Consider the following 67588-nt stretch of genomic DNA (forward strand, 5'->3'; position numbering starts at 1 on the left):
GAGTGAGGTAACCCATACCCAGAAAGATAACATTACATTTTTTTTCTTATATGTGGATGTTATCTTTTAATCTTTAAATATGTGTGCTTCAGTTAGAATAACTACAGAGTTTAGGTTGCTTGTAAGAGGCCGGGCAGGGGGTGTGGTGGGGAGGAGGGGAACCTTGCAAAGAATAGAAATCAGAATAGGAGGATTAAATGGGTTTGGGTAGAAGGGCAGATGAAGGAGGGACTATGTGAAGGGACACCTACCACCGAAATCCTTTTGAGAAGCCATATGGAAACATACAACTGCAGAAACTTCCTGAAATATATACATATATGAAATGAATTTAAACAGCTTACGCTACCAGGTAAAACCCCCCAGTGCTAGGATGGGTTACATGTTGAGTCACTGGCCAAAGTAGCCTCATAGAACTACCTCACTAAAAGTATAGGCTATTGCCAATGCTATCGGTTACCTTCTATACCCGATGATAAGGTTCTATTGCTGAAGACAAGAATCTTGTAGCCTCTGATTCTCCAGAACATGGGTTCCTCTTGGCATGTGATTTGTGCCCTTTCCAGGTGTGGAGAACAGAAGTGGGTTTTGCTTCAGGTTACCCATCATTTTACTTTTTTATTCAAAAATGTTTTCAAGCATGGGTTGTCCTTGTGAGTGTATACAGCCTTAACTTATGGGAACTTTGCTCAAGGCCTTGTTTAATTCTCAGAATATTCTCAGAATACAAATTATCTGATACGTTGAATAAAGTTAGTTATTGCATGAGACTTTAGTGTGCCTCATTATTAGGTCCCACTCTCTCAGGTTCACACCACCAACTAGGGCAGTAACAGTCAATATTTTTTTTTAGTGATGGATACATTTATTTTAAAACCTTAAAGATTAGGCCTGATATGTAGCTCATTGGTAGAACACTTGTTTACTGTGCAGAAATATCAAGTTCCATTCTTAGCATAGCAAAATTAACAAATGAGCAAAACCAAGAAAAGACCTTCAAAGTCTATTCCTGAACTGCTTCTACGTATCTCCATATACAACAACCACTTCTACCCCCAAACAATACTATTTCATATGAAATAGTACTTTATGTTTGTTTTTGTTAGGGTTTCTATTGCTGTGAAGAGACAACATGACCACAGAAACTCTTATAAAGGAAAACATTTAATTGGGGCTGGCTTACAGTTTCAGAGGTTTAGTCCATTATCATCATGGCAGGAAACATGGTGGCATAAAGTCAGACATGACACTGGAGAAGGAGTTGAGAGTTGTACATCTGGATCTGCAGGCAAGAGGAAGAGAATGGCAGCCACACTAGGCCTGGCTTGAGCTTCTGAGACCTCAAAGCCCACCCTCACTGACACATTTCCTCCAATAAAACTATACCTACCGTAACAAGGCCACACTTACCATTAGTGCTACTTCCTATGGGTCTATAGGGTCATTTTTATTCAAACCACCACAATGTTTATCCTGGAACCCATTTGACTTTTATTTTAAATATTTTTATCAAAAGCATTTTTTCACACATCATATTCTGATCAGTTTCCACTCCCCCCGCCCCCCGCAATTCTTCCCAGCTCCTTCCCACTTCCTTTCCCACTTACATTCACACCCTTTCTCTCTCCCTCACCAGAAGAGTCACTCTGGAGTCTTCTTGAATTCCATCACCAACACAAAACCAAGAATCCCAGCACAATTAGCACCTGCTCAAGCATCTTCTCACTCGGCAGCTATCTATAAACTTGCAATTTCCCCAGGAATCTCATCAGGAATTCCATTTACAGGCAAACAACACATACTGAACTCCTTGTGCAAACCACAGTGGTTCTTAGTACTTTATCCGATTAGAGATCCATCCAAGGCATCCGAGAAGTCACTTCACTTATCTCACTTAAGAAAAATTGAGAAAACAAAAGATTTCTCAGCAAGCTTTTGTGATGTTATCTGAGAGCCACCAAAATGATATTTATGGCTAATACTATAACAAATAATTGTGACTCTCTTAAGGAGCCCATATGTATACTAGGGGATATCTCACTTTCTGGGACTTTGCTTTAGAGAATCCCATATCCATGGTCTCAGTGTGCTTGGGGTCTCTTCTTTTCTTAGTATCTGTTTTAGTCAATGTTCTATTGCTGTGAAGAGACACCATAACCACAACAACTCTTATAAGAGACACCAGGACAACATGGGAGGCATGGTAGTACACAGGCAGACATGGTGCTGGAGTTGAGAGTTCTACGTCTTGATCTGCAGGCAGTTAAGAGAGAGAGAGAGAGAGAGAGAGAGAGAGAGAGAGAGAGAGAGAGAGAATGGGCATGGCTTGAGCATTTGAAGCTCTAAAACCTAACCCCAGTATCACACTTCCTCAACAAGGCCACACCTCCTAATCCCCTAATGACCAAACGTTCAAACTTTGTGCCTGTGGAGTTCATTCCTATTCAAATTACCACAATATCTTTAATTAAATCTCTAATTCTGCTCCCCAAAATTACACTTTCTGTGGAAGCCATGAATCCCAGTTTGATATGGGTCTGGGTTCCTCAAAGATTAGGGTATTTCAACAGTTCGATGAGAGGGACAGTGTGCAGGTGAGTCTGTTAGCTCACCTGTGACACCCCTTTCTCCTGGTTTCCATGCCTATTCATCTTCTTCGGATAACTAACGCCCTCTTGCCAGCTCTCATTTTCTTTAGTTCTACATTTTACTTTCACTGCTACCTCCAGTTTAATCACTCCAGTGCTTTTAAATTATTCTATTTTGGAGTTATGGGTATGGCTTAGTCGTGGACTGCATACTAAGAATGCATAAGGCTCTGGGTTAAAATTCCAGCACCAAAAAATGATATAGAGTCTAAATATAATTCTACACTCTCTGGCATATAGTAAACACGTAATAAATGCGTACTTAATAAATGTGTTCCTATAGGATTAATTCCAAACTCTGGTCTGACATTCCAAGGTATTTCAAAGTCTAGCTGCTGGGGAAGGAGCTCCAGGTTTCTTCAGAGATGCTGCCCCTGGCTGGTTGCCCATTCTCCAGCGGATGGCCCTTTACCCATGCACATGCTGCCAGCACGAACTGATGGCTTTAAAAAGAATACACGAATTTAGGAGGGAGATGGTTCCGGGATGGGTGTGAGGTTAGCAACTGGGGAGTGGATTTACCCAAATACATTGTATAACACATATAAAATAGCCAAAGAAAAAAATTAAAAATATATTTAAGAAAATGTGTCTACAATTTTTCTACCTACCTTTTCTAGACATGTCTTCCACTTCCTTTTCTCCTGGATTTCTCCAAGAACGCTATACTCCAGGCTCCCTGGACCATTTTCCCTTTGCATTTTCTCTATAGGCTATTGCTTCCTGGAACTCTCACTCTTCTCTAGAAAACACTTATTATTAAAAACATATTTACACCTTATCTGTTCAGGTTTCACCTATGCATCTCTGCATTGTGACATCTCATTGTACACTGTTTAAAACATTATGTTTCAATCTCTTTTTCTCAAAGGCAAGAACTTCCTTTTCGACGCTTCAGTGCCTCCCTCAGCACACCTTTCATTGACTGGTAAACGATAAACTGGTGAACAGTAGTAGTTCAGTGGATGTGGAACAAGGACAGAGGTCCTCCCCACAAGCCCAGTTTCCTGTTTTTTGAAGAGTCCCCTTTCTCTTATCCTCCTTTTTCCCCCGCCCCCGTATTTTGAGCAGCACTCTATTTACATCTCAATGTTAATACCTAAGCAGCTAGAAGACTTGGCATTTTGAAATCTAAATCACTCACAGTTTCTCTCCAGTCCAAGGTATTTCGTTATAAAAGATTCCTTAACCTATTGGGGTGTGTAGGCATGAGGCCCGAGGCCGGTGATAAAAGGTATGTTTTCTCATCTTCCCAGTTGCTTTCGAGATTTCCCCTATTTTGCCGCACACTGGCAGGACAAACATCTTCATTCCCTTGCACGCCTCATAATCTTGACATAATTATCTGTGACATATTGATTTAAAGTGCCGCTACAGGAAAGGGAACAGGAATGCTTCGCTTGGCCTTCTGGGAGTTGTAGTTCTAATGGCACCCGGGCTGCCTAGTCAGCCCTGGAACTGCGGACTACAGCTCCCAGGCCTTCCTAAGCCCCTACCACACAGGCTCAAAGCCACAAACCAGTAGGAGGTGGCTGTATTGTATCTATTGTATCCCTTGGCTGGTGCATTTTTACAGTTCTCTGGACGTGAAATTGAGAGTGAAAAGCATGGCAGATGAACAAGAAATCATGTGCAAATTGGAAAGCATTAAAGAGATCAGGTAAGCCCTTCGCTACTTAATGCAGCATCCACCCTCCTCGATCCCGCCTCCCTTCCCCGGCATCCTTGGGAGCAAAGAGAACTGTTTTTCTGTGGAAACTATCTATTGTTGGGCTACTTGCAAAGAGGGGCGGGAAAGAGGCCCATTCATCACAGACTTACAGATGAGGTGAAGAATGAGGGGGAAAGGGTAATTTGAAGTCGAGCCTAGAGGAGGTAGTTGGTGGAAGTGTGTGTGTGTGTGTGTGTGTGTGTGTGTGTGTGCGTGTGTGTAGAGAAGGAGGGGAAATGGTGATGCCTTTCCAGATGTGGCTGATATAGAATAGAGGGAGACACCAGGAGCTTGTCACCAGACAGCTGTATTCCTTTTTGGCATGGAGACGAGAGCTAGCATTCACAGACACATTAAAAAAAAAAAAAAATACTTGTTTAGTACAAGTCGCTTTTCGCTTTTTGCTTTATAAAAGTTGATGATTTTCTGTTCAGCTTCATGATCCAGAGCTTGGGAAAAGCCTTTCGAGAGCCAAGTTTAGCTGGCCTGCCCATTCCGTTTGCAACTTTGCTGTGGCTGTAGCTGGGGATGCAGATGAGCCTGGGGGGGGGGGGGTGGGGGGGCACTGCTCTTGTCTCCCTGAAACTCTTTCAGCACTTTTTTTCCTATCCTGACGTTGGAAGGAGGTTGCAAACTATGGGTGTGTGAACAAGAGGGGGAGGTCTGCCAAACTGGGAAGTGTCACCCCTCCAGCAGGCTACTCTGCAAGCAAGTTTCCATATTTCAGTGAGATTCCTGCCTCCAAAACAGTAGTACCTGAAGGGCTGGCAGTGTGGGCCACCCCTGCGCTGCCTAAGTACCTGCATGTGGAGAGTTTTTCAGATATATGGAGAACGAAAAAAGAAAAAAGACACATAGGGGATATCTTTTTAAGAAATTGGGTCATGAGATTTAACCTTGACAAATTTGACAAGAGATTTCACCTCTGTGGTTTATGTATGGGATCTCCACATAGTAATGGGAGTGAAGAACCTTGGTTTCACCTTCCTATTGGAGGGATTATATCTTTCCTTTTGCAAAGCAAGGAAAACTATCATTTATTGAGCCCCTGCTATGCCAGTGCGCCCCCTCCCCCAACATTTCTGCAAGTGCCTTTGCTGTGACCTTTGTCATAAGTGGAAAAATAAAGGCTTGGAGAATCTGAGTGAGTTCTCATAGTCACGAAGCTTAACAATGCCACAGTTGGACAGGAATGGAGTCTGCCTACAAAGACTCTGTTCTTCTGACTATTTCCCACTGAAGGGTTGCTTCTGTCTTTTCCAACAAAAGTGTCAGGAGGTAGGAAATGAGACTCCTAGGTGCAGGAGAATGCTAAGGGTGAAGCTAGTGAAAAGCTTAGGCCTTTGAGGAGAAAGCCTCTAACTTCAGTTTTATACTCTTTATGGACTGTAAGATAAATTTGTCTTAGCTGGGCAGTAGTGGTGCACACCTTTAATAATCCCAGTACTTGCCAGAGAAGCAAGCAGATTTCTGAGTTCGAGGCCAACCTGATGTACAGAGTGAGTTCCAGGATAGCCAGGGCTACACAGAGAAACCCTGCCTCGAAAAAAACAATGTGTGTGTGTGTGTGTGTGTGTACATAGATACATAAACATACATACATATAATACATATATATGTAAAATGAGCTTATCTTTTCTGCAGAAATGGACTATTTGGGATCAAGGCCATCAATCTCTAGTAAACATAGGTCCCTTTCTGTGGACTCCAAGTTAAGAGCCACGATTTCGATTCCTCAACCATGTTAGATAGTAGCAGGAGAGATTTAGAGAGAAGGCTGAAGTTCCTCTCTAGTAGCATGGTCATACCCCTTGATTGTCAAGAAAGACCCGGTGTAAAAACTGGATTTCTGTTGAGAGTATCAGGAGGCCTACTAAGACAAAAGATTAAAGTCAGATCCAGAATATTCAACTTTTATTGAAAAATTCTCACCATACCAATAAATCTACTTGAATGAGAAAACACACAGATTCTAATATTGATAACCACAGATTCATCTAACAATAGTTTTAAAATGTCCATCATGAAAATGCTTCATTAAGCAATACAGCACACTGGGAGCCTATAAACGTACAAAAATTGGAATGCAGAGAAACTCCGGACTTTTAAACAGTGTTGAAAATGTTAAAGACTCCAGAGACTTTTGGAGTTGGAATACACGCCAGTCCGCATTATGTTATTGTCGTGCATCTGTAAGAGCCAGGAAGTACAAAGCATTGGTTTGAATGAGAATGTCACCAGCAGGTCTGGTTTCCAGTTCGTGGTGCTGCTCTTGCCACCTGCTGCCATCTCTCTCCTGCCATTATGGACTTCGCTTCTGAAGCCATGAGCCCAAATAAACGCTCCCTTAAGCTAGAAAAGAAAATACAAAATCAAAGCAAATAGACAATGTCCGACAGCAAGAACAACAAAAGCCATGAGGAAGATGCTCAGGGGGATTGTTAACAAGCTACAAATTCAACAGATAGGTTCAACAGTAAGATGGGGCAGACAGAACAAAAAGAGTCAGCTTAAACCTAAAGCAAGAGAAACCACAGTGAGATTATTACTAAACTCTAAAAATTCTCACAGTAGAGACACAGGACAGAATGAAGAAATAGTTTGAGAAATAAGGACTAATAGTGTCAAACCACCTCCAGATTAAAAAAAAAAAACGAATCAAATACTAATAGATTCAACAAAAAGAAATCTTCTCCAAGGCATATTACAATCAGCCTTCAGGAAAAGAAGGAAAAGAAAAGAGAATCTTGAAAGCTAGGCAGGTGATAAGAACTAACCCCCTAATTATCCCTCTGAGGGGGGAAATTAGAATGACAAATTCCTCGACAGAAAAATCAAGGTCCTAGTAGAAAGAGGTACAACATTTTCAAGTGCTGACAGCAAAGACCTGCTAGTGTAGAATGCTGTGTGCAGGGGTGATTTTATGCCTGAAAACTGAAGATGCTCTCGCCTGCTGGAGCTGGCCTCAGATGGGCTGTGAAGGAAAGTACTTAACATAGAGGAGAAAACACACAGACATCGTAAGCAAAAACATGATAGAGTTGACTTTACTTTTTATTTTGAGTTTTCTTAATTATGCTTGGTGATTGAAGGAAATTTATTTTATTTCATATTTTATTTTTATATAGTAATGCCTAAAAACTTCCAATAACATTTCACATATGTATGTGGTATACTTTGATCATATTGAGCCCTATTGTACTCTCTTGTCTCCTATTTCCTGGTTCTCTTCTTCTTCTTCCCTATAAGACCTCTTGAAGGACATTTTCTAACATAATTATAATCTCAGTGTATATACAGGGATATTTATGATATTTTATGGATAGGTGAATTTACAGAGAAAATAGATAATATATTTCACTAAAGCTGGTGCTATGATGTTAGAAGATACCACTAAATTCTTTACATCTAATGTATTTCTGAAAGCACACACTAAAAATTTTATGCAAAGAGATGGCTGAAAAGTATTAAAAGTAAGCAAAACTGAAATTCTAAAATATGTATAGTTCATTCAAGAAAGGCAGATTAAAAAAAGAAAAAAGAGCCAAGCAAGCAAGCAAGCAAACTCCCAAATAGAAAATAGACATGATATATAAAGTTTAAAAGGCAGATACATTTATATATATATAATGATATGATTCTATTGTAGATAACGTGGGGCTGGAGAGATGTCTTAGTGGTTAAGAGTCCCCACTACTCTTGCAAAGGACCTGGGTTACTTTGGGACTCACAGCTGTCTTTAACTACAGTTCCAGGGCTCTCTTCTGGCCTCCATTGTATGCATGCATGCGGCATACTAAATTCACAGAATATAAACATATACATAATTGAAAATATTGCATTTTATTATTTTGTGTATATAACTGTTTTGCCTGCATTTGTGTCTGTGCACCACATACATGCAGTGTCCCTGGAGGACAGAAGCGAGCCTCGGATCCCCTGGGACTGGAGTTAAAGATGGGTAGTAGCTGCACTGTGGGTGCTAAGGATGGAACCCCAGTCTTCTGGAAGAGCATCCAGTGCTTTTAACAGTTGAACGGTTGTTTCAGCCCTCACGTTAAAAAAAAAAAAAGCTCAATAATTCAAAGACAAGGAAAAAGAGATTTCTACAATGTATTTCTGAAAAAACAATTCACTTATTTTTGTCTGTAACAAACTCACTTAAAAATAGTGATGCAGGCAGATCATGGGTAAAACAACCTGTTAACCTGCAAACAATAAAAAGTGGGCTGTCTCGGTAGGACAGGCACTTATCATGCAAGCCTGGCAACCCAAGTTTACTCAATCCCTGAATCCCACATAAAGCATGTCCCGTATTACACATGATGCATGCATGCAATGTCATTATCAAGTATCCTCATAAATGCTGATAATCCAGTTAGTGTTCCACTATGCACAGTTCTTGAACTTCAAGTTATGATTACCATTATTTTAATAGTCATATTAAAAGAACAATCTATTTTGTTAAAACATTAATGTTCTTGGACTGTAGTAGCAACGATGGTGGCATTTTCACCTAATGAAGCCAAACTAACATACACATATTGATAGAGGTCTAGAAGCATGCATATTTATATTGATTATTACACACTCCAAAGGCTTAATTTGCAATGGGAAAAGGTGTTAGGAATGGATTCTCTCATCACAGTGTATTTCCTGATTGTACCCCTCAGAAATTCTGTTGCAATTCCATGCTATGTTTCAACAGTCAGCTTCCAAATTGCACCTTGGTCTATTTTATGTGTTGGTTTCCTGGTGTTATAAGTAGCAGTCAAGGAGAAAAAGGAAAGACAAGAGTGAAACAAAAACAAGTGTAGTAGAAAATAGGAAAAAGCAGGAGAGCCTTAATGAAACAGAGAAAATGAGTGTCATTGCCGTAACATGAATGAGAGCTTTTCACAAACTCATATACATGCCAATATATCTAACATGCTTTTGCTGCCAATGCACACCTATCATGTATGTGTATGCACGCGTGCACGCACACACACACACACACACACACACAGAGAGAGAGAGAGAGAGAGAGAGCTTTCTTTATACAAAGAAAAGCTCAGTTTAGATATGTACCACTGTACCACTGTTTAGGGGCACCATACAGGTACATCATCCAGGGAAATTCTGTGCTGAGCACTCCACCTCATTTTCCCACTGTGTAGACCCTCCATAGACCCATGGCTTTGTATATTATCTCCAAACTTTTAGGGGCCACTTAGCATCCCTTTCCAATCTTCAGCCCTACGTGTACACCACAGTCTGCTTGGCTTGCTCAGCTGGGTGTTCTACAAATTCAGCTACTCTTGGCCACCTCTTTATGACTTCATAGCTCTCTACTGCTGTTGAACTGCTCCCCTGGAAACTCATCTTAATGTTGTCATTCCTGTTACATTTGCCTTAGCTTGAAACCTAAAATTCAGCATTAACCTTCTATTTCTCACATTAACATTTCACTCAAATTCCTGTCTTATTCTCTACCTCCACACTTACTGCCTATTTTAGGCCTTCATCATCAGTACCCTGCATATTTGTGATATTGTGTTCATTTCCACCTACAGAATTATTTCCCTGTCTTAGTCTCTTGTCTGTCTTTAATTTCATGCATACTGTTATGAGAATGACCTCCCTAAAATAGGCATGATGTTTTCCCCTCAAATACCCCACCTTTTTTGCATAGCTGTATTTTGAACTCACAGGCCATTGCCCACTAGTGGCTTGGCTTGCATATAACTTCAATCAGTTGCTAATAGTATATTTTTCGTTTTTATTTAAAAGATAGATTACCAATTTGATCACATGCTCGTTCAGTCCCAGTCCAGCTGGCTTTGGTGAGCTCAACTAGACTCTCTGAATGTGACTGACAATGGGGCAGACTGAGAAGCCAATGATAATGGCACTGGGGTTTGTCTCTACTGCATGTACTGGCTTTTGGGATCCTAGTCTGTTTGGATGCACACCTTCCTAGGCCTGGATGGAGGGGGTAGGGCCTTGGACTTCCCACAGGGCAGGATACCCTGCCCTCTCTTAGGACTGGAGGGGAAGGAGAGTAGGGGGAGGGGGAGCAGGAGGGAAATGGGAAGAGGGGAGGAAGTGGAAATTTTGAATGGTATCATTTATAAAGCAATAAAAAAGAATGCAGAAACAAAAAAGATAGATTACCAATATATATTGCTTAAGAGTTGGTAGGTATATCTTTGGGAAAGCGTTGTTTTTGTTGTTCTTTCTTTCTTTATTTATTTGGTCTTGTGTGTATGTGTGCATGTGTATTCTGTCATGGTGTGAAATTCATTTTTGCTAAGAATCAATTATTTCATGCTGTTTATCTGTTGGATATGCATCTGCCTGTCATTGTTACTATGGTATTCATAACTGCAGTACACACCACATTCCAGGTTCACCATTCCCACCTTAACTGCTGACTACTCCTTTCTTTTACTTTATCCTTTAACAATATAGAAATTCATTTCTCTTTCATATATTTCCATGCTCGAATATTTTGCTTGCACATATCCTTCATGCTAGATTGTTCTGTTCTCTTCCTGTGCCTGTGAATTCTATTTGTTCTTTCATGGAAGACCAAAATGAAATGCCACCTTTTATCCCAAACTTTCTCTAGTGCTCCAGATCAAAGGAATCAGTAGTCTGCCTGAGCTGTACAAAGAGAACTGTGCAGTTTTTAATTGATTGACATGTGCTCTGTCTTAGTTTTTTTTTCTTTTTTTCTGTGATGAAACACCAGGACCAAATGCAACTTGGGAAAGAAAGGGTTGATTTTGCTCACACTTACCGTTGTGAGCAGACCATCACTCATGTAAGTCAGAGCTCAAGGAAGGAACTTGGAGGCAAGGACTGATGCAGTGGCCTTGGAGAAATGATGCTTACTGCTTTGCTTCCCATGGCTTGCTCAGCTTTCTTTTACAGCACCCAAGACTACTAGCCCAGAGGTGCCCTGGTGCACAGTGAGCTGGACCTCCCACATCAATCATCAGTCAAGAACATTCCCTACAGACTTTGGGGCATTTTCTCAATTAAGATTCCTTCTTCCCAGATGACCCTAACTTCTTTTAAGTTGACATAAAAAGTAGCCAACACATGTGTTCTCTCTCTGCTTGCTTGCTTTTTCCTTCCTTCCTTCCTTCCTTCCTTCCTTCCTTCCTTCCTTCCTTCCTTCCTTCCTTCCTTCCTTCCCTCCTTACTTCTTCCCTCCTTCCTTCTTTCTTCCCTCCCTCCCTCCTTCCATTCCTACCCCCCTACCCCCCTTCCCCCCTTCATCTAGTGCTCTGACAATCTCAGTACTGGGTTTAATAATTGTTTAAGCCCCAAGGTTTGGACAAGATTAAGTCCAGGACAGCTTGGACCTTTGAGACTTAAAGTCAAGCCAAACAGTTGTGACCACAGGAGAAGGAACAGAAAGAATGGAGTTGGACCTTGGTATTGAGCTGCAACAGTCTTTAAAGCATGATACTTTGCTTTTCTCTTAGTAGCTAGTTTTTCCAGATAATCTGATGAACTTTAAATACAGAAACCTTGGTATTTAAAGAATGATCTTACCTGGCTAAAGGAAGCAAGAAAAACTGACTTTTTTTTTCAAATTCAATCAGTGTCATTTACAGAACATGTGTATTGATCCATACACAGAGCTGGCATATTAAGTGGAGGCTGATCATGTAGATTGAATTGGGCCGGATCTGAGGGATCTACCAGTTGGCACTTGGTCTTTTTCCTGAGTTTCAGATGCAAATGTCCAACTGAACACTTAACCAACACTTTTGCTTCTCATACAGACACCAGCAGAATTCTCGGCCCATCCATACTACAAGCATCCTCTTTCCTCTGTTTCCCCTATCACGGCAAATGCCCCCACCAATCTTGAGGTCCTTTATTTCTCTTGCCCCTGTGATACCTCACATCCAAATCTTTAGCATACTGTGTTCAAACTTGAATATGCACAATGTTCCACCCAGAGGCCAGCTTAGTTAAAGGCTGCTTAGACCCATCTGCACAGTCTCCAACTTAGTAGATATTGAGCCAAGACTGAGAATGTATATTTCTAACAGGTTCCCAAGCAATGCTGGTGTTTTGGGTCCAGTTCTTGAAAAGCTGTACACTAGTAAGACCTTGCACATGATACCATCAAAATGGAATCTGAGTTTCACTGACTAGTTTTTTTCTACTTGATTATCCCATGCCGAGGCCCTGTGGGATCTAGCTGTCCTACCGTAACTTTTTGAGTGAGTACTGTTTTTGAGTTTTTATGAAGTTTGTCACCAGGGGAGCCCGCGAAGTTTCTGCAAGTACTGGATAACCCGTATCCCTAGTCAATGCTATTTCTTCTTTCATGAGAGCCGTAAAGGAGGCACTCTGAAGAAATCCTCCAGCTGATTTTTCTCTTCTTTCTTGGAAAACATTTCTTCTTTCTAGACCTGTGTCTGGAGAAGATATAGCTTAGAAAGCTCAGGAATCCAATTTTGAAAACTTTTATGTAAGGTTATGTTTCTTGGGATTCTGGAAATTCTTTAAGGGAGCACCTGTGGTTTTGCTGGCATGCCCTGGCCTTTCCAGCTGTTCTTTAGTCTTTGGGGAGGATCTCCATAGTCCAAAGGCACCTCGTGTCGTTATCCAGTTCCTCTGTACAGGCTATATGGAGGCTTTCTTATAGAATTTTCAAGATTCCAAAAAGTTCCAGGTATTCCTTTCTTTACCCTGAAAATTGACGAGTCAGTCAGGACGAGAACAAAGCCATGTTTCATGAGTTTATAGATGGGACGATGCTTGGGTTCACAGTCCTGGGGTTTCGACTTCCTGAATATGTGATCCCAGGCAACTCAATTTGCTTATCTCATTCGCATAATCTTGTCCTTCAAAATGAAGCTCAACCATACCTATGAGTAAGGGTGTTGTGAGCATGACCTTTCATAGCGTATAAAGTTCCTAGAGCAGTTGCTAGGATGTAGTAGGCTCCACAAATATAATATCTATTACAATTAATCAAAGCTGCTATACAATAACACATTTTGTGGTACCAGGAGCTTATATATGTTAGGCAAGCACTGTATCACTAACTTAAGTGATGTGTTCCTTAACACATGTTTCCTTCTAACACAACCAGGATATGCCATTTCATTTGTGTTGTATTTTCAATTTCATTTAATTCCAGAAAGTTTTAAAAATTCTTTATTGATTTCTTTAGCCCATTGATCATTCAGTAATGTAGTTTTTAATCTGCATGAGGTTGTGTAATTACTACCAGTTTTGTTTGATGTTGATTTCAGACTTTATTATAGTGTAGTCAGATAGAATCTGCAGCGTTGTTCAACTTTTCTTTATTTTTGTTGAGATCTGTTTGTTTCCCAGTAGTTAGTGTATTTTAGAGACACTTCCATGGGCTTCTGAGGAAAGTGTATTTTAGTTGGTATTTGCATGGCATATTCTGTCAATATGTTAGGCCCACTTGAAGTATAATGTCATTTATTTCTGATGTGTGTCTGTTTAAATTTTGTGCTGTGCTCTGTCTGTTGGAGGAAAGGGAGTATTGAAGTTATCTAGTCTTCCTGGGTTGGAGTTCATCTTTTTCTTCAAGTACAATGGTTCTCTTTTTATGAAATTGGGTGCACAATAGTTTGGTGCGTATATGTTTAGGGTTGTGCTAACTTCTTGATTAGTTCTTCCCTTGATTAAAATGTAATATCCTTTTTACAGTTTTGTAGATTATAATTACATCATTTCCCCCTTCCCTTTTCTTCCTCCAACCCCTTCTTATGTACCCTTTTCTCATTCAATGCTTAACACATTTATATATGTCTAAACATGTAAATACAACTTTCTCAGTCTGTATAATGTTACTTGTTTGTATAAGATTTCAGGGCTGCTCATTTGGTATTAGATAGCTTATTGGGGAGCTCTTCCCTGGAGAGAACTGTTTCTCCCCTTCTCAGCATTCTTTTACTGCCTGTGGTTTTTCGTTTAGGGTTGGGGCCTTGTGAGCTTTCCTCCATCCACGCTGCCATGTCTATTGGTGTCATCCTATTTCAGGTCATCTTTCAGCAGCCATGTTTGTGAGACTTCACGGTTGTAGCTTCTCTGACATTTCTAGGAGGCACAATTTGATAGCAAACTTCCTGTTGCTTTGGCTCTTACTAACCCCCACCCCCCTCAACCGTCGCAATGATCCGTGAGCCTTAAAGTGCAGGATTTGTAGATAGGATTAGGCTCCAGATCTTGACTTTCGATCAGCTATAGTTTTCTGAAAATGGTCTTTGCCTGTTGCAACGAGAAGTTTCCTTGATGACTGGTGAGAACTGCACTTATCTATGCACACAAGGATAAACATTTAGAGTTCTGTTAGTGGTTGTGCTGGTCTAAATTGATGGTTGTAGATTCTCCTCCAATAACCATGGCTTCACTAGCATGGAGTAGTTAGCTAGATTTCCAATACCATGGGAAACCAGAGGCATGATTTCTCTCTTGTTGAGTGGGTCTTAAGTCAGTTAGAGAATTGTTGGCTACCACCAAGGTATGCATACCACCATTGCACCCTTAGGGCTATTATATCATACTTGTTGGTGTGGTTCATAAGCAGCATAGCTGGCTAGGACCGTGGATGTTCCCTCTTTTGGAACCTTGTGTGGCATCTGCTGGTACCATGAAAGCTAGTCTTCAGGGAGAAGGCTTTCAGGTCATATGCAGTAGCTTGGATCCGTTGGGTCCTGTGCCCAATGTACATAGTGTCTTTAGCAATAGGTCCCTATGTTCCACCTCTGGGGGGCAACCAAGGGCGACAGAAATAGCCTATCATGGTTTAGAAGTCTCTTGGAAAACCTTGACCAACAACTCAAAAGAGGGTTTCTCATTCTTGGTGTTGGGTTTTATTAGCCTATGGTTTTTTTTGGGGGGGTAGCATTGTCAGCCCAGATGGGAAAATTTCATATATATATATATATATATATATATATATATATATATATATATATATATATCTGTATTGTGGCTATTTATGTAGATAGTAATATGATTTTATGACTTTTTTTAGACATCCTTACTCTTGCTTACTCTCTTTTTTTCCCTCCCTGCCCAATTAAAACTTCCAGCCTATTTTTCCTATTTCCCCTTCAGATCATTTGCACCCTGCTTTTGTACTCCGTACTGACCCCCCACACACACACAGGATATTTCCTTTTTACTTTCCTGATGCAGTGATTTGAATGAGAGTCACCCTCATAGGCTCTTATATTTGAATGTCTAATCTCTAGTTGGTAGACAGTTTAGTGGAAGATTAGGAGGTGAGTCCTTGTTGGAGGAGGTGTGTCACTGTGGATGGGCTTTGCGATTTCAAAAGCTCACAGCAGGCCCAGCCCCCCCCCACCCCTCACCCTCACCTGTGGATCAGGATTTAAAGGTCTCAGATATTGCTCCAGTGCTATGCCTTTCTCTCTGAAGCTGTAAGCAAGCCTCTAATTAAATTCATTTGTCTATAAGAGTTTTCTTGGTCAATCGAAATGAAATTGCCAATTAACAGGGGAGACCGAGCCCCAAAAGGACATCTCTTGCCACCAAATGAAGCTTCCAGTACCACGAATCAGTTCCATCTAATTGAGTTGTTGGTCAAAGAAGTCCGGATGGGAACTCCCAGACAACCCAGGCTGTTGTCAAGGCTGTATAGAATGGTATCTACAAACTGATAGCAAAGCCCTATTTCTGAAGACAACCCTTACACAACTCATTGAAAATGGAGAAGTTTCTACAAAGAGCCTTCACCCCTGTGGGCTAATGTTCTCGGTATAGGAAGGTACTCTGCATGCTAATAAAAGAGAAGCGTTAACACCAAGCCAGCTACAAACTCATCAATCTACAATGATGTCCTGCCTGCAAGATATTCTAGAGCAATGGTGACACAAAGCTTGTGGGAGTAACTGACCAATATCTTATGTGTCTTCTGGCCCACTCCGTGACATCAGATGGTGCTTGGATGACCAAGAACCAAATACATGATAGCCCAGGGACCTATGCTAAAATCAAATACTACTGTCCTACTAAGGGAATGTAACAATAAAACAACTAATGACATCCTGCTATACTCATACATCAGTGCTCTGATCACCCACCATCAGAGAGATTTCCTCCTACAGTGAATGAGAACAAGTCCTGGGACCCGCAGCCAGCCATATATTATGCAAATAATGAGAGCCCTTGAAACTCTTAGCCCTAAACAGGGTGCCTCCAACAAATCCCTTCCCTTAGGGCTCATGGAACCCAGTGGAATAGGAGGCAGGAAGAGTTTCAAATCCAGAGGGGATGGAGGCCATTATGACCCAAGACCTTCTAAACACAGCAGGCCTGATGCACAGATGAACCTAAAGAGACAGAGGCAACATGCTTTTATTTTCCCCACTGTATCATTTTAGCATCTTTTCTTGAATGTTAAATGGCTGTAGTTATGTGTACTTGTGTTCAGATCTTTCTTTTGTTCCAATAGTATGCATATCCGTTTTGTGACACAACCATGTTATTCTTATCTTGGCTCTGATGCTGACATCTTGAGATCTAGAGTGGCAATCTCCCTGCATTGCTCATGACTGTTCTGGCTCCCACTCTATTTGTAAGACTTTCCCTTGAGTGTCCTAGTTGTGCTGTTCAGTTTTTAAATTCCATTTTCATTTTATGTTGAGTGCTCTTCAATCTTTTTATCTCCTTATTGAGCTGCATTTTCCAATTCGGCATTATCCTGGTTATTTTATTCAGCCTTGTGTTAGTCTTTTCTTGGGTAACAGTTAAGCCTTTATTTCTTTGAGTTAATTCTCTCTAAATTCACCAAACTGTTTGTTTCTGTTTTCCTTAAACTCTGAATTCTTTGATAACATTTATGGTGTCTTTTTTTTTAAAAAAAGTTCTGTATCCTGGGATTAATCTAAATAATTGTTCTTACATAAAATTTCTATAGGACAGGTGGATGGGGGCGTGAAGGGGGGTGGGGTGCATACTGTCTTTGAACCTTTATATTATTTTGCAGTGAGACCCGGGCACATGGGCTTCTTGTTTTGGTTGTATGTTTGATGTGGACACAGAAGGCTTGGCTGGTTCACAGGACTTGCTACTCAGTACAAGCTGGCAGTTAAAAATAATGTGCAGGTGGGTCGCACCAAGCTGTGTCCAGACCCTGATTGTGGGCTCTAGGTTGAACCTGGAAATTGATAAGAGTTCAGGCACGGGAGGGTCAAGCATACTCACAAGGCTGGGCCATAACACAGGATGTATAGGTCTGTCTGGCCTTGAAGTATGGTTCAGGACCAAATATTCATGGGGGCAACTGTAATTGGAAGGGGTTTAAGCCAGCAAGTGTAAGTATGTTGCCTGTGTTTCTATAGCACACAGATAGGCTAGAGGCTCCCTGGCAGGGAATGTCTGGGGGATGGTGGGTCCTAAAAGGAGGATGAGGGTCAGGAGAAAGTCCTGATCCTTGGCAAGCAGCTGCAGGGCTACCTGAGTTGGGAGGGTCTGTGCCAGGGAGTACATAAAGATAGGTTACCTGTGTCTTCCCTCTGTATGGGCTACATAGAGAGTTCCCTGGAGAGAGGGTTTCAGTGTCTTGTGGGTCCAAGGAGAAAGAAGGGTCAAGAGAAGGTCACAACCCCAGAAAAGCATCCACAATTTGACCAGGGAAGGACTGTGCTTGGGTGCACAGGCAGGTTACCTGTATCTCTGCCCTATGTGGATTGGCTGGTGGGTCGCTGGCAGTGAGAATTTCACCATGTCATGAGTCTCAAAGTGAAGAGAGGATCTGGAGAATGGTCTCGTTACTCTCCTTATTTAATTGATCATAGACTAGGAAGGCTTTTTTTTGCCCCTTAATAGGCCATTATTCGTATTCTACTTACAAGATGACATATGTTAATGAAGCTATTCCAATCTTAGTAACCAGCATTATGCCTTACAGCACACATGTAGTACTTGTAAGTCGTTTGTTCCAATGTCTGGAGCGCTGGGGTGAAGGAGATAATCATGGCTGAACTATGGGCAGAGTTGGGGAGTACACTATCATTTGTTGATCTCTCATCATGGGCCACGTAGCTTGGGAACTTTACGTGCATTAACTCATTTAATTCCTACCACATGGCATGGGAGGTAGGTGGTATTATTTCCCTGTTAGTACCGGAAAGTCAAAGCTGAGAGAAGTAAGGAATCAGATGATGTCACTTTCTTGATATTTAAAAATTGAAGAATCCCTTTTCAGCAGAGGACGAAAGACTTGATTCATGCCAGCATCTCAGCTGTGTGTTGATCTTTTCCAAAATCCCTGGATTCATCTAGCCCCCCCCCTTTAGGATCCAGCCCCGCTAATCCATCTTTAGTTGTTCCTTTCATGGGTTGTGTATTTCTGCTCTGGGGCCTTTGTTCATGCCATCCTCACTTCCTGGACTGCTTTTCCTTGTAGCTCTGTATTCTCTGACCGAGGAGGACAAGTGTTCAATAAATATTTGTATTTGTGTATGCATTTACTTCTTAGTGCATACTTATTAAATATAGTTAAATGTAAATTTAAATGTTATTATTATTCAAAGGCAAATATCTAATAAAGTGCAGAACCAGCACACATACCTAGGTATGAGTTTAAAGTACATGTTCTTTCATGATGTGTCTCTGCCCATACAAATGGGTTCTTGACCTAATACTCACTCAGCTGGCTGTATGAATCAACATAAGATACTACTCTAATTATCAGTTTCCCACCTCTAAAATTGGGATAGAAACAGGCAGAGTCCAGATGTTCTGTATATAATATAGAAGAGGTTGAGAATAGAGGTCTAGGCAGGAAGGGGTCTAAATAAATATTTTTTCAGTAAAACTAAATATTGTTCCTCTATAAAAAAGGTCAAAAGCTCCATCAAGAGTTCTTCATACGCCTGATAACTTGACTCAAAGGTAATGTAGTGTAGTGTGTAACATGCAAGTATTGTAGTTACTTTTGCATCACTATGTCAATGTTCCTGACATAGGCAGCACAAGGGGCAATTTTGATATGAGCCAGCCATGCTATATGGTATGAACACCATCAGCCACACGTTTAAAGTTAAATTCATTAAAATTAAATATAATTTATATATCAGTCCTTTAGTTATTTAGTTATGTGCCCAACAGGCTATGTGTGCTATTGCTTTGGAAGGCATACACACAGAGCATTTTGGTCAGTGCAGAAAGTTTATTGGACATTGCCTCTTTAGAATCTCTCAGGTCACTGTTGCTAGCTCTGGCTACCTTTGCTAGGAGTGCTTTGTGGTAGGAGACTCTTATTTGCAATCAGAGGCTCTTTAGCATCTCTGGCCCATATCCACTAAAGGCCATTATTGTTCTCCTTTGACTCAATGCCGCAGCTGGAATCTGCACTGTCCCTTGCAAACATCTCACTTGCAACTCACAGAGTTTTTCTGTTTATAAAGAATTTCCTAGCTTGATGTGGGATTCCCCTCTTTATGCTGTGAATACCATTGGTTAATAAAGAAACTGCCTTGACATGATAGGGTAGAACAGAACTAGGTGGGGAAAACTAAACTGAATGCTAGGGGAAGGAAGGCAGAGTCGGAGGAGAAGCAATGGAGCCACAGCCGGAGACATGCACAGAACCTTTGCTGGTAGGCCATGACCTCACTGTGATCCACAGATTAATGGAGGTGGGTTAAATTAAGATGTAAGAGTTAGCCAATAAGAAGCTAGAGCGAATGAGCCAAGCAGTGATTTAAATAATACAGTTTCTGTGTGATTATTTTGGGACTGAGCAGCCGGGAACCAACAAGTGGCCTCCCTACAACACTAACTCTTTCTGAGATGGCTCTGATTTTCTCTTGTCTGTGAAAGCAAGGGTTAGAAAGAGAGCTTAGAAGGAAAGGCCTAACTCTGCTTTCCATTTCTGTCTTCCTCCATCCTCCTACTGGCCTGTTTCCTGCTCTTGAGAAATTTCAGGAACAAGACTCTGCAGATGGAAAAGATCAAGGCCCGCTTGAAGGCGGAGTTTGAGGCACTGGAGTCCGAAGAGAGGCACCTGAAGGAGTACAAACAGGAGATGGATCTCCTGCTGCAGGAGAAGATGGCACATGTGGAGGAACTCCGACTGATCCATGCTGATATTAATGTGGTACGTGGCTGGCTGCCCACCTGTCTCTACGCTTGTTAAGGATGAGCGAATAGAGGATGTTGTTACCTCTCATTTAGATGTCACTGTGGCTAGCTAGCTCAGAGGAGAGGGCTGTGAAGTAGAAAATTCCAGAAGTTCTGAGGCCAGCTCTGATTATGTCACCGACTAACAGCAATGGACAAGTCCTTTATTTCTGAGCATCGTACTTTCTCCCTGTATTATGAAAGGGACCAACTGACCTTCGAGGGTTCAGTCTGTTCTCGTGTTCACATTCTGGAAGTCTGCAGCTTAGGAAGTAGCCAAGGAAAAGTGGACTATATGCCTGTCCCTTGAAGGTAACATAAAATGCTCAAAAGCTCCCAACAAGACCAAATCAATCCTCTCTGTCTGTTTACCAAAGTGGAAACTCTTGGAATACTGTGGATAAATTGCTGAGTTGACAAATTCCCTTGTTTGGAGTTACTCGGTAATAGTCTAGGCTTCTTTACTGGTTATTCCTTTATCAGAAAGTGGAAAGGGTTCACCTGTGAGATCCTTTCCAATCCTTAGAGCCTATGACATCTTTTTTAAAATTCATTTTTGATGGAGCTAAGTTTTTCTTCTTGACAAACTCGTTTCTGTGGAATTACTTATTTTCAGAATGTTTTCAGCCCTAGAATTATTAAAAATACATAAATGAGGCTGTGTAAGACCCTTAGGGTCTTATGTGGTAGAGAGAATAAGAATTTGGGTCTCCTGGAGGGAACCGTAGACTTTGCTGCAAGCTAACTGATGATGTAGAATCAATAGAATGAATCATGTTTTTTTTCAATAGAGGGGTTGAGAATCCAGGCTGGTAGTCGTCAGACGAGAGCATGAGGGTCAGCTGGAGGGCCCATTAGAGCACAAGTTGTTGAACTTTACTCCAGAGTTTCTAGTTGCATATGTTAGGTAAGGGATTGAGAATGTAAAATCCTTTGTTCCTAAATGCTAATACTGCCACTGCCGCTGCTGGTGGGGCATGTGGATGGGGTGATAGGGTGGAAGTGTGGCGACCAGTTTGAAAACAGTTAACTTAGGAAAAATGTAACTGGCTTGGAAGACGTAAGTCTCCCATTTCTGTGTAGGTTTTGTTCATAAGGATCTCTGTGAAAGCCGAAGCTTCTTTCAGCTCACTGACCTCTACCGTAGACTGGCGATCCAGGTGAGGTGAGCGAGATGACCTCTAAAGGCAACTCCAGGTTGGAGGTGTTGGTCATTTGAGTAATTTAACCACAAGTTTATGAGCTGTTACTCCGTTAATTCCTATATTAGGTGATTCACATGAATTCAATCATCAAATCTTCACTAAGACTGCATGGGGTGTGCACTATTAAACTTTCACTATCATAGTGATGAAGAAACCGAGGCTTGATCCGCCGTGTAGAAAAGACATAGTAAACTTGACCAACATAGGTTGGTCTCCCTCTGGAGTCTGTGCTATTATGTGCTCAGTTCTAAAACATCTTTGAGAACTTTGGGATCTTTTCTGTTCCTACCCTGCTCTATTTTCCAGATGGAAAACACCATTAAACAGTCGGAAAATGACTTAAACAAGTTGCTAGAGTCCACCCGGAGGCTTCATGACGAGTATAAGCCGCTGAAGGAGCATGTGGATGCCCTGCGCATGACATTGGGACTGCAAAGGCTTCCTGACTTGTGTGAAGAGGAAGAGAAACTCTCTTTGGAGTAAGATGCCTGCCCTCTGACCCCAAAATAACACAATGTAACAGAAGGGAGGGGCGGGGGGGGGGGGGGGCGACACAGATGGACATGGATGTTTACATGGCCTGAAAGTCCGAGTACATAGTTCTCTTCTTAGGCCTGCCAGTGACTAATTCCTTGCATGACCTTCTTCAAGTCTCTGTGCTGACATATTATAAAGAGCAACGATGAGATGAAGTTTAATGGGTGACTCTTTAAAATGCTTTGTGCAATTTTTGACAATGTAAGAATTTTACCTATGCACTGGCATGATAGCTCAGGGAGTAAAATGGCTTTCCACCAGCCCTGGGGACCTGAGTTCAGTTCCTGGGACCCATGGGGTGGAAGGAAAGGATGAATGCCTGCAGGCTGTCCTATGACTTCTGTCCTATTACATGGTAGCGTCATGTGCCCGCCTACACATACACATGTACAAACAAATTTAATATAACATTTAAAAATAACTTGCCTGTGAATTTTAAAATGCCACTTTCCAAGTTAAGGTCTAGAGGAGTATACAGAAAGGATGTGCTTCCATTTTCCCCAGGACATGGCCTGTCCTTTAATGTCAAGACCCATAGTTAAAAACTAGGCTCACTTTAAAGACAGAGAGTTCATCCCAACAGGAGGGAGTATATCCTAAAGGTACAACGGATTCCTGTAGAAGTAGTGAGCTTCCTGTTCCTACAAGGAGATAAATATAGGCCTGGGAATGCTTGGTCTCAACATTGCAAGTGACCGTCAGATAGACAACGGGTCTAAATATCTTGCTAGCCCTAAGATTTCTTGATCATCTGCATCTATCAGAGTTAAGAAGAAAAATGTCTACCTTTCCTACTGATCATGTGTCTAGTACTAAGGGGAAAAGAGCCATGCACTATAGGGAGGGTAGTGCTGCTAGAGAAGATCCTACTACAATTTTTGGTTCCTTAGCATAGAAACTTTAAGAGGGGGCAAGGTTCTTCTTGCTTTCAGAGTGATCCAGCTAGTGTCTTTCATCTCCAAAGTTACTTTGAGAAGCAGAAAGCAGAATGGCAGACAGAGCCCCAAGAACCTCCCATACCTGAATCCCTCGCTGCTGCAGCTGCTGCTGCCCAACAACTCCAAGTGGCCAGGAAGCAGGACACACGGCAGACAGCCACCTTCAGACAGCAGCCTCCGCCTATGAAGGTGGGTAAGCTAGACTGGACCACAGAGGATGCAAAGTGTCCTGCAATGGGAGGCTGACGAGATGGTGCTTGAGGTTGTGGCCTTATTTATTTTAGATCTTACTTAAACAATGTTTGATTGGTACGCAGAGGATGGGATGTTATGTTGAATCCATGTTGCTGCAAATCCCCAGAGAGATTAGAATACAAGAAGGCTGGCAGGCCCTACTGAATTAGAATTTTCTAAAGTTTAGAAAGGTAATCCTTATACAAATACATAGTGAACATATATCATTAGTGAGGGATTCAGCAGAATCACAAGGCAGGTTCTTAGTACATTTGGCAAACAGATGTTTACATGGTTGGAAAGAAACACTGAAATAAATTTGGAAATTTTATACAGAAATTATTTATGTCTTCTAGAGACATAAATGTAATACCTTCAGGATTACCTTTCCTTCCCACTAGAATTAATTTGCATTTCTACTAGGCCAAAACTGTTTGTGGGTTGTCAGTGAAGCATCACAGAATTGGGTCAATAGTAAATAGTCAAACAGATGCTTTACTAGAGTGCCTTCCCAGTAGACCATAGCCTACAGGTAGAGTCTGGCTTGTTACATGCTTTCATTGAAAATTTACTGGCGTGCACACATGCCAGGTGATTTGTGTGTTGTATTTTTTTTTATTTTGTTTGAGACAGGGTTTCTCTGCATAGCTCTGTCTGTCCTGCAATTCACTCTGTAGATCAAGCTGCCTTCGAACTCGGAGATCTGCCTGCCTCAGCCTCCTGAGTCGTGGGATTAAAGGCATGCACCACCACGTCCAGCTTGTGTGTTATATCTTAACAGAGTTGAATAATTGCAACAGACCAGTTAATGTGAAAAGTCTAATATATTTATGGGCCACCCCATGACTCAGGATGTAAAAGCACTTACCATGTAAATGTTATGATTTGAGTTTGATCCCAGCATCCCATGGTAGAAGGAAAGAACCAGCTCCCAAAAACTGTTCTAGGAGAGAACCGCAAAGTTGTCCTCAGACCTCCACACATGTTCTGTGGCACATGTACACGCATCTCTTCATTTCGTCGCTCTCTCTCTCTCTCTCTCTCTCTCTCACTCACACACACATACACACACACACACACACACACACACACAGACACACACAGACACCACTCAATTTTAATTAAAAATACCCTTTAAAGTCTAAGTATTCACTATCTTGGTTGCTATAGAAAAATGTTTGCTAATTCATCTTGTCCACAACAAGTTGATAGTACATGAGAGAGCTGGTTAGAGATAATGTTCTGATATATTGCTGCATAGATATATAGTTCTTATTTTATTTCCAAGTTTTACGTGTATGTTTTACACATCTCTCTCTACGTTATATCCTTTGCTCCTATGTTCTATGATCTCCAAGAACACTGATCTCTACCTGAATATTACTGCTAACTGTTCCTTCCAAATGGAAAATTGTAATTATTTTCTGGGCCCCTGAGTATCTGCAGTCTGAACCATTCCTTAGAATAATCTGACTACACTAACTTTATTTATTCTGTCTACCCCCATCAGGCCTGCCTGTCATGTCACCAACAGATTCATCGAAATGCACCTATATGCCCTCTTTGCAAAGCCAAGAGTCGGTCACGGAACCCCAAAAAGCCAAAACGGAAGCAGGATGAATGAAGAGAAGGTGAAGGGCTAGACCTCTGTTGATCATAAACCCTCCCCTTGGCCAGAGTGATAAATGTCCTGATTTTCTAAAAAATACCCCTTCCTTCTCCTGAGTCTTCTATTTAATTTTCTGGAAGAAGAACACCTTTCTCTTTGCTCTTATTTCTTTCTGCTCTTGGGATATCAGGTTCAAGAACAGCTGTGGTTTGGGTGCTAATGACTGGGTCTCATGACCCCTTCTCTCCCTCTCACATCTCAACTACTGTGATGGTTTGGAGGTGACTGAGGGGTAAAGGCCCTGATTGACTCTTTCTCTTGTTCCCAAGGACTGGAGCCTATTGAGCTGCAGGGTATAAGGACTGGAGGAGGTCCATGTCTTACTTTAAGAAAAGGCCTCAATGATGTCCTTCCCTCTTTTTTTTTTGCCTTAGGTTCTGAAAGGATAGCAACTTTATTTTTGCTGGACTTCCCAATGGGCTGTATCCATGTATCTTCCCAGTATTCAGGTCATCATTAGAGCCCCAGGAGTAACTTAGACAGGTGTTCTTTCTTATAGTAATGTGTGAGGCTCTGGTGTCATGCCATGGTTCTATCCAAGTCTTCCAGGTATACTCAAGTTTTTGCATACCAGGCTGGGCATCTGGAGATCCCAAGATCTGTAGGTCTTTCCTTCTTTACTTTTTTTTTGTTCTTTGCAAATCAGTAGACATTTGCTGCAGTGAAATTAGGGAGTTAGACCCATGCTCCAAGTCTCACCCAGTTCACTGCTGAAAATAGGAGGTCTGATGGCTATGGTATAGGAATGACCTTGGCTGAGAATCCGGGAGCTGACTTTAGCTTTGTATTTTGTTCAAAACCCATCACTGTAATACCCACTCAATTACCATCACTGTATCACTGGGAGGATAGAAGTGAATATGGTATTATATGAATGCCAATAATTTTATACATGTAAGTGGGTATGACTTTGTTTTCCATTCTTTCCTCGCCTTGAGTCTGTCTTCTCTAAGGTACTCAGTTAAAGAACTTATTGGCCATTCTTTTCCTGTTGGTTGTGTAGGTGACCTTTCTCTGCCAACCAAGGCCACTAAGCTCTTCAAGCCCCACAGCTCACGCCTTTATCAAAGCTAAGCCTCCTAGTCATGTTGCTCTTAGACCTATGGGATAAAATCAGGGCTGACTGATTAAAGGTTTAGCTCCAGGTGTCCATCCCTGGCTGGGAGAAAAGGGAGATATTTATCAATTTTTGTTTCTTTTTTTAACTTTGAGCCACGATAATATGTGTTCCAAACATCAAAGATTCCTTTGTCTTTTGAAAGTAAGTGTTATGATTTTATAAATCCTTTTAAATAAACATTCATTTGTTGGAATAAATGCTATTTGGGTGCATTCTGTACACTCGATGACAACAACAATAAAAGTAGAAAGGGGAAAATCAAAAAAGACCAAGAAGGCTACAGAGATGAGACCGGGAGCTGGGAGCACTGTGGTTGGAGATTGACAGACAGGTGGCTGGAGCAATGCTGCCTGCAGTGACCATACTGGAAGTGCAGGCCAAGAACAGGGCCCCAATACTGAGACTAAGTGTGATTTTCTTAGAATAGGGGGAGGGTTGTGCCCATGCCACTACCTAAGTGAGTGAAAACATAGGAGCAGGTACTAGCAGACCAAAGCCATTATTTCAAGACAGGAACTAGGGTTCTTATAATCTTTCCACCCGTCTCTGACTCAGTATTCCCTGAGCCATAGATGCAGGAGTAGTGATGTAGATGCTTCTGCTGGGGCTGGGTTCCCTACTAATCCACTGATTAGTGCATTGTGTCCAGTTGTTTTCTGTGATGTCTCCCTTTGCTGTAGAGAGAGGCTTCATTGATGAGTGGTAGCTACACGGGTCTGTGGGTATAAGGATTGGAATGTAGTAAGGAATTATGCTAGTCTACTAGCGTGGTGGTAATAGAGTCTTTTCTCAGGTCCATGATCTCACTGACCCCAGGAAGCTGGCCAGATTTCCAGCACCGGGCATGGTTTTCTTCCTATTGAGTGGACCTTAAGTCCAATTAGACAGCCGATTGCCACCTACATATAGTGCTACTTCTTATACCTTTATGCATATCTTGCCATGTCGCAATGCGTTCTTGTTGAACTATCTTTGGATTGTCAGCCCCCAAATATCATGGTTAATCCCACAATGTTGCCATGCTGGTGATTGTCATAGTTCATAGGTGTTGTATCAGGGTAGGACTTTCTTTTCTTTCTTAATTTTTTTTAAATTTATTTTTCAAGACAGGGTTTCGCTGTAGCTTTAGGAGGCTGTCCTGAAACTAGCTCTTCTAGACCAGGCTGGCCTCGAACTCACAGAGATCCTCCTGCCTCTGCCTCACAAGTGCTAGGATTAAAGGCATGCGCCACCACTGCCTGGCCAGGGTAGGACTTTCTAATTGCTTCCCTCTTGGCATTTTGCATAGCATTTTCTGGAACCATTGAACATAGACAGCTAGACAGCAGGGATGAGGCTTTCAGGTCAGTTTGAATCATCCAAGTCCTGTGTCCTATGTGTGTGATTTCTTCAATAATAGGGGCTCACTCTAAACTCCTGAGAGGCAAAAAGGGTTATATTGATGATAATCTATATTGGTTTTGGAGTCACATGGATTATTTTACCAATTTATCCAAGGGAGGAGTCTCATGTTTGCTACCAGGGATTTTGTTCACCTATGGTTCTTCTAAATAGCATTGCCAGCATAAGTACCTTAAGTTCCTTTAATATGCATATATGTGTATATATGTGCATACATATACTTATATGCATAGTGTATAATTTTATGTAAATCCAAAATAGTGACTCCTTGACACTTTATCAAACAACCTTGGTGTTATTCGTCTCTTGTTCCTCCTTTTTCTTTATTGACTCCCCCCACCATCTCCCCAGTTGGAGGCCCTCACCGTTATTCTGTTTCCTACCACTTCATGTTATCAGTATCCTGCTATTCCCCTCCCTACACCCTTCTATGGTCCCTTTATACATACCTGGTTTCTATGGTTACTCCATGTTGTGTACTCACATCTGAGGATATGGAGCAAGAAACTGCAGACGAAAGATAGCGTGAGGCTTTCTGGTCTCTAGGTCCATCCGTTTACCTGCAAATGCCATGATTTTATATTTCTTTACAAAGTAAAGAGTAGTAGTGTGTTGTGCTGAGTAGTACACAGTGTATATGCACAGCATTTTTACTATCCATTCATCTGTTGGCAGACTTTCAAATTGTTTCCATTTCCTGGCTATTGTGAATAGAGGAGCAATGAACATGGCTGAGCAAGTGTCTGTGGAGTAAGATGTCCACTCCTTTGGGCATATGCCAAGGATTGGTATAGCTGTGTTTTATGGTAGATTATTTTTTGTTTGTTTATCTTTGGGGGATTCTTCATAGATTTCTTGAGTGCCTGTAGCAGTTTGCATTCCCACCGACAGTGAGCATTTCCTCTTCCCGGACAAGCTCCGCAGGATGTTGTCAGTTGCTTTGTTGATCTTAGTCATTGTACTAGACTGAGAGGAAATCTCAGAGTTGCTTTAACTTGCAGTTCCCTGATCGCTAAATATGATGAACACTTTGATCTATTTCTTTGTCATTTTTATTTCTTAAATTGAGAACTCTGTTTTGATATCTAGCCTATTTCTAATTAGAACATTTATTTCCTTGACTCTGTTTCTTGAGGGATTTCTTTTTTAAATTTTCTGGATGTTAATCCTCTGCCAGATCTATAACTGAGAAAAGATTCTCTCCCATTCTATTGGTTTCTTCTTCACTCAGTTGATTGTTGCTCTACATTGAGTTTGAGTGTTTCATGCATAAAGTTGAGGTCTATGCTCCACTTGGAACTAATTTTTGTGTAAGACCATAGATATGGGTCTAATTTCATTCTTTTATATGTGGACATTCAGTTCCCCAAGCCCTTGAAGAAACTATATTTCTTAAGAGTATGTTTTTTGCCTCTTTGTCAAATATGATGGCTGTAGTTATGAGTACTTATATTTGGGCCTTATACTTTATTCCAGTGGTCTAGCTGTGCTGGTATCATACTGTTTTTATTACTGTAGCTCTACAAGATATTGATATCTGGAATAGCAGTTCTTTTATATTATTTTTACTCAAGATTGCTTTGGCTATTTTGGGGTCTTTTCTTTTTTCATATAAATTTCAGGATTTTTTTTCTGTTTCTGTGAAGAATGTTGTGAGTATTTTGACTGGATTGAATGTATAAATAGCTTTCGGTAGGATGGCCTGTTGCGTAATGTTAATTCTACCATTCCATAAACACAAGGTATCTTTCCGTTTTCAGTGTCTTATTCTCTTCTTCAGAGATTTGAAGTTTTCATTGTAGAGGTCTTTAACCTCCTTGGTTAAGTTTATTCTGAAATATTTCATTCTCTTTAATACTATCGTAGTTCAAAGTATGTCTATGTCGCTGTCAGTGTGTTTCTGTCATTTTGATGAAACTGTTTATTATTTCTAGAAGTTTTCTGGTTGAATTTTGGGAATCTCTTATGTAATGATCTCATATCATCTGCAAATAGGAATAATTTGACTGTTTGTATCCCTTTAATTTCCTGGTATTTTCTCATTGCTATCATTAACACTTCCAGTACCATATTGAAAGGGGGGAAGCCCAGTCTTGTTCCTGATTTAGGTGGGATTGCTTCAGGTTGGCTAGGGGTTGGTCGTGTGTGTGTGTGTGTGTGTGTGTGTGTGTGTTTATTATGTTTAGATATGTTCCCTCCAGTCCTACTCTCTCTAGGACTTTTATCATGGTTTTGGGATTTTGTCAAAGGCCTTTTCAGCATCCATTGAGATGCTCATGTGACTTTGGTCTTTTAGTCCACTTATATGATTTATAATATTTATTCATTTACATTTTTAACCACCCTGCATTTCAGTTTGCTAGTATTTACTTGAGAATTTTTGCATCTATGTTAAACAGGGATATTAGTCTGCAGTTTTTGGTTTTTGTTCTGTCTTTCCCTGGTTTGGGTAGACAATTTGCCAAGTAGGTGTAAAAGCCAGAAATATTGAGGAGAAATTAAGAAACAGATAAAAATTCAAGGAACTCAAGATTCTCAATAAGAACTGAATAAAATTCTTGAATGAAAGAGCTAATCAATAAAATAGAAACACAGTTTGGCTATCAGAACAAGACCTGATGAAGTACAGCACCAAAAGGCATGCTAACATGGAAGTGGTGATCTCATGAGGCCCCATCCATAAACAAAGAACTACAGACAATGGAATGCTGAGCACATAAGAAATAGTTTTCCGCAGGGATGAGGTTGTTGAATACCAAATGGTCAGCCCTGAAATCACAAGTAACACTAAATGAACTGATATGGTTGTTGTTGTATATTGAGGCTTTTATATAAACAGTGTTTATATATGTGTAAAATTAAGAGAGAAAAAGAAGTCATGATTTAGAATGGGAATGAGGGAGGGGCTCCATGAGAAGGAGTGAAAAGAGGAAAGGAAAAAAGAAAAATGACATATTTTAATTAAAAATTCATAAAAATTACAATGAAACATCACCAACAGAAAATATCAGGCAGAGGAATAAATGTAACAGATAAAGGATAAGGTAAAGGTTCATTTACATTCAGATATCACTAAAGAAAAAATAAGTTAACATGACTATAATGTTCAAAAACGTTGTGACACCATCAAGAGACCTATGGAGTAGAAGAAGACACTGATAAAAACTAAAGGCATAGTTCATTTGTTTAATGAAATCATTGTCTAATAGACCCCAAATCTTGAGAAAGAAATGGACATCTAACACAAGTGGCACTAAAAACTTAATATGGAAATCAAAAAAAGTGAAAATAGACATATAGACCAGATGTCAAAAATACAAAGTAAAGAAAATATTAAAATTTCTAAGGGATGTACTAGATTATCTTCTAAGATCCATAAACAATAGGCATGCTAGCTTGGAATGGGGTGAGGGGAGCTCATGGGGTTCTACCCCTAGACAAAAGTACAGGTAACTTATGACTGTTGAGAGAGGGAGAATTAGCCCCTTAGGGCATGAATCTCCTGATATATACAACAAAAACAGACTTCATAGGTGGTATTTATATATTTGTGCATATATATATACACATATACATATGTATGTAACAATAATCAAACTAAAAGAAGCTATTAATTTGCGAGTGAGGGTACATCAGAGAAGTTGGAGGGAGGGGACATGGAAGGGAATGGAGGATGGAAAGGGATGATGGGAAGTGATGTAATTATATTTGAATATAAAAAAATTAAAAGCTGTAAGGGAAAATATCAACTCATTTACAAAAGGTGAGGATATCAAAATAAGGTTACCTCTCTCATCAGAGACAGGAAAGCATGAAATGTATATTTCAAGTCTTATATATAAGTAATTGCCAACTAAGATTGCTATATGCACCAAAACTATGGTTTAAAATAACTTGGTGAAATAAGAATGTCTCAAGGCGAACATATACTAAGACAGTTTGGAACTACAAAACCACTACTGCAGAAAATACTCAAAACAATACTGTACACAAAAGCAGCAACGCAGTCTCAATTACAAGACTATAGGAAAAGGATAAACTTCATTAGAAGAATAAACAAATGAGAAGTAAAAAAGAATTCATCTTATCCAACACAATAAATAAGCAAATCCCTAATGCTAATTGAGCAGAAGAAAAGAGCAATAGTAATTCAATTAGCAAGATCATGAAAGAAAAAACTTTAGAAATTAGCATGTCCATGCTGGGTGGTGGTGGCTCATGCCTTTGGTCCCAGCACTTGGGATCTCTGTGTTCTACAGAGTAAACTACAGGATAGCCAGAGCTGTTAAACAGAGAAAACCTATCTTGAAAAAAAAATTAGCGTGCCCATTTCAATTATAACTTTGAATACAAATGGTTGCAATGGTAATTACCTCAAATTACACATAATACATGTAAGTCTACATGTATACATATATGTTTATAGTTTAAATGAAAATTTCCCTGCTAAGTTGACAGTGTTACCCCCAAGAGCCACAAACTATCAACAAAAGCCCCAATACCAGGCAAGAGAAGCCTCCTTTCCCGTTGTTGGCCAGGGGAGTCCAAGGCTCCCTCCTAACATTATAGGCTATTGCTGCTGCCCTTGCTTACCTCCCAGAGGTGGACCATAAGTCCTTATTGTTGAAGAGACCATGCACTTGGGACATGGGACCTAGAGGCGGAGACAGAACTGACTTGAAAGCCTCCACTAGCTCTCCTTGGCAGATATTCCACAGCTCTGGCACCTCTAACATCTCTGGTTTCCAACATGTTTCCAGCTTCACGTTCACCTTCAAACAATGGCCTCTCAAGGTTTCTTGCCCTCTCAAGGCCTTCCTGCAGGTCCTGCACTGCCCTATCGGCCAAGCCTCAACTTCTCTCCTTGATCTCTTCAATCCTGGAGCTTCTTCTTCAAGTGAGGCTGCACATTCCAAAAGTAGCCTCTCCCGGCCCCTCACAGTGCTGAGCCTGAGCTGCCCTCCATGACCTCTTCCTGCCTTCAAAACCAGTGCCACCTGGGAAAGTTTTGTCTGCCAGGATGAGATGCAGCCTCAGGTCTCTCTGGACCACAGCTTCTGTGTGCTGACCCCGAGAAAATACTCCCAGAAGTTCATGTTTAAAACAAAAAAATTAAGATGGCTTAAGTTTCATCTTAAAATTTTTCATCCCCTATAGTTCTGCATGTACTAATCTTAGAAGTAAGTACACAAGCTAAAACAACAGGAACCCCATGTGGCTTGTTTTCCAAAGTACCAAGAACAAAATCCTAAGCTTCCCTAGGTCTTGTAACTCAGCAAGGCTTGTGAGTGGAAATACAGTGCCCAATTACATTCTGCTTTAAAAGGTAAATACAGATGAGAAAAAATACTCCCATGATGTTGGTTTCTTCTTTTTTTTATTATTATTTAATTGAAATTTTACATACCAATCCCACTCCCTTTCTAACTCCTGCTCCCTCCATCTCCCCCCCCCCCCCCGCACCCCATCCGCTTCTCAAGAGGGTAAGGCTTCCCATGAGTGTTAAGTTGGGAGTGTAGGCCCCTGCTCCTTGCATCTATCCCAGGCCCCAGGCCTGGTCTGGACTTCAAATCCCAGCAGGCCAGGTCCTGACCCCTCCCTGGTCAGGACCATTTTCCCCAGGGTACTTAAGTGATCTCCCAAGAAAAGAACATGTGGTCTCCCTTTCTTCCTCCCAGGGGTTGCATTTCTGCAGCTTCCCGGTTTCCCCCGCGGGGTCACTCAAGAGCACAGATCTCCCATTAAACCTGGATATTTCTTAATTTGGCTTGTTTTGATTTGGCTTGATTGGGAATTTTTGCATCGTTAGAGAGCTAATATTAAAAAATATTTCTAACAATGAGGAGTCAACAAAGTCTAGCATACAGTTTTGAGGCAGGTCTTTTCTTAATCACAGCTTATTCTTTGGCCTCAGCTGACTGACCAGTACCAATGGCTCCAGCAAAAGCAAAGATTTCACTTTAGTGAGTCTAAATTCAAAATGTCACTCTAACAGTTCTTATAGAATATTTGCTTACCAGAAAGTTGGCCATTGTTATGATGAACCTGACCACTTTTTTGTGTGTGGGTTGTTTTTTTTTTTTGGAATATGGAAGGCTTTGGGACTTCAGATTAGAAAAGTGCTTAAATGCTGTAAGCAGGGATTGTAGGACCTGGAAGTAGGTGCTGAGAGCTATGTGGCTATGGAAGCCCATCTCAAGAGACTTCAGAGAGAAGCAAGGACTTCAACAGCAATGGGGCTAGAGGCCGTTCTTGTGATATTTTGGCAAAAAATGTAGATGTTTTTTGCCTTTGTCCTAAGAATTTGAAGTTTAATTAAGAAGGAATGGATTAACTTGTTTGATGGAGATTTCTTTCAAGACAGCCTAATATTGACTCTGTTGTGTGGTTATTAGTAATCACTTATGCAAGTCTACAATGAAAGAGCAAGTGGGCCAGAAAAACGAATATAAAATGTATAGTTTCAAGAGAAAAAGAGCACCAGAAAATTTACTTTTGGAACCAAGGCTGGTTCTGAAAGAGATAAAGAGATCAGTTTAAGAAAAGGACAAATCTGCATTGGAATAAAGGGAAGAATGCTCTCAGGGCAAGACTCCCCTCCTAGTACCAACTTCTGTAATTGCTTCCTTTTCTCTTGGTGTGATAAAACACCAGTGACCAAGGTAATTTATAGAAGGAAGGGCTTATTTAGGGGTTATGGTTCTAGAGGAATATCACCACCTATCACCTTCATGGCAGCAGACAGGCTGACATGGTGCAGGAGTAGCAGCCGAAAGGTTGTTTTTCCCTCCATGAACAGGAAGCAGAGAGGCACAATGGAAAGGATGGATTTTGAAACTTCAAAGTATAGTGAAACTGCATCTTTTCTTGGCCATATTTTTACATGTTCTTCCTTCCTTCCTTCCTTCTTTCTTTCTTTCTTTCTTTCTTTCTTTCTTTCCTTCCTTCCTTCCTTCCTTCCTTCCTTTCTTTTCTTTGTTTCGTTTTGTGTTTTGTTTTTTTGTTTTTTGAGACAGGGTTTCTCTGTAGCTTTGGATCCTGTCCTGGAACTAGCTCTTGTAGACCAGGCTGGCTTATATGCTCTTTTTAAAGTCAAATTTCAAAACTTTCAAATCTTTCTCTTTCACTTTATACTATGGCTTCTGTCTATAAATTTGACAGAAAGTAGTGAGTAATACCCATGTTAGAGTCTGAATTCTGTGCTATGGTGGACATTCCTCTGAAAAGTTGATGGACTCATCAACTTTAAGCTCAGCACTGAAAATGACTGATGATGTATGCTAAATGCTTCTGAATTCTTTACTATAATCTAAGGAAGGTAACTTTTCATACATTTCAAGTGAGAGTCCTCATTTCTACCTGAAACATTACTAACAGAAACCTTTATTACTCATATTTCTGTTAGCATTTTGGACTTTTAGCCTTTGCCAAAATTGTCAGTGAAAGTTCATTTATATTGTGCTAGATTTTTGTCACATGCTCCTTCATGGGCCTGAGATCAGATAACAGATTACAGTGGAGCAAAAAACACTTAATGAAAAAAAGGGGCTTTGTGACTACAAAACAAAGCAAGGAAGAGGAAGAAAGCTGCTACAAATATGTGGGTAAGAGCTAATGGCAGAACAAATTCAATGAAATAGTAACAGAATTTTTCTAATCTCAGGAAAGATATTGACATGAATGTAAAGGAGTCTTGCAAAACTATCAAAATTGCAACTAGAAAGAATTTTCTCCATAGCATATAGAAGTCAAATTTTCTAAATCTCTAAAGTAAAACCCTGGTTACATTTAAAAGTATCCACTTTAAATGAATGAGATATTTCTCAACAGCAACTGTACAGGCATAAAGGGACAAGAATAATGAGTCCTAAGTCTTAACACAATTTAAAGTTTAATTAAGAATACCATATACAGTCTAGACATACTGGTACATTCTTGTAATCTCTGAACAGGGAGGACAAAGCAAGTGGATCATGAGTTTGAGGTGAGCTCAGACTGCAGAAAGATATCTTGTTGGGACAAGCAAACAAAAATGAATACTAGATACACTGAAGTTTTATTCAGCCCATAATGACATAAAATTGTACTTTGAGATTTTATCTCACCCCAGTCTAAAGAACTACAGTAAAATAAAATAAAATAAAAAACAACTAACAACAAATGTTGATGAGGTGTTGGGGGGTTTGCAAATTGATGTATCATCTCTGGAAATTGGTAAGGCAGATTCTCAAAAAGCTGAAAATAAATCGACAATATGACCAAGCTATACCACTTGTTTGCATATTTCTAAAGGACTCAAACCCTACTCCATAACACTTGCTCAGCCACGTTCATTGCTGCTGTATTTATAATAGCTAGGAAATTGAAAATGTTTGAATGTCCTCCAACTGATGAATGGATAAAGAAAATCATGCAAATTGTACGTAAATGGCTAGAACTAGAAAATATATTGAGCAAGGTATTCTAGATTCAGAAAGACAAACACTAAATGTTCTCTCTAATCTGTAGTTCCTATCTCCAATCATAATACATGGAGAAAGAAAAATATTCAATGATAAAATGAAATTTAAGCATTATCTATTTACAAATACATCTCTACAGAACGTATTTCAAGGAACACTTCAATATGAAGAGGTTAAGCACACCCAAGAAAACATCAGGAATAAATGAGTCCAGACCAGCAAATCAAAAGAGGGAAAACTCAGCACCAAAACAGAAAACTCACAGTACTCAACAATCACTACTTGTTGAGAACTTTCAGTATCAGTGGTCTCCATCACCAATAAAAAACATAGACTACCAGACAGAATTATAAAACAGGATCCATCTTTCTGCTGCATATGAGAACACTCCTCAACATCAAGGAGAGCCATTAGCTCAGAGTAAAATGCTGGAAAAAAAGATTTTCCAAGCATATGTACCCGAAAAGCAAGCTAGTTAATATGTAACAAAAGAGACTTCAAAACAAAATTAATCGGAAAATTTAGCAAAGGACACTACTTACTTCATCAAACAAAAATTCTATCAAGACGATATTGGAATCCTAAGCATTTATGTACCAAGCTGAGGGAGCCCCAATTCACAGAAGAAACACTAGTACAGCTAAAATCACAACTTAACCTTCACACAGTGATAGTGGGAGACTTCAGTACCCTACTCTCACCAAAAGACAGGCCATTCAAGTAAAAATGCCCAGAATTGCTGTAGTTAAATAACAACATAAATCAAATGGACCTAGTCATTATTTATAGAACATTTCGTCTAAACACAGCATACCTTCTTGTCAGAACCTCATGGAACTTTGTCCAAAACTGACCACATACAAGTCTCAACAGACACAATTCTCAACAGATGCAAGAAAATTGAAACAATATTCTGCATCCTATATGACCACCATGGGGGTTAAAGCTAGATAGTAACAAAAAGGAAACAACAGAAAGCTTATAAACTCATGGAAACTAAACAACTTATGACTGAATGAAAACTGGGTCAAAATAAACATGAAGAAATAAGTTAAAAATTTCCTATAATTGAATGAAAATTGCATACCATACCCAAACCTATGAGACACAAGAAAAGTGGCCCTAAGAGGCAAGTTAACCGTCCACGCTCATCTAATTATAGCCTGTCCTATGCATGATGAGGGGCCAAGAGCCTCTAATGATTTCCACAATGACTACTTAGAAACTTCTCAGACTAGCAGTGCCGTGCATGTCCACCACTGCTCTTAGACAAAGGAGCTCCTTTTTAGAATAGCATTACTGTGGCTGCCACAGCTCTTAGACAAAAAGGCACCCTGATGCTACAATACATTTCTCTGAAATATGTGCTACAGGCCCAGTTTTAAGCCTTAAATCAACATCCCCAAGGCAAGGTCTTGTTTTTCTGTCACAAATTATAAGAAAAAAATAGAGGTCGGGCATGTTCAGTCTGGGGGCTTCTGTAAAGGCCTGCTTACCTGATTAAGGGATTGCACAAGCTGACCATCACAGTTAAGGACCCTTGATAACCTCATAGAGATCACTTACTCCCAGTTTTCAGTGGAGTTTGATTGGGTAAGCGGTTTTGTTTTTTCCAGGGATTCCCCACATTCCAACCAGTAGAGTTTACTTTTGTTAGAATTTCTAGGGGTACTCCAGAGGCTAGGGCTATCACCACTCTCGGGTCATTGTGGAATGCAAGACTTCCTTTAGGCAACTAAATAAATCTTCACTCAACAGGAGAGATGGGCATTGATGGACAACAAGGGATGTATAGTTAAAAATCCAGTCTTTCAACTGACAGAGTGCTTGTGGAGCAAGATGTTATCATTAGGGTATTCTTTCTACCCCTACTATATCTGTAAATTATGGTGATGGAATTCCAAGAAAAGAGGTAAAGCTTTAGTAAATGACCCAATAGCAACAGGCTAGCTAATTTTCTTACCTGCCACATATCGAGTAATCCAGGTTTCTTCAGCAGAGAGCAAGCAGGAGCTACACCCAGCCCTATTTCCCCAACGTCCTTAGTCCTTGTTGGGAATTGGTTCATTCATACACTAAGAATTTGAACAATACACCTTCAAATGCTAGACTTTGAGTTTATACATGCCGGACATGACTTCAGTGGCGGGGGTGAAAGGGTGGGGTGTTAGTCACGTGTCCAGTGACCAGTGATTTTTTTCACTCAATACACATCTGGTCTTAATCCTTTGATCTGTGAGATCTGGCCCAGGGCAATATTTGGGGTCCTTTCTCCTCTTCTACTTTCCTCTTGATCTTTCTCCGATCTCAGTTGCTGAACACTGGGAAGAAAATATTCAACATATGAGCCTGAAGGATATGAGGCCCTGCCTATAGTTTCTGAGGATTTCTGTGGATATTAGAGGCTAACTGACTTATTTCCCTTGATTCCCACATGTAAGAGCCAGCTGTAAGGTGGTATTATAATTTAAGCTTCCATCCTTTGGGCAAATTTTCACAACAATAAGCTTAAGTTGAAGCCAGACAATATTTTGGTTAAATTCTAATTTCTTTTTAGGTTCTTAGGATAGAACTTAACCCAACTCTTAAAGATACATCATAGCCTGATGGTGGTAACACATGCCTTTAATTCCAGCACTTGGGCGGCCGAGGTAGGTGAATCTGTATGAGTTTATGGGCTGCCTAGTCTACAGAATTAGTTCCAAGACAGCTGGAGCTGAAAACAGTGAAACCCTGTCTTGAACCCCCCCCCCAAAAAAAATGAAAGAAAAAAGAAAAAAGAAAAGATACATCATAGTAGAGGCCCAAGAAAACTTAAGGCAGATTTCCCATGTTGATCTAAATAAGAGAGACAAGTACTAGAGGTTTTTTCCAATCAAATGGACCTAAGAAAGAAGCTGATGTTGCTATCCAAAATCTAGCAAAATAGACTTCAAACAAATTGACCAAAAGAGATAGAGAAGGACATTTCATATTCATCCCAGGAAAAATCCATCAAGATGAAATTCCAGTTCTGAACATTTATGTTCTAAATACAAGAGCACCCACATTTGTAAAAGAAACATTACTAAAGCATAAATCGCACATTAAACCCCACACACTAATAATGGGATGCCTCAACATCCCACTCTCACCACTCGACAGATTTTTCAAACAGAAACAGACAGAAAAGGGATCTAACAGATGTTGTGACTCAAATGGACTTAATAGATATCTATTTAACATTCCATGCAAACATAAAAGAATATACCTTATACTCAGCACTTCATGTAGCTTTTTCTAAAATTGGCCACATTGGGTCACAAAGCAAGTCTTAACACAAACACAAAAACTGAAATAACCCCCTAAAGTAATCCTACCAAACCACCACAGATTAAAGCTGGATTTCAACAACAACAGGAACAACAGAAAGCCTACAAACTCATGGAAACTGAACAATTCTCTAGGGAATGACTACTAGATTAAGGCAGAAATAAATTAAAGACTTGCTAGAATTCAATGAAAATGAATGTACAACATATCCAAACTTATGGGACACAATGAAAGCACTGAATATCCAAATTAACAAAGACAGAAAGAAAACAAGGAACATAGTAAAAGACACTAAGGAAATCTAAAGAATCATAGGATATACTTTAAAAACTTGTACTTCACAAAATTGGAAAATCTAAAATAAATTGATAATTTTTTCAATAGATACCACCTACCAATGTTAAATAAGGTCAGATAAACAATGTAAATAGATTTATAATCCCTAATTTAAAAAAGCAGTCATTAAAAGTGACCCAACCAAAAAGAAGCTCAAAGTCAGAGGATTTTAAAGCTGAATTATACCACACTTTCAAGGAAAAGCTGTTGCCAAAACTCCCCCAAATTATTTCACAAAAGAGAAACAGAAGAAGAAGCATTACCAAATTCATTTTATGAGGTCAAATCACTCTGATACCCAAGCCACACAAAGAGTCAACAAAGAAAGAGAATTACAGACCAATTTCCCTTATGAACATAGATGCAAAAAATACTGAAACTGAATCCAAGAACACATCAAAAAGATCATTGACCATGATCAAGTAGGCTTCATTCTAGAGATGCAGAGCTTGTTCAACATACAAAAGGCAGTGAATGCAATCCACTATATAAATAAACTAAAAGAAAAAAAACCCCACATGATCATTTCATTAGATGCTGAAAAAGCCTTCAATAAAATCTAACACCCCTAAATGATAAAAGCCCTGCAGAGATTCAAGATAATAGGGACATACCTAAACATAATAAGAACAATTTACAGAACGCCTATAGTCAATGTCAAATTAAATGGAGAGAAACTCAAAGCTATTCCACTAAAATCAGGAACAAGTCAAGGCTGTCCACTCTCTCCATAGCTATTCAATACAGTACATGAAAATCTAGCTAGAACAATAAGACAACTGAAGAGATCAAGGGGATACAATTTGGAAAGGAAGAAGTCAAAGTATCACTATTTATCAATGATATGATAGTACACATAAATAACCCCAAAAATTCTACCTGGGAATTCCTATAGCTGATAAACCCCTTCAACAAAGTGGTTGGATATAAGATTAACTAAAAAAAATCAGTAGATTTCCTCTATAAAAATGAAAAATGGATTGAGAAAAAGCCCTTCACGATAGTCACAAACAATATAAAATATCTTGGGATAACCCTAACAAAGTGAGTGAAAGACTTCTCTGATAAAGATGTCAAGTATTTGAAGGAAGAAATTTAAGATGTCAGAAGATGGAAATACCTTCCATGCTCATGGATAGGTAGGACCAACATAGTAAAAGCCATGATACCATAAACAATCTACAGATACAATACAAAACCCATAAAAATTCCAACACAATTTTTTACAGACCTTGAAGGGACAATACTTAACTTCATATTGAAGAAAAATATTTTGAATAGCTGAAACAACTCTGAACAACTAAAGAACTTCTGGCGGTATTACTGTCCCTGATATTAAGATCTACTATAGAGCTATAGTCATAAAAACTGATTGGTGCTGGCATAAAGACAGACATGTGGATCAATAGAACCGAAGCAAAGATCTAGAAGTAAATCCACACACCTATGAACACTTGATTTTTGACAAAGGCCAAAATTATACAATGGAAAAAAAACTCATCTTCAATAAAAGGTGCTGGCATAACTGAATGTTGGCATGTAGAAGAATGCAAATGGATCCATATCTATCATCCTGCACAAAACTCAAATTCAAGTGAATCTAAGACCTCAATATAAAACCATAGAAGAGAAAGTGGGGAATAGCCTTGAACTCATTGACACAAGGGACAACTTCCTGAACAGAACTCTAATGGCACCAACACTAAGATCAACAATTAATAAATCTGACCTCATGAAACTGAAAACTTCTCTAAGGGAAGGACACTGTAAATAGGACTGGTGTGGGAGAATTGTCTGTATTCTGTCAATCATGTATTTTAATAAAACGCTGATTGGCCAGGCAGGAAGTATAGGTGGGTCAACCAGACAGGAAGTGGAGGCAGGGCAATGAGAATAGGAGAAGGCTAGGGAGGAGGAAACTTCCTCAGCCACTCCTGCGCAGACCACCGAAGAGGCAACATGTAAGCTGTCACACTGAGAAAGGTACTGAGCCCATTATGGCTAACATACATAATGATAATGGATTAATATAAGTTACAAGGACTAATAAGTAGCCTGACCTAATGGGTCAATCAGTTTATAATCTTATGGAGTCTTGTGTGTGATTTTCCTTGGGAGTTGCCGGCTGTGGGGTACCGGGAGGGAACAGATACCCCAACAAGCCGGCCCCTCATGTTACATAGGACAAAATGGCAGCCTGCAGAATTGGAAAGGATTTTCATCAACTCTACATCTGGCAGAGGGCTAATCTCCAAAATATAAAAAGAACTCAAGAAATTAGGAATCACTGGGCCATGGTAGCTCATGTCTTTAATCCCAGCACTCAGGAGGCAGAGACAGGCAGATCTCTGTGAGTTTGAGGCTAGCCTGGTCTACAGACAGAGTTCTAGGACAGGCTCCAAAGGTACAGAGAAACCCTATCTTGATGAAAGAAAGAAAGAAAGAAAGAAAGAAAGAAAGAAAGAAAGAAAGAAAGAAAGAAAGGAAGGAAGGAAGGAAGAAAGGAAGAAAGGAAGGAAATTATAACTCAACACACCAAATAATCCAACACATAAAATAATTTAAAATTGGGGTACAGATCCAAACAGAGAATTCTAAATAAAGGAATCTCTAAAGGCTAAGGAGCTCTTTTAAGGAATGTTTAACACGCTTAACCATCAAGAATATGGAAATCAAAATGATTTTGAGATTCCTTCTTACACTTGTCAGAATGACTAAGATCAAAACACACTGACATCTCATGTTCGAGAGGATGTAGAGTAAAAGAAAATACTCCTCATTTGCTGGTGGGAGTACAAACTTGTACAGCCACTATGAAATCAACATGGCAGTTTCTTAGAAAGTTGGGAATCTATCTATCTTAAGACCCACCTATATACCACTCCTGGGCATATACCAAAAGATAATCTGTCCTACTTCAAGGACACTCGCCCAACTATGTTCATAGCAGGTTTACTTGTTATAGCCAGGAACTGGAGACAACCTAGATGTCCCTCAAACAAAGATTGGATAAATAAAATGTGGTTTATTTACACAATGGACTATTACTCAGTTGTTAAAGAAATGACATCATGAAATTTGCAAGCAAATGGATGGAGCTAGAAAAAAAATCATCCTGAGTGATGTTACTCAGACCCAGAAAGACAAACATGGTGTGTACTCACTCATTAGTGGATATTAGCTATAAAATAAAGGATAATCATGTTACAATCTACAGACCCAAAGAGATTAAGTAACACTAAAAGGGAAGCATTGATCTCCATGGGATGGGGAAATGGAATAGATTTTTTTGGGTATACTGGGGCAGGTGGGGGTGGGAACAGTCAGGATAAATTGGTGGGGGATGGAGGGAGGGAGAGAGTATGGGGAGAGATGACTAGAATTGGGGAGCATTGTGGGGGAGACTATGTGGAAACCTTAGATAGTGGAAACTCCATGGAATCCATGAAGATGACCCTAGTGAAGACTCCTAGTAATGGGGGATGTGGAGCCTGAACCAACCATCTTCTGTAACCAGGTGGAGATGCCAGTTTATTGGTGGAGATGCCAGTCCAGCTACAAAACCTTTGACCTACAATTTATCCTGCCTACAAGATATGCTGAGGTAAATTTAGGTGGCACAGAACTTGTGGGATTGGCCAACCAATGACTGGTCCATCAGAAGTCAACACCATGAGAGGGAGCCCATGTCTTGTACTTCCAGGATGACTGGGAACCAGAGTCTAGATAGCCCAGGAGACTTAGGAAAGAATCAAATAGGACTGGCCAAAAATCAATGAAATGACTTCTAATGATATTCTGCTATACTCATAGATCAGTGCCTAGCCCAATTATTATCAGAGAGGTGTCATCTAGCAACTGATGTGATCAGAAGCAAAGACCCACAACCAAACATTAGCAGAGCTCAGGGAATCCCAAGGAAGAGGGGATGAAAGGATTGTTGAAGCCAGAGGGGTCAAGGATATCACAAGAACACAACCAATAGAATCAACTGTAACATGATGCAGGCTGGCTTGTTCGGATTTCTGTCCTGCCCGCCCCCCTCCCCAGCTGTTTAGTCCCAGAGAAAAATCACACACAGATCTCTGTAAGTTATAAAGCTGATTGGCCCGTTAGGTCAGGCTACTTATTAGCTAACTCTCACATCTTGATTAACCCATTTTTTTTCCAGCAAGCAGCTTTATTGCAAGATCTCCGTTACAAAATAACATCTTCCTGATTAACCCATTTTTAATTTTAATTTAATCTACTAAGCAGGGCTCATAAGGGCTCACAGAGACTGAGGGACCATCAAGGAGCTTATATAGGTCTGAGCTGCGTCCTCTGCATATATGTTATGGTTATATAGCTTGGTGTTCTTATGAAATTTCCCACACTGGCAGTGAGGGTATCTTGGACTCTTTTGTCTGCTCTTGGGACCATTTTCCTCCTACTGGGTTGACTTAGCCATTGTGGATATGGGTGTTTGTACCTACTCTTATTATAACTTGTTGTACCATGTTTTTTGATATCCCTGGGATGTAACATGAAGGCCTGCTTGTTGGGGTTTCTGTCTGCCCAGTTCCCCAGACATTTAGTTCCAGAGAAAATCACTCAGAGAGTCTACATTAGATATACACTGATTGGCCCATTGGCTCAGGCTTCGTATTAGCTCTCATAACTTATATTAGCCCATTATTCTAGTATATGTTAGCCACATGGCTAGGTAGCTTTTTCAGCGGGGCAGGTCACATCTTGCTTCTTCCATGATCTGGGCAGGACTGGGGAGAGAGGTCCCTTCTTCCCAGAATACTCTTGTTCTCATTGCTCCACCTCTACTTCCTGTCTGGTTTTCCTGCCTATACTTCCTGCCTGGCTACTGGCCAATCAGTGTTTATTTAAAATATAATTGACAGAATATAGACGATTGTCCCGCACCACTGGGAGACCTGCTCTTCTCTGAAGGAAGACCAAGGAGGAGTGGATCTTGGTGGGGGAGTGGGAGAGAGTAGGTGGGGGGGAACTTGGAGGATTGGACGATGGAGAAGCTGTGGTAGAGAAGCAATTTGTGAGAGAAGAATGTAAAATGGTCTCATTTATCTATATGAATTGCTTTGGTCTTTTTGTGTTAAATCACTGTTCATATTAGAAATACAAAGGGGTGGGTTTTATTCCTTTGGACTTAATGAACAAGGAAAATGTCTTATTACTTATGAAAATATCTCCATACGTATGGAGATAAGATTGTCTACACTAAATGAATATCAAGAAATTGGGAGTAATTATGATATAATAGAGCAGAAGTAAATGGAGTATGCAGTACAACTAAATTAGCATATTTAAAAACAACTATTGTTTTCACCTGGCTTGAATTAATTTCAGGGCGGGGAATTTAGCTTTCAGTCAGAGGACCAGGACAGCTCTGGCTTTTGTCATCTAAAATTGTGCTTATGTAGTATCTTACCCTTTAACTTTTGCATTCTGTATGATTGGGCTCTAAATTTCAAATCCTTATCTCCATTAAGGAATATCCCTGTGGAGAAAAGAAATGTAAGTTGGGAGGCAATGAGAGGCATCAGCATTGAAAGATATGGGCAGTAAGTTTCTGAAGGGAATGGAGTCAGGATTTACTATAAAAACTTACTCTAACCACCCAATCTTTGAAACATTAAAGCAGAGACAGGTTACTCTGAAGATTGTCTCAGTTGTGAGAGCAGGAAATTCTAGAATACATCATTATGAAAATACCTCTTCCATTCTAAGAGACTGGACCTGACAATAATGATACACTGTGAGGACACTTAAAACTTGAACTGCTACCCTACTCTTTACTTAGCCTGTTTAACCTGCCTTTAAGAGAATAATCATTTGCTTTGTTTGAGCATTTTTTTTATCTTACTGGTCTTTTTCATAACAGTTTAAGATTTTGTATTTTATGTGTTTTGTTTGTGTGTGTTTCTTGAGGTTTTTTTTGCAACTTTGTGTTGTTTTGTTTTGTTTTAAACTCTGGTTTCTTTGCTTTTCATACTTACCTGCTTGTTTTCTAAAGAGAGAGAAAGAAGGATATAGAGATGGATGGGTAGGGAGGTGGAGATGAAATGGGGGAGGGTAAACAGTGGGTGGAATATAGTATATGAATTTTCAATTAATGAGAGAGGGTAATGCATGAAGCAGCAATGAATGTGACTGAGCAAGTAATAAAAATGGGAGAACAATGTAACAATTAAACTTTGCTTGCCTTGAATTTCTCGTGTAAGTAACATTTACAGCCTGAGCGAAGGCACAGCTTTTATATTAAGATGTGTACTCTTCTGTGACCTTATCCCAAAGAACAAAATCAATGTCTCTGTTTTTCTACTAATATAATCATTTACTAAAAACATTAAATGGAAGGAAAACAAATATCCAGTATAAATGTTGAAAGTAACACTGCTTAATAGTATTTATTTGTTAATCTGGGTCACTTGGGGTTAGTTGAGAGTCCCTGGTTTAATCCATTGTTAAGCTCTGTAAAAGATTTTTGAAAGGTATCTTCCTTTCATCTAAGTTCTTCCTCATCTGGTGGTTTCTGTGATGTTCAACAAATAAGGAACAAAAGCCTTATGTGAAGAATGAACACAGGGAGAGGAACAGACTCAGACAGCATCCTGGTAGACATAGGGACACAAATCGAGACCCATACAACAGACAAGCTACAGATGGAAAACGCATGGAGAAAAGCAGAGACTTCAAACTATGGCTCACTCTTGGTTAAACTACCCCAAGGGTAAGTACTTTGATTCCTTTCTTTAAAGTGATACCAAAATATACTGGTGACTGATTTTCACTAATGTGTTTAGCAGAAAGAAAGAACTACTAGGTTTGTGTTAGAGTCCTCTCTGGGTTTCCTGTTTCTGTGATTCTAAGAGGTATCCATGAAATGAAAGGAAGAAAGAACTGGGAGAATAGAGATGTTCAAAGTAATGGGTCATTAACACATTACCTGCCTCTCCCAAGATTATATTATGCAGAGTTCTTTGGGAGTGGTGTTTGTAGCATGTCCCTGGGTTGAAATAAGCCCAGGTGGGTTTAAGGTCCCTTTGTGTTCTGGCAATGCCATTTGTTTGATAGTCACTGTCATCTCCTCCACCACCCTAATTGCTAGTCTCCTGCCTCTAAGTGACATTATACCATAAGTCAATCAGAAAGGACTTTACTAATACCCATGGGCAAGATGCTCATTCATCAGATATGCATAAGAAGCTGGTTTATGGTGGTTCTCTCAGAAAAAGACAGGCTGAAAAAGAGAAACAGGAATACTTAATTTGACAGAGACAAGGACAAATAACTGCACAAACCAAGAGCCAGTGTACCAGAGAATAAAAGACTACAAAGTTTAAGATACAAAATTTCTCAATTGGCAGCAGGTCCAGGCTGCTCCAGGAGCCAGCAACAGCGTGAGGAGGCAGCAGGCCCAGGTCATGCCAGGAGCCAGCGTCAGTAATGTGGTGGGCCATGGTGACAGCAGTGGCCTCCAAAAACTATCCAACCATTGGCGCTTCAGCCCTGCCTGCAAACAGAAGAGCAATCACTGGAGCCACGGCACTGCCTGCACCTGGAGGAGAGACCATCGGAGCTGGGGGCGGGGGGGGGGGGCACCTGCACCAAGAGGAGCAAGCAGCTGAGCCTTGAGCCCATATACACAGTGGAGGAGCGATCACTGGAGGCTCAACCCTGCCTGCAACTGAAGGAGTGTTCAACGGAGCCACAGGCCCCAGCAATACCAATTGGAGGAAGAGGGGATCCCCCAAAGCACAGGCTCCACCTGTATCAATAGGAGGAAGGGATGGGTAGACAACAGGGTAAGAATACACTCAACAACACAATGAACAATAGAGCACCACCTGAAACTAGTGGTTCTACAGCAAGACCTGAACACCCCAACACAGATGAAGCAGAAGAAAACGTCATTAGAAATAGCTTTATGTAGATAATAGAGGTCCTTAAAGAGGAAATGAAAAGTTCTCTTAAGGAAGTGGAAGAAAAGACAAAAAATTGAAAGAGATCAACAAAGCCCTTAAAGAAAACCAAGAAAAAGCAATCAAACAGATGAAGAAAATGGTTCAAGACTTAAAAACTGAAATAGAGGCTATGATGAGAACACAAACCAAGGGAACTATGAAAATGGAAATCTGGATAAATGATCAGGAACTATAGTCACAAACCAACAGCGGAATATAGGAGATGGAAGAGAGAATCTCAGGCATTGAAGATATGGTAGTGGAAATAGATTCACTGATCAAAGAAAATTTTAGATCCAACAAATTCTTAACACAAAATATCCAGAAAATCTAGGATGCCATGAAAAGACCTATCCTAAGAATAAAAGGAGTTGAAGAAGGAGAAGAAGTTCATCTCAAAGGCACAGAAAATATATTCACACATACCACAGAGAAAGTGGAATTTGAACTTCAAAAAAGATGAGTGATCTCCATGGGGTACAAAGGAATATAAATTACTCACAAATCCAATGGCCAAAGAATTATTGTTAACTGTCTGTAGAAATCATATTTGTAAAAAAATAGTGGGAAGACTTTGAACATTTAGGACAGATGTGAAATATTCTGTCCAGAAAGGATGTGATAACCTCAGATAAAAGTGGGTTTTGACATAATCCTCAAAACATGGAACTATGAGAAAGAGAAATAATAAAGAGTCTGGCTATTTAGAACTTCCAAGGTAGGCTTGACTGTTAGGCAAATGTTGGGAAAAACGTATAGAAAAATCCTACTCTAGGTACTTGACTCTTTCTTTAATTTTTTTTAGGATTAAATATCCTGAATTGCCCCCACTAATTAATGTAGGCTGTTACAGTTACCAGCTCGCCGTTTTGGCTGACAATACTCTAGTTGATGGAGGGATAGAGAAGGAGAGCAATGAAAGCGATATCTTGATAGAGGGAGCCATTATGGGGTTAGAATGAAACCTGGTGCTAGGGAAATTCCCAGGGATCCACTAGGATAAACCCAGATAAGACTCCTAACAATAGTGGAGCATTGCTTGAACTGACCTTCTCCTGTACTCAGATTAGTGGCTACCCTAATTGTCATCATAGAACCTTCATTCAGTAACTGATGGAAGCAGATGCCAAGATCCAGAGCCAAGCACCAGGTTGTGTTCCAGGAATCCAGTAGAAGAGAGGGGCAGGGATTGTATGAGCAAGGGGGTTTTAAGATCATTATGGGGCCCAGAGGCAGCTGACCCAAGCTCATGGGAACCCATGTACTTTAGGACAGCAGTTGGGGAGCCTGCATGGGACTGAACTAGGTCTTCTGCATGTGGATGACAACTGTAGGCAGTGGGACCAGGATTTATCCCTAGTGCATGAACTGACTTTTTGGAGCACATTTCCTAGGGTGGGATGCCTTGTTCAGCCTTGCTATGGGGAGTAGGAGTTTGGTCCTACCTCAGGTGATGTGACAGACTTTGTTGACTTCCTCTGGGAGCCTTACTTTTCTGAGGAGTGGATGAGGGGTGGGGTAGGATGAGATGGTATAGGGCCCTGTCTTCCCTGCTCCTCGAGGCCAAAGCACAGGATGCAAGAAATGTTTATGCTAACCAGCTTAGCTTCCTCTGCTCGATTCTGCTAGCTGGAGGGGATTAGCATAGAGCCTTGTTTCATCTTTGGTATGGTAATTTCACCTGCTAAGGAGGATTCCTAAATCTTCTCTAAACTGTCTGTTGCTAAACTCTTGCTAGCACTCCCCTGCCTGCAGAGGAATTTCTCAGGGGCACCAAGCTGATGGCGCTGCTTTCTCACACCTGGCTGGGAGGGGGTTTGCTCTTCTGAGGAAGGGGTATTTAACCTGGCAAATTCTGAATAAAAGTTGGCATTTACCTTTGGGCAAATGACCCAGATCTCTCTGTGTGTGCGTGCGTCTTTGTTTAACCCCTAGAACCTTGCCCCGAGCTTGTGGCGAGATACGGGAAAGCGCACGTCCTGTATCGGGAAAAGGGAAGCGCAGATTCGGGCAGAACCCCGCCAACAAGATGGAGAGGAAGGAGAGGCAGGGGGAACTGTGGTTTGTATGTAAAATTAATAATTTTTTTTTCTGAGATAAGGTTTCTCTATAGCTTTGGAGCCTGTCCTGGAACTAGCTCTTATAGACCAGGCTGGCCTCAAACTCACAGAGATTCGCCTGCTTCTGCCTCCCTGAGTGCTGAAATTGAAGGCGTGTATCACCACTACCCAGCATAAAATGAAAAAAAAAATTAAAATAAAAAAATAAAAATAAAAGGTGTAGCTGTGAAATGACACAAAGTTATTTAGGTGTGAAAAAAGGTTAATCTGGGGAAAACTGAGAGGTGGGAAGTGAATATGGTCAAAATATATTTTACAAAACACTCAAAAACATACTTTAAAGAAAGCAGGAATAGAGTTGGATTGATAAAGTGGTGGGGAGATCTGGGAGGTGATGAGGAAAGTGAAATTTTGGTCAAAATATCCTGTGCAAAAAATTTTCTTTTACATTTAAGAAAAAAATAAATACGAATCATAACTTAAAAAAACTAATTTTAAGGTAAGATAGAAAACATAGTTTGTCTTCTTAAGACAAAAAATTGATTGTATTAAGTTATTTCTTTGTTGCAACATTTTTGAGAGCTTCAACTGGAAATTGTGTATTTTGTATAGCCAAGTACTAATTGTGCCACAGCAAGCCAAATGCCATCAACATGAAGATAAGATTATAGGCTGCAATAATTGTGACAAATCTCTCTATTCATGATCCAAAGATCCATTATCCCATGTCTATTTTTATTTATTTCCTAACAATTTAATATGGACACATGAGAAACAGAGGTAGGAGAACCATCATTTTGAATCCAGCCTAGACTACATAATAAATAAATAAATAACATAAACACAAACACATCTGAGTGTAGTAGCATGTACTTGTCATTTCAGCACTCCAGAAGCAAAGCCAGGAGAATTTCTATTACTTCAAGACAAATCTGGGATACTTAATGAGTTCTAGTCCAGCCTGGGATATAGAATGAGTTCCTAGCCAACAAAGGCAACAGAGAAAGTTCCTGTCTCAAAAAACTGAACAAGCAAACAATCAAAACCGTCACAGTTACTGTGCTACTTGCTATGAAATTTATACTAAGATGCTGAAATAGAGAAAAATTATAAAGTAAACAATGCAATCAAAGGTTTTCTTCCTTTTTACCTGATTAGCATATATTCATTGGGACATTTTTCAATGTAAAATCCCACGTTACCACTACGAAAATGGTGCTAATACAATTTCTTTCTATTATATAATTCAAACTTACCTTGTATTTTGGGCCTTAAAGTAGTAAGTAAGTGGTTGAAAGAGAATAGAAAATATGTATTAAATGAGGTTTGTTGACTCCCCATTGGAGGTCTTACCATTTCTGAGGAGTGGATGGGGTGGAGGCTGTGGAGAGAAGGAAGGAAAGGGGAGCTGCTGTATGTAAAATGAATAAAAATTTTAAAATAAGAAAATAACTTGAAAGAAGTAGAATTAGAAGAAAACACAGGAGAAAGTTAGTGCTATGCATCTGGGATTTCAAACATCTGTTAGCAAAGGAATAATGTGGTAAAAAGTTATTTGCAATGCAAAATGTGAAATTGTTGAAGTGAAAAACCGGTGGTGGTACATTTTATTGTTTCGGAACTGAAATCTTTAGATTGTGCTGATGTTTTCATCTGGCACAATATGGCTGAGCACAGTGGGGGTGGGGAATAAAATAGATGGTTTCTTGGCATTATCTGTAGTGTAGCTTTGGACATTAACTGAAATAATGTGATGATGCATTTAAGTGGTCTCTGAGGACAATTTTGGAGAGACATTCATTGGAGGCCTCCAAGAACTGATCTAACCAGCTAACCACATAATTGGTCTCAGGCACAGTGCCAATTACTGATGAGGAAGTAAATTTTCTGATATTCTGGTGTCTCTCACCGTGAGAACAAAACAGTTTAAAGCCTGGTTGACGACAGGCTCTACTGATATGCCATTTTGCTTAACTAGGGAGAGAACAAACTATAGAGACCGAGCTAATATACATGCTAGCATTCAGGGAATGGTCAAAATTTCCAGCACCATAGTCATCACTTTAAAGGGGTAGCTAGGGATTGGGGATGTTGTACAATAGGACATTGCTTCTGGTCAGTGTGCCTTTCCATAGTTCTCATTTTGTTCTCTCTTTTCACTGTTGTGTAAACAACGTGCTGAGCTCATTGGGAATAATATTTTGCCAGATGTGGGATTTCCAGAAGTCTTGACAGTATCTAGAGCACTGCCTTGATTTGTTTGCTTACTACCTAGGAGACAGAAAATTTCTTTGTATAGAATCCTAGGAATCCTGATATTTGGCACTGGCTGAGTTTCCAAATGTTCCATGTGTTGGTATCATATTATATGGTTATTTCAGCATTGATTCATTGTTTGACTTTAGTAATTTACCTTCTAATTTCTTCCTTGTACATTCTTGTGATTCACCCCAATTTTGTTATTTTAAATGTCAAATGCTTTAAGAAGAGCAGGGAAGAGGAAAAGAAAAATGAAAAAAGAGAAGTGGTATAAATTGCCTGGGAATCTGAGCATTTTCAATTAGTAATAAATAGAATTTGGAAGCCTTGGTATTCATGATTTCACAGTTCAACTGGATTTAGGCCCTCATATTTTTTATCCTAGCAAAAGTCAGGCAAGTGACTGACAAGTTTCCATGCATCACTGTAAACAAAGACTGCTCTTTCGTTTCTTGGCGTCCCTGACCCAAATAATCACACAGAAACTATATTAATTACAACACTGTTTAACCAATAGCTTAGGTGAATTCCTAGCCAGCACTTACATCTTAAATTAACCCATTTCCATTCATCTATTCATCGCCATGAGACTGTGACTTACTGGGTAGGGTCCTGGCATCTTTCTCAGGCAGCTACATGGTGGCTCTCTGACTGCTTACTCTCTCTACATATCTCTGTTTGGACTTCCCACCTGGCTTTGCTCTGCTAAACCATTGGCCAAAACAGCTTTATTCGTCAACCAATAAAGCAACACATATTCAGAAGGACACCACATATCACATCACCACAAATGTCACCGGACTTAGGCCTTTTCAATGTCTAATTTCACCCTAGATCTTATTTGTCATAGCAAATCTAACCTCTCCCTGTTCTCTTTCTCACAGAGGGGACACTTACTGCCTTGTTTCCTCTCATTGTCATAGTCGTGCTGCCTTATATACTACATTTCCATGAGGCTCACCCTCTCAAGACCCAGGAAAAAGATAATAGGACCTAATTCCTCATTATTGTCTCTGTGTTGGCTCTCCTAGTTTCTCTAATGTAGGAAGACACGTCTAATAAAAAGGAAATAAGAGCATTCTACCTTATCCTTGCTGAGGTACACAGTTACCATTCCACAGCAAGTGAAAAAAAATTGCATTATAAACTTTACTGTGAAATCTTGTCTCTAGTTTTCAGGAGCAAAAAACAACAGCAAAGGGAAACTCTAATACACACATTTGTACCCACATTATGTTTTTAAAAATCTTGAGTGTAAAAGTTAAGTAGTAATCACAAGCAAATCTTTTAAAGGATAATTTCTACAATGGTCAAAAATGGTGCTCTTCCATAGATGATGACTCAAGATGTTTACGGGGGGAAATATTTCCTCCTAAAAGTTGATTTTTTTTATGACAGTCCACGGAAGAAGTTTGTAAATTACATCATTCACTAATGTCTAGGGTTTTCATGTAATAGGCCCAGCCCTCATTCCTTTGGTTATAGAAGCTGAATCAGACTAGCATAGGGTATAAATACACATTAATATGATTTTTTATTTTTTATTTTATGTGCATTGGTTTTTTGCTTGCATGCATATCTGTGTGAGGGTGTTGTATCCTCTAGAACTGCAGTTACAGATAGTTGTGAGCTCAATGTGTGTGCTGGGAATTGAACCTGGGTCTTCTTGGAGTGCAATTAGTGCTCTTAATTGCTGAGCCACCTTCCAGTCAATGTGAATATAACTATAATCTTCACATGGCCTCCATTATTTTATCATTTATGATGATTGGGACTACAAACAAAATAAAATCAAGAATTAAATTAATTGGTTCACCTAGTGAAGTCTAGAAATGGGGTGAAACTTTCAGGGTTGATCTTGTGACATAAGTTTTATTTCTGTATAATTTTATCATATTTTCTTTTTCATGCCTTATACTTTATCTTCAGAACAAGTACTATGACAGTTATGTACTATCATATAATTTTATATACCAATGTTCATAGGAATTTATATACCACAGCATTCATGGGAAAAATAGAAAACTTTGGTTTTAAAATTTATTCTAGATCAATGAATAACTTTCCTTAGAAGCCACCAAGAAACCTTTTCAGTCTAGTTTGCCCTGATTGTTAGTCTTGATACAAATACTGGGAAAGTTAATGAGATTGAGCCACTGCAGTATTGGTAGGTGAGTTTAGTTTCACCTAAGGCAGAAGAGATACCAGAAGGAAGTTAAGTACCTTAATAAAATAATGTATCATTATTAAGGTAGAGGAAGTTAGTAGATGTTACAAAGGCATGATGAATTCCTTCACAGTGGGTTCCCTTTTATAGACAGTGTTCTCCTTTTATCAAGATAGAATTTAAAAGAATTTTTAATAAATATTTTAATACCATATTGTGTATGTGTGTGGTGTGTATGAATGGGCATATGTGCTACAGCATGGTTGCCACAGTGCATGTGTGCTATGTGTGTGAAGGTCAGAGAACAAGCTTTATGTTATGGAGTAAATTGTCTCCTCCCACCTTTATTTGATTCTTAAAATCAAACTCAAGCCATTAGGCTTTCATGGCAATTGTTTTTACGTGCTAAACTATCTCACTGCCTTCCCCCCTCCCCTCTGGAGACACAAGATCTCCCCAGAGCTGCTCCCTTGCACGCTGGGCCTGGTCTGTGGGCTCGGTCCGGCAGGGGCAGCTCAGGTGCTTTGAGAGCCTGTCTGAGGACAGGTAAGCCCTGTCTCAGCTCAATCACATTCCTGGCCAGCAAGAGAGAGTGAACTTCTAGCAGACTTCCATTGGAGGTGGGGTGAGTTTTCCCCTGGCCAGAGGGCTCCCTCTAGGAGGAATTCAGCCTTTCCCCGCCCCCCTCGACAATCTGGTCACCAGGCAGAGGCGACTCCTCCCTGCGGAGCTCTCCTGAATCCCCTCCCAGCCTTTATCCAGGTACACCTTCCTCTCTTCCCCCCTTCCCTCTGGGGCCACAAAATCTCCCCAGAGCAACTCCCTTGCTCGCTGGACCTGGGTTGTGAGTACAACCCGGTAGTAGGGAGTGCCTGTTTGTCAATAGACTGCCTGAGGAAAGGTAGGCCTTCTGTCAGTGAATTCCCTGCCCAACAAGGGAACCTGACCTGGTACTAGAAGATCCAGTAGAGAGTATTTGAAGGAAGAGATGGGCAGACGCCAAGGCAAGAACTCCTCCAACAATCTAAAAAACAACATGAAAACACCAGAACCCAATGACCCTACAATAGAAGGACTTGAACCTCTTAATTCAGAAGAAGCGGGAAAAAATGCCATTATGAAAGCAATAGAACCCCTTAAACAGGATATGAATAACTCCCTTAAAGAACTTGATGAGATCTATAACAAAATCTTATAACAAAAAGATTGAAGAAATGAGTAAAGAAATGGATGAAAAATACAAAAAAAATCGAAGAAATGAGTAAATCCATGAATGATATATTGGGAAACCAAGAAAAAACAATCAAACAGGTAATGGAAACAGTTCAAGAATTGAAAACTGAAATGGAGGCAATGAAGAAAACACAAAACGAGGGCCGGCTGGATATGGAAAATCTAGGTAAACGAACAGAGACTACAGAATCAAGCATAACCAATAGGATACAAGAGATGGAAGAACGAATCTCAGAGTCTGAAGATACCATAGAGAAAATAAATGATCTGATCAAAGAAAACAGCAAATCCAATAAATTCTCATCACAAAACATTCAAGAAATCTGGGACACAATAAAAAAACCAAATCTAAGAATAATAGGGATTGAAGAAGGAGAAGAACTGCAGATCAAAGGACCAGAAAATATATTCAACAAAATTATAGAAGAAAACTTTCCCAATCTAAAGAATAATATTCCTATGAAGGTTCAAGAAGCATACAGAACACCGAATAGGCTTGATCAAAAAAAAACATCCCCTCGCCATATAATAATCAAAACACAAAACATACAGATTAAAGAAAGAATATTAAGAGCTGCAAGGGAAAAAGGGCAAGTAACTTATAAAGGTAAACCTATCAGACTCACACCGGACTTCTCTATGGAAACCATGAAAGCCAGAAGGTCCTGGATAGAGGTACTGCAGAAACTAAGAGTCCATGGATGTAAGCTTCCGCACTTTTCTGTGGACACCCGAACCTCGAAACAGGCGCGCGCTTTTCCTGACTCGAGCCCACATGCGTCCGTTCTCGTGGGCTCGAGTCAGGAAAAGCGCGTGCCTGTTTCGAGGTTCGGGTGTCCACAGAAAAGTGCGGAAGCTTACAGATGGCGTCCCTGGGTGGGCGTGCTCAGGCTCAGAGAAAAGCTGACCCAGGAACCTTGCCTGCGGGCGAGAACCTTGCTTGCAGGTGGAATTACCATGACAGTAGAGGGAGAGTTCTCTCTAAGCTACACCCTCAAGCTGATGCAGTGGAACCAGGAAGCAGAACAGCCCTGTATAGCGCCTCAGGAAAAATGGGGAACTTGTGTACCTACAAGTCTCCCTTTAAATATATATAAAATATGATGACTAGCAGCTGTCTTAGGCATGTCGGTCGTTGGGTTAGATCTCTAAACCCGTCTACGGGAATGTGTTCAGGTCCAAACGCACCCCTTGTCTTAGGCGAGACCGCCCCCCCGTGCAATAAACCCGTCATTGCTTCACTAGTCATACATTGAATTCAGCCATATTTATGCTGCAAGATACTCCGAGGTGAATGCCTACTAGGGCCAGGCCGTGGCGGACCTGAAGCCATTGGCCAGGTGAAAATGTTCCAGCATACACATGAGAAATCCTGGAAGAGACTGTGCTTGCACAGTGTCTGAAATGTTTTGCTCTGAATAGAGCCCTTTGAGTAAGGCTACGGCACCTGCAAATGGGACCCCTGGAATGACTAATCAAACTAAATTAAAGCCAATTAGCAATTTTGTATTCTGGGGTCCGAGAAAAGCAGCAAAATCCTAACCAGCGACCAGCAGAGGTCAAAATCCACACCCAGTTTGTAAAGATCAACAAAAGCATCCAATCGAGAATTTAAATTAATTTGAAAGTCCATGGTATTTCTGTCTGACCGGCATGGTTCTGGCTGCAAGTACTCAATGCTGCAATCTAGGGTAGGGGAAGTAGCTGCTTCCCCTCAGGGGGTAGAGCAGTCTTGGCTAAACAGGCAGATCAAGGCAGAGCAAAGATAGGAAGCTGGGAAAGGGGCAAAGGCAGGCGCTGGATCATCTCTCAGGAATCTGTCATCTTCCTCGCCGCCTCTGCCGCGCCCGCAGAGTCTCTTGATCTCGCCTTGTCCTCAGGTCTCTGAATAGAGGAATCCATGGTCCGCACCAGACGTTCAGGGACCCAAATGGATTGCTTTGCATCCTGTGGAAACACACAAACTGCTCCTCTACCCCAAATTAATGCATGAACTGGACCATGTTACATATTGGGAGTAACAAATACTCAGAACAAAACTCAGCTCAGCCAGTATTGACATTGGCTGGTCTGAACTTAGAGACCTACAGGTCTCTGCTCCAAAGAGCAAATTTCATTGGCCTGTGCCATTGCAACTGGCCTGAACATTGGCCTGAATTAGCCAACCTCAAAACATTATTTTTTATTTGCCTGCACAATTGTAGCAGGTCTTGAACTGGGCTGAACCATCAGCCCCAAAATATCTTTTAGGATCAACTCCGCCTGGAACTTTTCCAGGGGCAGAAAATTATTATCTGATCCAGTATGTGAGCACTTACATAACTGGATAGAATTATTAAAATTGTTGTCTTTATGGGGGCACATTGTCTCCTGCCAACATTTTGAGAAATAATTAATAGGATCGACATATCTGGCTACAGATGTGGAAATCTTTGTCAGTCATCAATCCATACAGAAAACATTAGGACTCCAGAAATAGTTCTCCAAAGAACAATTAATAAAATAAAAATATACGTAACACATCTAAACTGAAAACTCTCAATGGACAAACTTAAAAATGACTGAAAGACATTTTGAAAAATCCTTAAGCATGACACCTTTAATCATTGGAGAATTGTGAATCAAAATAACTTTTGAGACTTTATCTTATTTTAAATGACATGACCAAGGTCAAATATTGTTCACAGTTTACATTTAAGAGAAACCTTTCCACGATTGGTGGAAATGTAAATTGGCACAGTCTGGAATTTTAGAAAATTAGGCAACATACCATCTTAATATTTAGCTATATCTCTTTAGGTCCTAAATAGATTGTTTTGAATCTGGTATAGTTGAGCTATCGTTCCAAAAATTTGAGAAAACCAGTTCTCCCGCTCCTAGCCTAGAGCCCTCTGAAAATGTGTAAGCAACCTTTCCTTAGAAAGGAAAACATTAGATTTAAAACCAGACAACTGTTTCTTACAACAACCTTTTTAACTCTGATTTACCCGGGGTATTCCCCATTTCTTAATTATCTCTTGTCTCTTAATTATTTAAAGTATCTCTTATTTAATTACATCTAAATCCCCAATACATCCTGGCCGGCTACAGGATGACCCAGTCCACTATCCTCACCTTTCCGATCTTCGTCTACGAGTCTCGGCGGAGGGTGTCCAGGTTGAATGAAATCCATAGAGCATGAGGTTGAGGAGAAACAGCAGCTTGCTTATTGCTCTGCTGGGGCTAGCTTTTTACCATGGCACCAAATGGGGAGCCATGGAGGGACTCTCACCTGACCCCAGCAGGGATCAAGGAATAATCATCTGCACTCAAACTTCCTCATCCAACTCCAGGAGCAGAGGGAAGTTATGATTCTTTGTAGATAAGCTCCTCAAACATCTTGTCCTGGAATAACTCCGTAGACCAAGCTGTCCGTGAACTCATAGAGTTCCACAGTCTCTGCTTCCCCAATGCTAGGATTAAAGGTGTGTGCTACAACACCTTGAACTCACAGAGATCTGTCTCTGCCTCCCAGGTATTGGCATTAAAGGTGTGTACTACCACACCCAACTACCTTTTAAAGAACTTTAACTTTTAGCCTGCTTACATTTTTAACACATTGTAAACCAGTTAGAGGTTTTCTTCCTCTTAGAATCTCTCTTTACTGTATATTTCTCCTTATTGGACTACATAAGTCTTTAATTTACTAAGCAATATGGAGACCCATGGCTTTGACGACTAAATTCAACCCATTTCTTAGCTTTCTATTGAGATGGAAAATCCTTGACCTAGCAGCCTTAACGTTGTTTGCCATTGCCCCAGGCTATAGGTCCTTTGTTATCTAGGATACAGGCAACCTGCTGAAGCGGCAACCTGCTGAAGCAGCTCCCCAGCTATGGCTCGCTTTCTGAGCTAACCCAAAGGTAGCAACTGTCTGCCAGAAAACCATAGGCTCGTGGCCTCTGTCAGCTTAAAGGCATTTGTGTCTAGCTCGGCCTAGTCATGGGCGTGCGCAGCCTTTGCTCTGTAGGCGTTGTTCCGAGCCTCACATAACGTTACATACAACCTCCGACGTAAACCTGCCCTTAGCCCGCCCACTTGTGGCAGGCACCTTTTGCCACCGCAGTGTTCCACGCCTTGGCCGCCAGTTTCCTGGGACTCCTAGAGTTGCCAGTCACAGTTGCGCAGCCTGCCGGAGTCCTGTGTACAGACCCTGTAAGGTCTATCGGCCTCCACGCAGGTGGATCACATTCTGCCTAGCATGTAGCTCATTAGCTGCGGGTAATACCCAGCTCCATCTACGGCTTGGGGCTCAAGGCTGCTGCGCTCTCTTATTTTGTCAAAACTCTCTCTCTTTTTGGCTCTTTTGCCTTTAGTTACTCAGGAACTTTTAATAGAACTGTTAGACACACCTTTGAATATTTTCTCAGCCCGAGGTCCGCAGTTATATGGCCATCGGCTATTGCTAGCGTGCTTGCTTAAGCTGGGTCCTGGGTCCTGTAACCTTGGGAACGGATTCCAGCCCGGAGCTAGCTGCGCCCAGCCTGTTAGGCAAAAATTAAAGTTCCCTGAATTTGTGAGAGTCAGGGACTGAGTTTTAAAATAGTCTAAACAGTCTCTTGAGCTGTGTCATTTTAATCCTGATACCTAGTCTCTTTACGAATTTTAGCAGCTGATTTGCCCACTGGCCTTCAGCTCTGGATCAGACCTTTCGGTACCCATACTTCTAAAAATCAAACTCATTCAATACCCCCTTATCACACGTGCACAATTGCACATCACAACACTGGCCAGATTCCGGATCGTGGGGGAACCCCTACCTCTTTGGGTTTCTCGTGGTAGATCCACAGACGGCAGAACGCTGTTCTTCAGTCCTTATTCAAAGCCGACCGAGGGACGCCATCTGTAAGCCAGAGAGCAAGTGGCAAATGGCCGGTCTCTTTGTGTGTGTGTCGTCTGTTCAAACCCCTAGGACATGCGTCCGTTCTCGTGGACTCGAGTCAGGAAAAGCGCGCGCCTGTTTCGAGGTTCGGGTGTCCACAGAAAAGTGCGGAAGCTTACAGATGGCGTCCCTGGGTGGGCGTGCTCAGGCTCAGAGAAAAGCTGACCCAGGAACCTTGCCTGCGGGCGAGAACCTTGCTTGCAGGTGGAATTACCATGACAGTAGAGGGAGAGTTCTCTCTAAGCTACACCCTCAAGCTGATGCAGTGGAACCAGGAAGCAGAACAGCCCTGCATAGCGCCTCAGGAAAAATGGGGAACTTGTGTACCTACACATGGATGCAAGCCCAGACTAATATACCCAGCCAAGCTATCATTCACTATCGATGGAGAAAACAAGATATTCCAGGATAAAAACAAATTTAAACAATTTGCAGCCACAAACCCAGCCTTACAGAAAGTAATAGAAGGAAAATTGCAACCAAAGGAGTCCAACATTGCCAGCACTGCTTACAATAACTCAGACATCTAGCGACCCTTCAAGAGCTTGACTCAAAGAAGGGACACATACAAACTCTATTAATCAAACAAAAAATAATAATAACCGGAGTCAACAACCACTGGTCATTAATATCACTTAATATTAATGGACTCAATTCACCTATAAAAAGGCACAGACTAAGAGACTGGATACGAAAACAGGATCCAACATTCTGCTGTTTACAAGAAACACACCTCAACCACAAAGACAGACATTTACTCAGAGTAAAGGGTTGGGAAAAGGTTTTTCAAGCAAACGGACCTAAGAAACAAGCAGGCGTGGCCATTCTAATCTCCAACAAAATTGACTTCAAACTAAAATCAATCAGAAGAGATGGAGATGGACATTTTATACTCATAACAGGAACAATTCATCAGGAGGAAGTCTCAATCCTGAATATCTACGCCCCTAATATAAAGCCTCCTACTTATGTAAAAGAAACACTTCTAGAACTCAAGGCAGTCATCAAACCACACACGCTAATAGTAGGAGATTTCAACACTCCTCTCTCTCCAATGGATAGGTCAATCAGACAGAAACCTAACAGAGAATTAAGAGAATTACTGGAGGTATTGAATCAAATGGACTTAACAGACATCTATAGAACATTCCACCCAAATAGGAAAGAATATACCTTCTTCTCTGCAGCTCATGGAACCTTCTCGAAAATTGACCACATACTGGGTAACAAAGCAAACTTCCACAGATACAAAAAAATATTAGTAACAACTTGTGTCTTGTCAGACCACCATGGATTAAAGTTAGAATTCAAGAACAGTGCTACCCCCAGGAAGCCAACAAATTCATGGAAGTTGAACAGTCAAGTACTGAATCACCCCTGGGTCAAGGAAGAAATAAAGAAAGAAATTAAAATCTTCCTTGAATTTAATGAAAATAAAGACACAACATACTCAAACCTATGGGACACTATGAAAGCAGTGCTAAGAGGAAAGTTCATAGCACTAAGTGCCCAATTAAAGAAAACGGAGAAAGCACACATTGGAGACTTAACAGCACACTTGAAAGCTCTAGAAAAAAAAGAAGCTGATTCACCCAGGAGGAGTAGAAGACTGGAAATAATCAAACTGAGGGCTGAAATCAACAAAATAGAAACACAGAAAACAATCCAAAGAATCAATGAATCAAAAAGCTGGTTCTTGGAGAAAATCAACAAGATTGACAAACCCCTATCCAAATTAATCAAACGGCAGAGAGAGAACATGCAAATTAATGGGATCAGAAATGAAAAGGGGGACATAACCACAGACACAGAGGAAATTCAGAGAATCATTAGATCTTACTACGAAAATTTATATGCCACAAAGTTGGAAAATGTAAAAGAAATGGACATTTTTTTAGATAAGTACCATATACCAAAGTTGAACCAAGAACAGGTGAACAATCTAAATAGACCTGTCAGTCGTGAAGAATTAGAAGCTGTTATTAAAAATCTCCCTACCAAAAAAAGCCCAGGACCAGGTGGTTTCAATGCAGAATTCTACCGGAACTTCCAGGAAGAGCTAATACCTATACTCCTTAATGTATTTCACAATATAGAAACAGAAGAATCACTGCCAAACTCTTTTTATGAAGCTACAGTAACCCTGATACCAAAACCACACAAAGACACAACCAGGAAAGAGAATTACAGACCAATATCACTCATGAACATTGACGCAAAAATACTCAATAAAATACTGGCAAACCGAATCCAAGAATACATTAGAAAAATTATCCATTATGATCAAGTGGGCTTCATCCCAGAGATGCAGGGCTGCTTCAACATACGCAAATCTATCAATGTAATCCATCATATAAATAAACTGAAAGAAAAAAACCATATGATCATCTCACTAGATGCTGAAAAAGTATTTGACAAAATTCAACACCCATTTATGATAAAGGTGTTGGAGAGACTGGGGATACAAGGATCATACCTAAATATAATAAAAGCAATATACAGCAAACCGTCAGCTAACATCAAATTGAACGGAGAGAAACTCAAAGCCTTTCCACTAAAATCAGGAACACGACAAGGCTGTCCACTCTCACCATTCCTCTTCAATATAGTGCTTGAAGTTCTAGCAATAGCAATAAGACAACATAAGGGGATCAAGGGGATTCGAATTGGAAAAGATGAAATTAAACTTTCGTTATTTGCAGACGATATGATAGTGTACATCAGCGACCCCATAAACTCTTCCAAAGAACTCCTACAGTTGATAAACACCTTTAGTAATGTGGCAGGATACAAGATCAACTCCAAAAAATCGGTTGCCCTCCTATATACAAAGGATAAAGAAGCAGAGAGGGAAATCAGAGAAACATCACCTTTCATGATAGCCACAAATAGCATAAAATATCTTGGGGTAACTCTAACCAAGGAAGTGAAAGACCTATTTGACAAAAACTTTAAGTCTTTGAAGAAAGACATTGAGGAGGATACCAGAAAATGGAAAGACCTTCCCTGCTCTTGGATAGGGAGAATCAACATAGTAAAAATGGCAATTCTACCAAAAGCAATCTATAGATTCAATGCAATTCCCATCAAAATCCCATCAAACTTCTTTACAGACCTTGAGAGAACAATAATCAAGTTTATATGGCAAAACAAAAAACCCAGGATAGCCAAAACAATCTTATACAATAAAGGAACCTCTGGAGGCATTACCATCCCTGAGTTCAAACTGTATTACAGAGCAACAGTATTGAAAACAGCTTGGTATTGGCATAACAACAGAGAAGTCGACCTATGGAATCGAATAGAAGACCCGGGTATTAACCCACAAACTTATGAACACCTGATTTTTGACAAGGGAGCTAAAGCTATACAATGGAAGAAAGATAGCATCTTTAACAAATGGTGCTGGCATAACTGGATGTCAACCTGTAGAAGAATGAAAATAGATCCATATCTATCACCATGCACAAAACTCAGGTCCAAATGGATAAAAGACATCAACATTAATCCGATCACTTTGAACCTGATAGAAGAGAAAGTGGGAAGTAGTCTACAAGATATAGGCACAGGAGACCACTTCCTAAGCAGAACCCCAGGAGCGCAGACAATAAGAGAAACAATAAATAAATGGGACCTACTGAAACTGAGAAGCTTCTGTAAAGCAAAGGACACTGTCAGTAAGATAAAAAGGCTACCTTCTGACTGGGAAAAGATCTTCACAAACCCAGCAACAGATAAAGGTCTGATCTCCAAAATATACAAAGAACTCAAGAAACTAGACACTAAAACTCTAATTAACCCAATTAAAAAATGGGGTACTGATCTGAACAGAGAATTCACTACAGATGAACTTCGAAGGGCTAAAAAGCACTTAAGGTCATGCTCAACCTCCTTAGCAATCAGGGAAATGCAAATCAAAACAACTTTGAGATATCATCTTACACCTGTCAGAATAGCCAAACTCAAAAACACCAATGATAGCCTATGCTGGAGAGGATGTGGAATGAGGGGAACACTCATCCATTGTTGGTGGGAATGCAAACTTGTGCAGCCACTGTGGAAATCAGTGTGGCGGTTTCTCAGGAAACTGGGAGTCAACCTCCCTCAGGACCCAGCAATTTCACTCTTGGGAATATACCCTAGAGATTCCTTAACATACTACAAAAGCATTTGTTCGACTATGTTCATAGCAGCACTATTTGTAATAGCCAGAACCTGGAAACAGCCTAGGTGCCCCTCAATAGAAGAATGGTTAAAAAAGGTGTGGAACATATACACATTAGAGTTTTACTCAGCGGTAAAAAACAATGACATCTTGAATTTTGCATGCAAATGGATGGAAATAGAAAACGCTTTACTGAGTGAGGTAAGCCAGACCCAAAAAGAGGAACATGGTATGTATTCACTCATAAGTGGATTCTAACCATAATTAAAGGTCTTTGAGCCTATTATTCGTGATCCTAGAGAAGCTAAATAAGAAGATGAACCTGATGAAGATTATTTAGCTATCCGCCAGGAGGTAGGCAACAGACAAGAGTCCCAGGTAACCTCGGGTGCATGGGGGGGTGGGAGGGTTGTCGGAATGGGAGAGGGTTAGAGAGAAGGGAGTAGGGGAGGATGGGGGAAAGATCGGGGGACTTGGATGGGGGGGAGGGAGGAAGGATGGATATGGGATCAGGCAAGTATATACCTCAACTAAGGGAATCATTTTAGGGTTTACAAGAGACTTGATTATAAAGGGGATCCCCGGTCCAAGGAGAGATCCCCAGATGGTTCTCTGGACAGAGGAGAGGGTGCCTGAACCGGCCTTGGCCCACAACCATACTGATGAATATTTTGCATGTCACCATAGAACCCTCATCTGGCGATGGATGGAGATGGAGGCGGAGAACCACGTTGGAACACTGGACCTAGCTCCCTAGGTCCAAATAAGAGGCAGAAGGAAAGAGAACGTGAGCAAAGAAGGCAAGGGCAGAGGAAACCTTCATCCGACGTTGGATCGCGATACAGATGGAGACCCATATTGGAACACCGAACTGAGCACTCCACGGTCCAAATGAGGAACAGAAAGATGAAGAAAATTAAAAAAGTAATCAGGACTGCGAGGGATGCGAGCACCCACTGATACAAGGGAACTGATATAATGAGAGTTCACCAAGGCCTGTTGGACTGGGACTGAACGAGGACGTGATCCAACCAGATTCTCTGAATGTGGCTGGCCCGGAGCCTTTTTGAAAAGCCATTGACAATGACACTGGGACTTGCTTCCTCTGCATATACTGGATTTTGGCACTCCAGTCTGTTTGGACTCTCACCTTTCCTGGACCTGGAGGGAGGGGGGAGGAACTTGAACTTCCCACAGGGCAGGAAACCCTGACTGCTCTAGGGGATAGAGAGGGAGAAGGAGAGGGAGTGGGGGGAGTGGGAGGGTGTTGGGAGGAGGGGCTGAAATGGAAACTTTTATAATTTAATAAAAAAACAAAAACAAAAATAAAAACTATCTCACTGGTCCTTATAAGGGAGAATTTTTTACCTCCATGTATAATACTTCAGTTACAGATCATATTTCCCAAACTCCTAGCTAATTGTAGCTTTGTATATAAGTTTCTTGCTAGTGGCATATATTCAGAAGCATATTTCCAACAGCTCAGCCATACTATTGAAAGGAAAGTATGAGCCCCCTCTTTTCACTTTACATTGCTGAAATGTAAGCATGGTAATTGACAGCATCTTAGATTGTAGTAATGTGGAGGGGTGAGCCTCTTCCCACCACCCAGCTCCCAGCCGCCTGGCTAGCTTATACCCTGAAATAAAAACACACAAATTGTATTCATCGAAATATTGCCTAGTCATTAGTTCTAGCCTCTTATTGGCTAACCCTCACATCTTGATTCAATCCATTTCTAATAATCTGCATCGCCACTTGACTGTGGCTGACCGGGATGAGTCTAACCAGTGTCAGTCTGTCTCAGGCAGAAAAATCATGACATCTGCCACACTTCCCTTCTTCCCAGAATTCTGTTCTGTGTACTCCGCCCATGTAAGGGCTGCCCTATCAAAAGGCCAAGGCAGTCTCTATATCCAACCAATGAAAGCAACACACAAAGATAAGAAGGACCTCCTACACCATTAGATGGCAATATGAGATCTATAGGTCATGGATTATGTGATAAAAAATGGAAAGGAAATTTGGACCTTTATCAGCTCATATTTTAATATGAGGAAAAAATCATTTTGGTTAAAACATGAACTGCCAGCTTTTAAAAGATTTATTATTTATTTATTTAAAAAAATCTTCAAAAGTATCTTTTTTCTGTTCATCTCCTGTTTACAAGGCAGAATTTCATCTGTAAATTGTCCCACCACCTCGTCCTGCTTCCCTGGTATGAGCTTTGCTGGAAGCAGGCTCAAGGTTCAAGACTCAACAGACAACAAACTTCAGCACATCAGGATTCCTGAGCACTCCATAGCTTTGCAACCAGGAAAGAACTGTATTTCTATTCACTGTTTCCCAAACCAGACCCACCTCACTAGCATGTTCAAAAATTTCTCCAGCATATTTAAAGTATTGACCATGGTTGTAGTTTTTCAAATACCAGCCATTTATTTCCTCCTTATCTCTAAAATTTTTTTCTTGTTCACGTTAATGTTCTTTCTTGATTGCATCTTAGTATAAAAACAAAAACCAAAAGCACAAATATGTGGATTTGTTGTGTACACTAGTAGGTCCACAAAGAAAAATGCAAAAGTCTTTATGCCATTTACAGTAACAGCTCAAAATATAAAAAACTAGAAATACAATGTCTGCTCCAAGGTCAGCCACCTTGGACAATACAACACTCACTTTTTCAGATTTTTTTCTTCACCACTGTTTAATAGTGGCAACTTAAAAAAAAACCCAAATCTAATAGTTTAAACATATAGCAGTCACTGTGTACAGTGTGTCCCCACCCAGTAACAGAACATATTCACCCTTACCTCCTCTTTCCTTTCAACTTAAGTGGAGGAAGGGGGACTAGAATGTCATGTTGTAGGAATGAATCCACTCAGAGAACTGCAATTTGCCAAGATTTTAATTGCCTCAGGGGAAATCCTACTGGAATAAATAGTGATATCTATTTTCCAGTTAATGTGGAATGAAAACTGTAGGAGAAGGGATGCTTGTTGGTTCCCAGCCACCTGGCTAGCTTAGACTCAAAATAATCACACAGAAACTGTATTAATTAAATCACTGCTTGGCCCGTTAGCTCTAA

The 67588-nt window shown here is 40.5% G+C and overlaps 1 protein-coding gene and 2 long non-coding RNA genes across 4 annotated transcripts; 1 reads left to right on the forward strand and 2 right to left on the reverse strand.

Annotated features, from left to right (window-relative positions):
* Positions 1-1146: 1146 nt before the first annotated feature.
* Positions 1147-4024, reverse strand: LOC148117400 (uncharacterized). Its single transcript, XR_015737003.1, has 3 exons — positions 3793-4024; positions 3260-3390; positions 1147-1282 (listed from the first exon to the last, which is right to left on the reverse strand). It is a non-coding gene; the product is annotated as an uncharacterized LOC148117400 (long non-coding RNA).
* A 60-nt stretch (positions 4025-4084) lies between these two features.
* On the forward strand, positions 4085-26402 carry Zc4h2 (zinc finger C4H2-type containing). Its single transcript, XM_048417935.3, has 5 exons — positions 4085-4308; positions 20308-20479; positions 22014-22186; positions 23209-23371; positions 24927-26402. Exons 1-5 carry the CDS (start codon positions 4256-4258, stop codon positions 25038-25040), a joined length of 675 nt encoding a protein of 224 aa, XP_048273892.1. The 5' UTR covers positions 4085-4255; the 3' UTR covers positions 25041-26402.
* LOC125389384 (uncharacterized) lies at positions 6309-51264 on the reverse strand. 2 transcript variants are annotated; one of them, XR_015000184.2, is made up of 5 exons: positions 51012-51264; positions 38032-38389; positions 28056-28166; positions 24285-24359; positions 6309-6711 (listed from the first exon to the last, which is right to left on the reverse strand). It is a non-coding gene; the product is annotated as an uncharacterized LOC125389384 (long non-coding RNA). The 2 variants fall into 2 exon arrangements; XR_015736924.1 differs by lacking the exon at positions 51012-51264 and adding an exon at positions 45160-45230.
* Between the last annotated feature and the right edge of the window lie 16324 nt (positions 51265-67588).

This window comes from Myodes glareolus, chromosome X (assembly GCF_982192425.1).
Source record: "Myodes glareolus chromosome X, mMyoGla1.1, whole genome shotgun sequence".
In the NCBI taxonomy this organism is placed as follows: Eukaryota; Metazoa; Chordata; class Mammalia; order Rodentia; family Cricetidae; genus Myodes; species Myodes glareolus.

What these genes read in the sequence shown, in the direction of transcription:
- Zc4h2 (XM_048417935.3), top strand. Translation starts at nt 4,256, where the DNA reads ATGGCAGATGAACAAGAAATCATGTGCAAATTGGAAAGCATTAAAGAG. An exon ending in GAAAGCATTAAAGAGATCAG is followed by an intron (nt 4,309 to 20,307) that starts GTAAGCCCTTCG and finishes GAGAAATTTCAG; the next exon opens with GAACAAGACTCTGCAGATGG. An exon ending in GAAGAGAAACTCTCTTTGGA is followed by an intron (nt 22,187 to 23,208) that starts GTAAGATGCCTG and finishes TCATCTCCAAAG; the next exon opens with TTACTTTGAGAAGCAGAAAG.